This window comes from Lissotriton helveticus, chromosome 4_1 (genome assembly GCF_964261635.1).
Source record: "Lissotriton helveticus chromosome 4_1, aLisHel1.1, whole genome shotgun sequence".
NCBI classification, from domain to species: Eukaryota; Metazoa; Chordata; class Amphibia; order Caudata; family Salamandridae; genus Lissotriton; species Lissotriton helveticus.
The window spans coordinates 352060404-352132492 of NC_136063.1; positions in this window are offsets into that span (position 1 = coordinate 352060404).

Genomic DNA, 72089 nt, shown 5'->3' on the forward strand with positions numbered 1-72089 from the left:
AAATCAGGGATCAAGTTTTGGGAAAAATCCATGTCTTAATTCTCTTTCAAAAAAGCATTAGAATCTGTCTGCCTCTGATTTCTAGAGGAAGGCGGTTCCAGAGGCGGGTTTAGCTGCCACGTCAAAGGCTCTTCCCCCAGGGTTACTTTCTTTATCCTGGGAATCCTGGCAAGGCTGGCAGTGAATCAGCAAAGGTTAGGTGTAGGTTCATACCATTGGAACATATCTTGAAGCAGTTTTGGTCCCTGTCCATGAAGTGCTTTGAACAATATACATAAAGATTTAAACACAATCATTTGAAGTAACTGAGAGCCAGTGCAATTCCACCAATGCTTGCATCGTCGAGGAGTGGTGTGCTCGAGACAGAGCCAGCTTTGCTGCTGCCGCCTGGATACTCTGGAGTCTGGCAATCAGATATCCTGGAGACTCTAAGAGCAAGGCATTACAATAATCCAGGCGGCTAAGTATAGTACTTCTGACTACCATGGTTCTAACCTGGACTGGCAGCAATGGTAGCACTTTCCGAAGTCCTCGGATGAGAGAGTAACAACCTCCCACCAGTTTGTTAACATGGGACTCCAGATTCAACTTTTCATAAAAACTGACCCCCAGATTGCGTACTGTGCTCACTGGTGTCAAAGGGCCATCCGTGGTTAATGGCAAAAATCAGTTGACAGTCCTCGTGGGATCCTTCTCACCTTACAGTGTAAAATTTCTGTTTTTTCGCTATTGAATTGAAGCGAGTTGTTCTTCAGCCATTTCACCATTTCAAGCCTACAAGCGTGAAGCCTTTCCAGGGGATCAGCCCGATCGCCGTCCAGGGACACGACGAGCTGGGTGTCATCAGCGTAGTTAACCACGCTGACATTGTACATTTTTATAATCTCCAGCAGTGGTCGCATATATGCATTAGACAAGATAGAACTTATTGATGACCCCTGGGCTACGTCATGTTAGTTTTTCACAAACTCCAGAGGGAGCGATACGGCTTGGCATCTATCTGAAAGGTAAGAGCGCATCCACTTCAATACCCACCCTGTCACCCCTAGGCTTTCCAGCCTCGAGAGAAGTATACCATGGTTGACCGTGTCAAATGCGGCGGACAGGTCTAGCAGTATTAAAGTTGACCCCTGTCCGCCCGCATTCGAAGATTGTCTAAGACGGTCACCAGGGCTGTCTCCGTTCCGTGACCAGGTCTGCTCCTCTTCCAATTTGTTGTTTGTCTCCAGAAAGAGGGATAACGGCCTACTAACTAGACATTCCAGAATCTTAACTGGGTAAGGTAAGAGGGAAATAGGCCTGTAGTTCTAATGTCAGCTTGGGCCTAGTGTGGGTTTTTTCAATAACGGCGTGATAATGGCCTGCTTCCAGCTGAGTGGCACCTCTCCGCTGTTAAGGCAGGGGCAGCACAGCTGATATAAGATAGGAAAGAACTCTATTTTGTGTTCCTTCATCATCTTGTGAGGGATAGGATCCAAAGGTGACCCGGAGGAAATTCCCAGGGATTCTCGGGCAAACTCCTCTTTGGATGGTAGCATGAAACCATCCATGACAACCTTTGGTACAGCCAAGTTAGAATCACTATCCCAATTAAGGTTGTTCTCACAAGTCTCCCCCTTTCCTGCTGTGGAGGACCAGATGGGGTCACATCTTTCAGGCCATCCACGATCTTCTTAATTTTTTCTTGGAAGAAGAGAGCCAACCCATCACATAGCTCCTGAGTGGGTATAATTTCACTGTTAACACAGTCAGGGTGGTTCATGTCTCTAAATATCCTGAATACATCCCTAGATTAATTAGATGAATTGAATATGGTGGAGGCAAAGTATTCTGCTTTAGCAGTGGCTATCTCTTTTCTATAATTTATTAAAGTGATCCTCCAGCTTGCTTTGTCCTTTTCCGCGAAGTTCTTTCTCCTCTGTCTTTCTGCCGTTTTACAAGTCAACTTAAGACTCCTTAAATTCTCTGTATACCATGGGGCTGAAAGACTACCTCTTTCCTGATATCTTTTACCGGAGCAAGCTGGTCAATCTTCCTGATTAGGAACTCACAGAGAGCAGTATAATTCTCTGTTACCTGTTTCTCCGGGTTAAACAGGGTCCCAGTTTGGAATAGAGGGCCCGTATCTGCCTTTCTTAGTAATCCTTTCCAATCCCTGCCACTGAAGGTTGTTTCTTGCTTATTCAAAGGCCTCGTTTTGTTTAAGATTGACATGCTAAAATTGTCTAGATGGTGGTCTGACCATCCCACCAGCAGAGTTTCCCCTTCCTCCGCAAATATCATATCTAAGATATGCCCTTCGGTATGCGTTGGGTCAGTTACCCACTGACTGTGTCAGGCTCAGGTTTGCACAGGACTGAATAAGGTCATTACATGCTGTATCCATTCTACCATTGGCCCACATACTGTCTCTATCATTAACTGTATCTCTGTGGAGTGCTTAGGAAGCGATCTTACATTAAGCAGACCACAGTTCAAGCTGTCCTTTCTCGGTGAGCTAGGCACCATCGCTGTTACGTTAACTAACAGCAGTTTGCTTTGCGTGCAATAATTTTACCTGTCACTTCTTCCAGTTGAATTAGGCAACAATTTGCTGCGAAGAGACGTGATCTTTGGGAGAGATGATTGGCAATTTATGCAGGGGGCTACTTGACCTTGAAGGTGGGTATTAGGTGAGAGTCTGGGGTAATTCGCCTTCCCCCTCAGAAGGTCAAGACTTATTAGGGTATCTCTTGTACAATATATCTACCCTGGGTCAAAAGATTCAGGGGGACTGGTAGGAGCACGGACGGGCGCAGACGGGCTTGCCTTTAGTTCGCGTTCGGTGCGCCGCCGGCAAGTCCGCTGCGCGCGTCCGCGACTGCGCCATATCTGCCCTAAATAGAGTGAGGCGGGAATCCTGTAAGAGGAAAGACCAACCACTAGAGCGCCTGTCTCACTACAGCCGGAAGTGAGTATTCCAGGAGAAAAATCCTCCGCTCTTTTCCTCCACTCAAACGCTACAGGGAAGCTGCGTTGGACTGGGTGAGAGAGCCTGAGTATAGATGCAGGTCAAAGCAGTCCCAGCATGTAATTTTAAAAATCAACTAGAACAGTATTAAAGCAATGAAATGGGGGCTGAGAGATAGCAGCAGTGAAGGAATCACATTCCGAATAGCAGCATTAAAGATTAAAAACTCTGCGATTAGATTTAAGTGGCAGCAAAGCCTGCATCTTTTTGTCCGGGTTTGGCTCTGAGGTGGATCTCCTCCTTCCTACATAACCGATTCCATGCAGTCCATCTCACCAACTTCTCAGTCAAGAAAGCCAGGTTGACCTGCGGGGTCCCCCAGGGTTCCTGCCTATCGCCCCTTCTGTTTAATTTGTATATGCATTCTCTGATCTTGTCCTTACGCAACAGTCGAATTGCAACTTTCAACTATGCTGACGACTTCCAGCTAGTGTTCGAAATTGATTCTTCCAACACCTCAGTTTCCAATTTTAAATCCACCAATTAAAACTTGACCCCGACAAAACTGAGCTGATCCTGACTGGAGGCACCGCCAACCATTGGCATTCTAATTTCTGGCCGCCTCTCCTAGGCAGTACCCCTTGCCCGGTAGAATCTGTAAAAGGCCTAGGAGTCATAATCAGCAACGACCTGTCTATGAAACCGCAGATCAGCACAGTGGTATCTGCCTGCTTCGTCCACCTACGCAGAATCCGGAAATCTGTAGATTTCAGCCCACCGAGGCCTTGACCCTAGTCATCCTGGCCTTGGTCATCTCTTGTATCGATTATGCCAACTTACTCTATGTTGGCATTCCAGCATACCAACTCCACCGTCTACAACTTGTACAAAACCAAGCAGCAAGGCTCATTTTCCATCAACCCAGACACAAACATGTCCGCCCCCTCAGAAGCCTTCACTGGCTTCCAGTTGCCAAACGCTGTGCATTTAAACAGGGCTACACCACTTTTAAAGCCCTTGCCGGCCATGGCCCAGCGATTATCTTGTCTAGGATCCATTGCTATGCCCTCGCTCGAGAACTTCGCTCCTCCCATCTGAACCTGCTCATGACCCCCACCTTCAAACGTAAAAAACACGGTGGCCTCAAATTCTTCTTCCTGGCCCCTCAATTCTGGAACTCTCTTCCCACTCGACTGAGATCAGCAACCTCTCACACCCAATTCAGAACACTTCTTAAGACCCTTCTATTCTTTCAGGCATATGAGTAAAGCTTCTGTCATCATACCACTGCCGCCCTCCCGCTTTCAGCGCCTCGAAACCGCTTGGTGTAAGTGTACTCTACAAATATTTTTACATAACATAACATAATCAGGAATTATTCATTGTTTAATTAACTTCCCACCCTATGCCTTTACAAACAAACTGCTATGACAGTATAACTTACAATTAGCAATGACATTAAATAATCTAAATCACTTAAAATGACAAACTATATCTACATTTTTTATAACATTTATAAAAAAAATAACAAATAAAAAAAAATCCAGAAACAATATTTTTCACAGCTATACTATTGAAAACAAAATTAAACACAATGATGTTCTTAACAATGATATTACTCTCCTAAAAAATGATATTCTTGACAATGATATTTCAGCATCACAATATTTTTATATTACAATCATTTTCCTGATATTTCTGTCTACTGATTTAAAAACTCAATATTGTTTCTAAATACCAAATGAACACCACACTTGAAACAGCTAACTTGCACTAAAGAATATCAAATAATGAAAATGTATGTGATGACTGGAAGGGTCTTTAGTTACTAGATAAACTATGCTTAACACATATTCCTTGGGTGATCATGTTGGTCATCAACCCCTCCATGTTTCACTGGTATTGTTACTTTTCTTGATCATCCTTTCTTTCAATTAAGTTAATGATCTCTAATTTCTTCTGGGACCAATCAGTTTGCAAATGCCAGACAAAGGGCCTGATTACAAGTAGCGAGACCGCCTGGCAGATTTCAATAAAATTAAAGTTGTGCAAATGGGGCTGTGGCAGTGCCATCATGGTGCCTCTCTAAGGCTCAAAGATGAGCCTTAGAAAGGCAACACCAGGGTACCGCCACATCACATTCCTGCACATGAAAAAATGCACCATGTTGTAAATTTCTCCCCGTGCAGGAACCTGGGGGTGCAAGATGAGGTGGGGGGGACCTGGATGTGCAGGGAAGGTCATGATTGGCCCAGGAATCTGTCCTGGCTCCAGGGCCAAAGGGCAGTACCCAGGATGGGGGGGGTACCCACCCCGAAGCCCACGGGGCCCTGGTCAGAGCACCTGAACCCAGCCAAGTAGGGTAAGCCTCCCCATGCTGGGCCCATGGTGGTGCGGCAGGCCGGAAGATCGAGCCCAGGGTGGGAGGGCACGCCCCGGGTTCCGGTCATAGCTACTGGACCCAGCCAATCAGATGAAGGCTGCCTGGGCCAGGAAAAATGATAAAAAATCTTTTTCTACCCTTTTTGTTCCCTAGATTTTGGATCCTTGCTCAGCCTGCACACAGGAAAACCTAGCCATCCAAGAGCTATCCAGCCTGGGCTGATTTGCATGACGGTCACCACATTTTATTACCCAGAATCTTTTGCAAACCTCAAAATTTGACTTTAATAAAACATATTTTCCTCACATTTCTGTGATGGAAAGTTTTGGAATCTGCAGGAAGACACACACTTCCTTCCACCCGGCATTCCACCAAGTCTCCCAATACAAATGGCGAGGGAAGCTCCTGCGAAAGATAAAAATGAAATCCCAATTCTGTACACAGCAGAGGGATTTCCTGGATGTGTGCATAGAATGTAACAGTCCGTCCTACACGACAATTGTAGAGGAGGACGTAATCGTTACATCTTTGGCACAGAGAGTGTTAATTTTCTTTTTTTGTTTTGTTGTGTTTTTTCTGGAGTGAGGATGCTATCAAACTATTGCAATGTTGCGTTATGTAAAGTAAATTGGTTTATAAATGAAATGATTAGTGCTAAATTGTGGAATTGCATTGTGTGTGTATTCTGCTGTGTTTTTGTTTTACTACAACTGCATCTAATTTTCCAAAACCTACACACATTCTTTAGACCTACTACTATCTGCACATTTCGACTAATATGATGTAGTGGTAAATGGGAGTTGCTCCAAATGTTGCCCTTGCCACTACCAATATTATGTAAGTCAAGAAATAATTTATGATCTGAACCTTGGGCTTAAATGCCTAATTTTCTGAACTAGAAGAGCACTGCTAATTCTCTGGGTCTATCTGTTGCAAAAACCTAGCAAGTCACTCTGAAGGAAGCTTGCTTCATATTTTCAAAGAGCCATGTTTCCTGTAAAAGGTGTGGGTGGAGAAACAGTATTCTTATCTTGTAGTGATATTTCCTTTTATTTATGGAAGGCGTACCATGAGGAAACAAGACAATAATACATGTCGGCGAGAAATAATAAGACAATGACAAAACATTGTACGTGCATAAAGACACCTAATCCCATGTTTTAATGCTATTGTGGCCATTAGTAAGCCTTACTCTTGGACATACTAGCGTATGGCATGCTTATTCACAATAGGTGGTCTTTGTGACAGCCAGCATCAGAATCTAATGTACATCAGTTCAGTGGATTAGTCAGTCAACAATCTGCTAATCTATAAGAGAAAATTCTATAATATTGTAGAAGTTCAGAAAACAAAGGGCAGGATGTACAATGGAGTTGCCAACAGAGCCTCAAATATCAGGAAATTAGGAATATAGAACAATATAGAACTGTAAGGAATAACACCATTTTGTGGTTAAAGTTGACCCACTTTCTTGCTGTATTTTGCTGCCATTTGACCTATGTGCATTATTACATTGACATTCAGTGTCTTGATTTGTCGCATTTCGCTAACAACATGCCCTATGATTTTTTTTACTACTGTTGGATGTGTCAGCCTTAGGGTGGTCTTCCCTTAACTTTTTGCCTTCCTCCTCCATTTTTGTTGACTTCTTTTATGTTGCTTTAGGACTCTTTGCACTTTACTACTGCTAACCAGTGCTCTTGCGTCTAAACATGGATGGTAGCATTAGTTTATACCCAATTGGCATATTTAATTTGGTATAAATTCCTGGTAAAGTGGCACTACATGTTCATAAGGCATGTAAATTAAATGCTACTAGTGGGTCTGCAGTAATGATTGTGCCACCCAATTAGGTAGCCCTTTACAGATGTCTTAGGTCTTCCAGTGAAGTCTGTGTGTGCAGTTTTAAACTGCCATTATGAACTGCCAAAATAAATTGTTTGCGAGGCCCAAACCATCCTTTTTAAAACATTTGTCACCCCCAGGGTAGGCCCTGGGCAGCCCAGAGGTCAGGATGTCATGTATTACAAAGTATTACATATTTGTTGAAGTAGTATATGTCCTGGTATGAAAAACTTGTACATTTGTTTTTCACTACTCCACTGCCCACCTCTCCTGTAGGATAATATTGGAGTTGCTTTATAACATTTATAAGTGTAATTTACAAATTAGTAAAGGTGACCAGTACATGTTTGGTGTCCCCGGAATCACAATTTAAAATCCTAACTTATGGTGAAGTCAGATTTTAAATTGTAGTTCTGAAAATGCCACTCTTTGAAAGTTGACATTTTCCTGTCTTAGACAATAAATACGGCCTGCAGCCTGTCTCTGGCCACATGACTGGGTGTAGCGGACAGTTGAGCTTTGAGTATTCTTCCTAGACAGCCAAACACAATAGGGATCTTAGATGTGCCTGGATGGGCAGGATGGGAGGGAGGAGCTGGGCACAGCCCCACTAACACTTGAATAGTCTGTATACTGTAGTTAGACTGGAGCCAGGACAGCGATGGCAAAATGCCTGGGGATTTCAAAGGGAAACCTCTTGACGCTTCCCCAGCACGTCAAAGGCACAACTGCATATAAATTCTGGTCCTCGGACACCAATTCTTCAGTACTCCAGGACCTCTGGATACTCAGGAAGAAGGGCTGCTGTGATGTTACAAGGACTGTCACACTGCTGGTCTGCTGTTTTCATTGTTATGCAGCCCTGGTATTGGTGACCTGCTGCCTTCTATCCTCTTTCTTGGGGGATGAAATTTGGACCTGCAACTTCATCTTGATCCCAGGACCCCTGGGTGACTGCAACAGGTAGTCTACTGGCCTCCATAAGGCCTTGAACCTAAGTTCCTGACCCCTTAGTGGTGCCTCAGGTCCTCGAACCCTGGCGTGGCTCACGGGCACTGAAGTCAAGCTTTTGGACTCATTTCCTACCAAGCCGCGCAACTCACTCTGAAAGAAAGTGCAAAGTGCTTCCAGTCCTTTTCTTCACTGCAGCATCGACCACTGATGGGGAACCACTAACTTGAAGCTCCAGTCTGCCCATCTCTGATGCTTGGTCTGCCATTCGTGTGATGCAGACAGCCTCCCCCGATGCTCTCCTTGGTCCTCGCCATGCTTTTTCACACAAACAGGACTTTTGGCATTTAGCATGAGGAGGTAAAACTTCAGCAGGACTGGACTGTTGTCAAGCCATGTTCCTTCACAGTTTCCTAAACTTTTAACTTCAACCTTGTTCAACGTGACCTGATAGCTGTGGTTGGTGTTTTGTACTGATGGGATTTTCGTCATTTAGGTCTTGTTTTATTTGTTAAATGCAGCTCTATTTTTCTAACTTGGTCTGGAATACTTTTTGTGTGGTCTTTTTACAGTTTTACTGTTTGAAGGTTTTCACAAATACGTTGCACATTGTCTGTCAGGTAAGCCTGACTGCTGTGTGCCAAGCTATCAAGTGGTTGAGCACAGGGTATTTTGGGGTTTGCTTGTGCCTTACCCTGACAGAAAATGTGGTTGCAGGTTGCCCAGGGCTCACACCCCAGTCAACCAGTAACCCAATTTCCTACAGCCACTAACTAGTTTGTTTACCTATCTATGAAGGGTAGGTAAGTTGGTGCAGAAAATGCACCAGTGCCATGGAGGTTGAATGTAATATATGTTTATTTACATCATCCGCACAAATGACAAAAGTGTATGGCACCATACAACATTACTGCTGGCATCGCTGTTGATCGTGATTTTAACTTGCATGTATTCACTGAGACGTGGCTCTATGACATGTCACACATTATTGTGGATCTCCTCCCATGATGAGTCTCCACAACTGTGAAAGCAGACCCGATGGGAGGATTAAAGTAATGAACAAGATTTCTGTTCATTGTTGGGAGATTACTAATGACTCATACTCCTATTTGCAATGTTTGATCACTGAAACTAAATCAATGCTCTCCTTTCCCATTAAACATCCTATAACTTTTCAATCTCTCTTTGAGGGCCCAACTGTAGGAAATTATCGTCTTTTGCATGATGCCCCCTTCAGATTTTTGTCCAATTGGCTTTCCTGGCTTTACACATCAGTGCATTTTTCCCTGTGCTTCTCTTTAAACATGCTTCAATTGGCTCATTCTTAAATGCTGCACTTACCTCACCTATTTGTCCCCAGGACATGGTGTGAAATGTGCCCTCGGGGCCTGGAACCTAAATGCCACATATTGTGCTATCCACTATAATGGCAGGGCATACATGACTTCAGGCCTACCCTGTGTAGCCTGACTACTGCAGTGAAACCCTGCAGCGCAACCTGTTAAACAGAACTCTTATTGACTGAAGAAAATGTGTTTGTTAAAAAATAACTAGCCCCCCCTTTACAGGCCCTGTTGCCCACAAGGCAGGGTACATGGTTTTGTAAAAGTAGGACATGCAGAAATGTCAAGTTAACAAGTCTTTACTGTGACCATCCCCCAAAAGCTATTTTCACTGAAATAATGCTCTGGCTGGTCCATAGAGAACAAAGGGAAGTAGAATTAAATATTAAATCTGTAGATTGTCAGCTAGCTGATTGGCATCAGCTTGAAAACAAATCAAACCACTCTTTTTAATATTCTATAAAAAGTCCAACTAAGTGGTGAAATCGGATGTTTAATAAAAAATTAAGGAAAAGTAAATTTTACAAATTTAACTTTACCTGCCTAAAGATCCTGAAGGCTATTTTGCATATGCTTTCCAACAGTAGCCCAATGAGTGATGAACCCTGATGAGGTGTGAAAACTGCTCTCAGAGCAGAGACTATGTCTCGGATGTGTGGAATTGTTTCCCCTTCCCCTGGCATGAAGAGCATCGGGGGCCTTCTCTGTCACAAGCAAAAGTTAGGTGATACCTAGAAAGACTACAGCTTTTGTCCTCCCAGTCCAACCAGCACCAGACCCAGTGAAAGAAAGCCATACCAGAACAGGTTTGAAGTGACCACAGAAGAGGGAACTGCTCTTTACCCTGGCCACACCTATGGGACTGCTGCAGTACAAAACCTGCTCAGCGGGAGAAGGCTTTTCTCATCTTGGATTTTAGGAGTGTTGGGCACTGTGGGATTGTTTGAAGTAGGTCAAACGTGAACTGCTGCAAAAGTGGGTAGAGTTAACCTTGGGACTCTTACTCAAATGGATAGGGCCGAGCCAGGAATCACCCCATCCACTATTTGGAGCTAGGCTCTCAGTTCACCAGTCTTCTTGGACCCGGAGAAGAACAGAGGAAGAACTGCACCTGCTGTATGTGACCTGGGAGGGGTCAGTTGACTGGCCTCCTGAGTGTCCACAGGAAAACAATAAGCTTCAAGATGATTCTTCCCTGAAGTGCCTTGCTGCCCAGTACCAACTGGACTTAATAAGGGTTCTGCTTTTAGCCTCTGATGAAATGAGTCTTCACCCCTAGGTTTGGTTCCTGAAGTCCTGGGACCCTTGGCTGTGTCTAACTGGACTTCTCTTACCACCTCTGAATACATGGGGCTTTCAATTATTCTGGACTTGCATAGCTTTGGAGGACTGACAAATCAGCCAGATTATCCAACCAAGGTGTGACCTCGCTGGGCTGAAATAACATACCTCTCCCTTTCAGAGCTTCACAGCAGCAGCAAGTCTTTTTCAGCAGACTATTATCTGCCTCGTTAAACCCATTGTGGGACAATGCTTGCCGCCTTGACATGCTGAAAACTTATGAGCTCCCAAAAAGAGACTAAAGGCATGATTACCCAGTTTTGTCCTCCTTTTCATGGCAGTCATTAAAAGGGTAGTGGTGAGGAAATTAAAGGAGCACAAGCAAGGCCCCCTTTTGCCTCTGTGCATGGGGTGCCTCCCTGTATTTCTGTACTCCCTTTTCCTGCACGGGCATACATGCATGACATTGTGCATTTCGAAATTTGCAGGAACATGCTGCCTTTGGATGTAGGCCTGATTACGAGTTTGGCGGTCTTCCAGTGGGCCGCCACACCAGTGCCCTGCAGAAAGACTGCCAAACTCATAATCAGACCACCAGCCTGATTATGAGTTGAATCATGGCCGGTGGTGTATGCTGCAGCGGTCCCTTTCTACGGTCAAAGGAGAACCTTAGAAACTGCTCATCAATTCCATGCAGTTCAGTCAGAGGTTGCTTATTAATTGCAATGTGCTCTCACAGCAAAGGTACAAGCAGTGCCGCTGGGACGTTATATTTTGGACGTTCGTGCTAATTACGATGAACACTCGTTGGCTATGATTCCTTTCTGCTCTGACGGTGCTTGCTATGGAGCATCGGAGCAGAAAGGAATTGCCGTGAGAGCAGATTGCAATTAATAAGCAACCTCCGACTGAATTGCATGGAATTGATGAGCAATTTCTACGATATTAGAATCAACCACCAAGGGAGTCTGAACCCCTTGCTAACCTCAGATTGAGTAGCTCAGCCTGGGTGCACCTACCAGGGCCCCTAGGAGGCTGTTTTCCCCGCCCCCCCCCTGCCTACCCGGTCCTGATGAGCCTGCTATGACCCGCCAAGATGGCTTTCTCAGGGTTGAAACGTCGACATTAAAATCCTTTCAGACCAGTTAAAAAAGGATTCTGTAAAAATACCAATTGCTGTGGTTCACAGAACTTATGGAAAAACATTGGGTCACTGGCGATTTTGTCCTTTCCCCTTTTCCTCCACCCAACTCAAAGTCACCTTTGTATATTTTTCACTTGCTCCAATATCACAGAGCATCAAAATGTCACCTTCCTTGTACTGATTACAGCTGTGTAATGTTTGAATTTAGGGTAATTATAAATGAAACTAATTTATAAAAGTATTTTTATGTACCCTATTTGGTTTGGATTTGCGATTCTTTTTTGGTTGGATCAATTTGTTTTTTATAAAATGAGTAAATTGCTGAATACTCAGAATAATTTGAAGGAATAAGGCAAACTCGACAGAACCAATTTTAAACTTCATAATATTGCCCAGGTTCTGAGGGATACTGGGTTACCCTATTGTGATTTGTCATATGACCAACTAGCTCTTCATATTCTAATGTCCTTCTGGTTGACTTCAACCTGCCTTGGAGTGATATTAGTTACACTAAGATCAACCAATTTAAGTTGTTCTCTTTCAATTCGACCTCAGGCAATACTGTATTAAACATACTCTCCATGAAGAAGGTACGCTGTACACTCACTGGGGCTGATTCACAGAACTAACTTAAGGCAAAATGCTAAACTTACTAGGTTAGGTATTCACAGAAGGCATTTAGTAGTAGTAGGATTATGTCTTAAGTGTGACTTAAGACAAACTTAAGACAGACTTAATAGAGACTTAAGACAAACTTAAGACAAACTTAAGACAGAGTTAAGACAGACTTAAGACAAACTTAAGACAAAATCCTAACTTAAGTCTATCTTAAGTCTGTCTTAAGTCTGTCTTAAGTTTGTCTTAAGTTTGTCTTAACCCCTTCCATGCTCATGACGATCTCAGCTCGTCATGCAGCACAGTGCTCCTGTGCTCATGACGAGCTGATCTCGTCATGACCACACCCGTTTTTATTGCTGTCCAGCACAGCAGAGGAACATCTCTAGCAGTGATGTGGTTAAGTCTGTCTTAAGTCTTTATTAAGTCTGTTTTAAGTCTGTCTTAAGTTTGTCTTAAGTCAAACTTAAGACAAAATCCTAACTTTGCTACTACTAAATGCCTTCTGTGAATACCAAAAGTAGTAATATTAGGATTTTGTCTTAAGTTAGTTCTGTGAATCGGGTCCACTGTTAGGAAGCTACTCTCGACCTTGTTATGTATAAATAAAGACTAAATTAATGTACACTGGTCTGGCCATCAACTGATCCCATACTCCAAAAAAGCCAACTGGTTCTTACCCACCCTCCATGAGTCCAGATGCACCTGTAAGCGGCTCGAGAAGAGATGGAGGAGCAACAAGACCCAAGAAGACCACTCAGCATTCAAAAATGATGTCACCGCACACCACCACGTCATCAGAACCTCAAAGCCCTACGAGAAAGAATCAACGCCAATGCACTCAATGCCAAATAGCTTTTCGCTGTGGTCAAATAATTTTCCAAACCCAGCAAAGGGAAAGCAGACATCCCACCCTGCCAAGACCTCTGCAACAACCTCAGCACCTTATTCTACCACAAGATTAAGTAGATCTATATCAGCTTCAACAGCCTCTAAACCCAAAATCCTTTACCCCACCTAAAACCACTGCACCTAACAATACTGGACCCCAGCAGACCCTTCTCAACTGGACTCCCCTCACCGTTGATGACACCCTGAACATCATGAAGTGCCCTCCGACCCCAGCCCTCAGCACATCTTCAACAGAGTTGGGACCACCATCACCCTTGTACTCTGCCACGCCATCAACTGCTGTATCAACTCCACCCCCTTCCCAGAATAGCGGAATTACGCAGAGATCAACCCCTTGCTGAAGAAGCCCTCTGCTGACCCAACATACCTCAAGAACTTCAGACCGACCTCCCTGCTCCCCTTCCCAGCCAAGGTCATTGAGAAGGCCATCAACGTCCAACTGTCCGAGTTCATTGAAGTTAACCACATCCTCTCCCAATCTGCCTTCTGAAGCAACCACAGCACCAAAACAGCCATTGTTGCCACCACAGATGATGTCCTCACCCTCCTTGACCGAGACAAAACTGCATCCCTCATCCTCCTGGACCTCTCTGCTGCCTTCAAACAGTCTCCTACGGCACCCTATGTACAAAACTCCATGATGCTGGCATCCGAGATTAAGCCCTGATGTGGGTTTGCTTCTTCCTCACTGGTCAAACACAGAGATTCATACTACCTCCATTCCACTCTCAACCCACAGAGATCAGCTGTGGAGTGCCTCAGGGCTCATCCCTGAGTCCCACTGTCTTCAACATCTACATGGACCCGCTCACACCCATCGTCAGGAACTACTGCCTCAACATCGTCTACTACGCCGATGATGCCCAGCTTATCCTCTCCCTCACCAACGCACCCAGAGTCACCAAGAACAACTTCCACAATGGGATGAAGGCTGTTGCTACCTGGATGAAGGACAGCTGCCTCAAGCTTATCTCTGAGAAGGCTGAAGTCCTCATCCTGGGCTCCACCCCCTCCATCTGGGACAACTCCTGGTGGCCCACAGAACTTTGATCCCCCCACACCCACACACACAGACCAAGTACCAAACTTTTGAATCATCCTGGACTCTGCACTCACCATGAACTGCTAGATCAATGAGATCTCTTCATCCTGCTTCCACACGCTATGCCTGCCCTGACAGATCTTCAAGTGGAACCCCACCAAATCCAGAAAGACAGTCACCCACACACTCATCAGTAGCAGACTTGACCACGGCAATGCACTCTACGCTGGCCTCACCCAGAAACTCCTCAAGAAACTGCAGAACATTCAGTGCACCTCTGCCAGACGCCTGAGAGACCTTCACTGGCTTCCAGTCATCGAAGCATCACTTTCAAGCTCCTCACACATGGCTACAAAGCCCTACACAATGCAGCACCTGGCATACTTTAACCACCGCTTCTCATTCCGCGCGCCCACTAGAGACATCGGCTCTGCCCATCTGGTCTAGGCCACTGTCCCTCGTATCTGCAAGACCTCGGCTGGCTAGAGGAAGGTCCTTCTCCTATCTCGCTGCAAAGACCTGGAACACCCTGCCACTCCATCTCAGGCAATCACCCTCACTGTCTCAATTCAGGAACGATTTCAAGACCTGGCTGTTTGACTGCACCACAGTGCCTTCAATTGATCAGCAAAGTGAGTGAGTAATCGCACTTTACAAGTCATCCGATTGATTGATTGATTGATTCTCAATGCTCTTCAAATATTCTAAAACTGCATGTATATTTTCTCTTGCATTTATATTAAGTGAAAGGATATCAAATAAGTGTAATGAAAGCCTCTTGCATATAAATTCTTGATTCCGAAGGATGTAAATATGTATTTTTTTATCTCAGCTTAAGGAATTCTGGAGCAGGGAACACATTTTTTTTATAATGTTATCTAACTAATAAACTTTTGTTGCAAAACTAACATTGTGTGATAACTTAAAATAACATGGGAAAAAAGCCCTTATTCTGGTGCAGTGCATACACCTTCCCCAACATTGACAGGCAAGATGGACCTGGGAGACTTTCTTTGCCTTAGAATAATTGTTGTCCGATCACTTTCCTATCTAATTTTCCTTCGACCAAGGGGAGGCTAGCAAACCTCCGCTTCCATCCAATACCTGGGCCTGAAATTGGGGACGAGTGGATATACCTCTTCTCTGCTCTTCCCTCCTATCTTCACCCCTAACCTACTTGACCTTTCCCCCATGCTCAGGCTGTCGCAGTCAACAGGTGGCTTTCCTTAGCCTGCGATCAGTCGGCTTAGGACTCGGTGCTCTCATGACTCCAATAGTTGGTTCACCTCTAAGCTAAAATCTTAAAAGCTGGCTCTCAGGCTGGCTGAGTGTCACTGGAGGTTGAGGTATTGCCCGACCCTAAAATCATTGTACCTTACTTTGTTACATGATTATAAGAAATCCATCCTGCAAGCAAAGTCGGACTACTTCACCTCTAAAATTCTTCTCTCGGCCAATAAGCCTACATACATTTTTTCTATTGTCCATGATCTGTCCACCTCTGAAAGAGTCACCCTTAAGCCGTCTCCTTCGCAAGCCCTCTGTAACTCCTTAAACGATTATTTCATCGACAAAATCACCACAATCAAAGTCAACATCCCCCCTCCCTTACCCAACTTCTCCTGCCCTGAACCTCCCTCGAACCCCCTCCTTCTGGAGCAGTTCCCCCAGATATCTGGGGAAACCTTTTCCTCCTTACTCACCAAAGTCAAATCTGGGTCCCCCTCTGATAGTTGCCCTGTCCATTTACTTAAAGAGATTTTTTCTTTTTGCCCGGACCCCCCGTTATTACTTCTTAATGGTCACGGCCATGCAGGGCGTTACACCGGGCGGTGATGTCAGGCAGAGGAGGGGCAGAGTGGGGGGTTGTAAAATGTGGGAAATGGACGATGCCAGGTAAGTACCTGACATCGTCTATATCCCGCATTTTACAACCCCCCACCCTGTCCATCCTCTGCCTGACATCACCGCCCGGTGTAACGCCCTGCACGAGCCATGGCTGCTTCTTAACAACTCCCTCTTAAATGGGACGGTCCCTGACCTCTTCAAATCTGCTAAAATTATTCCCATCTTGAAGAAGGCAGGGGCTGACCCGTCTTCTCTTTCTAACTTTCATCCTATTCACTTCTCCCTTTCTTGGGGAAAATTCTGGAGAGTCATGTCACAACATGTCTCAGCTCCTTCATTGAGAAAACGCACTTTTTAGACCCCCATCAGGCAGGCTTTCGTCCGGCGCACTCCACAGAGTCTGTCATCCTTTCAGTGCTGGACGAGCCTAGAGGTGGTGCCGATGCCAGCTCTTCTCAGGCCCTGATTCTCCTGGATCTGTCCACTGCCTTTGACAAGGTCGATCACACTATCTTTATCGGTCCTGTCAAGGGCACGGGCATTTGGGGATCCGCCCTGGCGTGGATCACCTCGTTCTTGGAGAATCATCAGCAGGCTGTCCAGCTGGCAGGCTTCTCCGCTGCTCCGCGCCTTATCACCTGCGGCGTCCCCCAAGCGTCGTTTCTCTCTCCTCTACTTTTCAATCTCTATATCTTTCCTCTCATCTCTGCTCTCCAGAAACTGGATGTCACGGTGTTTAATTATGCCGATGAACTCCAACTCATCTTCAATATCTCTTCTCTCTCCTCCTCTGCTCTTAACTTTCAATCAGTTATGACCTTTATCAGTTACTGGATGAACTCTAGCCACCTTAAGCTCAACCCTGATAAGACTGAGTTAGTGCTTACTGGTGGTGTCTCCAGTCCCTGGTCTTCCTCCTTTTGGCCCCCTTCCCTTGGTTTCCCTCCCTCTCCTTCCGCCTCTGTCAAAACCCTTGGTATCAGAGTTAGTAGTGATCTCTCCATGCACTCTCAAATAAATGTGGTGGTTTTATCCTGCTTTCTTAAGTTACGTATTATAGGCAAAATCTCCCGTTTTTTCTCTGCTGCGGCACTGAAACTTATTCTGCTAGCCATGGTTATATCCCACCTGGATTACGGAAATGCTCTGTAAGTTGGCATTCCTGCATACGAGCTTCGCCATCTCCAACTAATCCAGAACCAGGCCGCCAGGTTAGTTTATAAACTCCCCAAACACTACCATGTCAACCCACTGTTAAAAACTACTTTACATTGGCTACCGCTTCCTGAACGTTCCCTTTTCAAATTGGGATGTCTGATTTTTAAGGCTCTCGCCGGCACAGCGACTGCCTTTACAACTTCCAAACTCAAGGCTTACATTCCTGCGGTCCTCTTCAAAGCACCTTCTGTGTAGCCCCTGTTTCAGAAGGAAGAAACATGGTGGCAAGAGTTTTTCTTTCCTGGCCCCTTCCTTTTGGAACACTCTTCTCCTTAGCATCAGGACTACTGCCTATATGGATTTCAGCACGGCCATGAAGACTCAGCTCTTCTCACAAGCTTTCGCCGAATAGGTGGCACACCCGCCCCCCTGTACTTTCGTCCTCAGCGCCAAGAAACCGCTTGGTCTACGAGCGCTTTATAAAACCTTTAACTTTAACTTTAACAGCTTGTGCACATATGGAGCAGCAGCCCAATGTTGTCATTGGCCCCAGTTACGATTTAAGCAATATTGTAGCCTTGTGTTACAGGATGCATTAATTGAAGTACATTGTCTTTTAATATTGTGATTGCTTTCTTCATCTAATAAAGGCTCTTTATTTCCTCCATCTTTGGAAGTATTACCTCTGGAGGAAAGTTGCATGTTTTATATGACTTCATTGCTATCAGTCATGTCCAGACTTTGACCTAAGTGCTTTGATCCTGAAAGTAATGTGTCTACAATGTTTCTGTCCGTTCTATTGCATCTCCATCCTCTTGAACTTCTTCCCCTTGCTTGTCTTTTTTGAGGTACATGTTTGTCGAGCAGAATTGACATTAACAACCACTATGGCAGCAATAGACACATGCAGCAAGGAAAATCATAAAATTAGTGAGCTGTCAAATGAGCAGGGTGTTTAACCCATCACAGTGGAAATGGTAACAGCAGGAAAGTGGAGTATTATGCAGTAAGGCTGGTTAGGCTTCACTATCCAATAATCTCATGAAACCCCAAATAGGTATTTTGGATTCACACTAATACATCCCTATCTCATTCCTGGAAGGGAACTGTGACATACAGCAGTCAGGCTTTACTAGACAAACATGTGTTTAGCATTTCAGGGTACCAACATGGACAATAAATAATTGACATGACTCAAAAGAAATGTAACACACATTTATAAAAAAAGTAAGCTGATTGTTATATAAATTCAAAGGCGAAAATTAAAACAATTGGATGAGTATAACCAGAGTTATGGATTTTTAAAAGAAAAATAAATGTCCGCAATTAACTCTTCCAAAATGTTGATGTTGCTGTGAATGTGTAAAAACCCAAGTGACAATTGATCACTTGCACGTCACGTTCAGTGAAAACCACTGAGTGTAGAGATGAGGCGGGTCTCAGGACCAGTCTTGGGGCCATATGTATCAAGCATATTCGCATTCGCAAAGGCTGAAATTCGCAGAATTTCGGCCTTTGTGAATGCGAATTTGCTAAATGGTATGTATGAAACATTTCGGCTGCAAAATAAGGAATCGCAAAATTTGCCATTCCTTATTTTGCGATTGCACTTAAGGAATCTCAAATTTTGCGATTCCTTAAATGCAATGTATGAAAGAAAAATTAATGCAAAAATGCCCATAAGGATTCACAAATTACCACCAACTTCTAGTTGGTGGTAAGTTGCGAATTCTTTTAAAAAAGCAATTTTTGTTTAATCCAAAGGTGCCATATGACGCTCATACATGCCCTTAGGGCATGTATGTGCGCCATATGCCAACACATGTCATTTTCAGGGGTGCAGCAGGGTGTTCTTGTGACACCCCTGCACCCTTGAAAATATTCACAATTTGCGATTAGCAAATTGCTAATCGCAATTTTCCCCTTCATTCCTATGGGCCTCCTGGCCCATAGAAATGAATGGGAAATTTGCGATTAGCAATTTGCTAATCGCAATTTAGGAATGTTAAGGAATCGCTAAAAAGAAGCGATTTCCTACATACATACCATTTTGCGATTTCTAAATAGAGATTCCTTAAAAATCGCTATTTAGGAATCGCAAAACGGTATGTTGATACATATGGCCCTTGGAGAGTCAGTTGTTTTTTACCTGGCTGAAAGACCCCAGGTGCAGAGTTGTCCTGACTGTCAATGGTGCTAAAATGGAAGATGCAGGTTTGCTAGTTCTACTGCTTAGACAGTGCTTGTGAGGAAAGGGGTGCACAATCTCGACAATGGAGCTGCAGAGGCATTGAGTTGAAGATGATGTGGGGTTCCCTTGAGCCACAATGTCAAACAAAAGCAGAGGTAGCCGGCCTTTCCACCAACAAGCCAGGATTGTGGCAAGCTCAGCCTTCATTTTATCCTATTTCCTGGAGTCCGGGTAACAATGATAGCCACCTGAAACTTGCTAAAGGGCAGGACTACATTTCCCTAATGCACAAGACCTTTAAATTTTGTGCGATTCCCTCAGTGGGCCTGATGGCCAGTGAATCTTTGGTACCAGGACCAATCTTTGCCTGCAGGCGGTGGAGGAAAAGTACCTCTAGATCTAGGGAGTACTTGAGTTGCTTTTGGCTTGTAGTGGTGTTACTCTTTCCTTTTGAACCAATCTCTGGTCCTGGACAAGTCGTAGTCATGCAGTTGCAGGATTATGCTTTGACACCTTTCTTTGGTGCAGGTCCTTCAGTCACAGACTTGGGTCTCTTCTTTGTCTTTTGCAACAAAAAAAAATTGACGGACGAAATGCAGAACAATGTCATACATTCACCCCAGTTCAGAGATCTTGGCCTAAATCCATTGTTGTTTTGCTTCCCATGTCATTTGAGTTTGAATCCAGCCATATGCAAATCAGTCTTGAGCCTGTTCACTATGGGAACAGTCCAGCCCAAACTGCCAGGCCAGGTCCTCCATGGACTGAAAACAAGCACTCTAGGACCGGTTTTGGGGTTTCCCCCCTCATCAGCCAGGCTAGCTTGACTCCAGTGGCAATGAGAGCAATATAGATTGTAGGCAGGCGTTCAATGCTGACGTCTGCTATCCATTTAGTACAGGCAGAGCAAATATAAATATAACAAATGCTGGTGGAGAAGTGTGGCTCAATGGTTAGAGCAGGCAGACCTCGATGCAGAGCTCTGGCCAGGGACCAGGGTTTGATTCCCGCCTCGGTGGGTCTTGTGCTCATTAATTCCCCTGACCGGATATTCTCGCCTCAGTGCCTATTCTGATCATGGGTCCCGTGCTGCAACTCTGGGCAACAGCTTGCTTAGTCTCCACAACGGCCCCCACAACGCGAGGGATGCGTGGTCTGCACCATGGGGGTGCCCAGGAGTGGACACTTCACAGGGAAAGCCAGGAAGGGTTTCCTTGCGGTATTCGTACAAGCGCCGGGAAACCCACTGCGGGTAGCTGTGCGCTATACAAGTACAAAAACATTTACATTTTACATTTGGTTGTTCCAACATGTCTTAAGCCAGCCACTCTTTCATATGTGAAATATATGTGGATGACTCCCCTGGCCTCCAGCATCCAGCTCAACCACGCAAGCCTTGAAAGGTCAAATAGCATACAGCAGTGTCCTAGATGACCTGATCTGCCCAAGAGCTTGACCCCTGCTCTAGTCTGCCATGAAGAACGTTAAAGAAGGCCTTTCTTCTTGAAAAACAAGGTAAATCACCGAAAATCTCAGTAATTCCGATTCAGTGTGAATAGAATAGATCCACGGCCATTATGAGTGGGGATGCTTCCATGGGTGAAAGTTCGTTATGAACGTCGGACAGGACAAGAGGGACAGGGGTTTCCCCATTCTGTAAACCTTCTCTTACTCCTTGTGAGCGAGACTGCTGTCAAGACAGCGGCTTCCTCAACAGTTTTGACCAGTTATTCCTGGTTGCATTGGACATATTCCCTTTGAACCATATCTTGAATCGAGCCCTGCTCAGTGATACATACATGCTGTCGATTGTGTTGCAACATATACTATGGACAGAGTACTTTCTGAATTTTGAATGGCACGAGGATATTTAAAAATGGGCACTTTATTGGGATGTTGTTTCTTAAATTAGATTGTTTTATTCTTTTGCTGTGGTACGGGAGATATGCAAAGCAGAACATCTGCAATAAAGTGCTACAATTCTAGACTGCTTTGATATGCAGTAGTTCGAATTAGGGAATACCAATACATAATTATGTCTCCATCCAAGCACACCATTATATTTGTCTTGTATTTGAATTATTGTTTATTTTGCTATCAGTTTGTTTGCAGTTGAGGCTCCTACGGTTGCAAATGCCATTGAAATTAATGTTATTTCGATGTAATGAATTGCGCTTTAATAGTCAATATGTGCAGTCCCTATTAATTCTGTTTTGCAGCCTAATTACCATGTATTACTGTATAGCATTTGCACTTAATCACGGAATGCAGACTGTGATAAAGCTGTCCTTTGATGATGAATTTCATTTTTGATTGCACCAGATGGCCGCTTGCTGACTTTGAGCCATGAGCATTCTAAAATGAGGGTTATTCTATTTTCAAAAGAACATAAATATTGTACATTCTTGTTTGTTATAGATTACTGTTTAGTGACCAGATTTTTTAAATCGTTTTATGCTTTATGTTTTGTGCCTCAGTCAGTTTGCCTATTCGTTTATCAAATTGCATATTGTGACAAAATGGCTCTTTTTGCTTGGTCATCCCATGTTTTTATGGACTGATGTTGGTTTTTGACTCTATGCACTGGTACACTGCAATCCAAGCACCAGCGAATGTGCTCTGACCTGTAAAACATGGTAACAGTGGCTAACTCCTAATTATCATATTTAATCATCCTATAAGATAATGCACTTTATTTTAATACCTTGGAATTACATTTTTATTCCATTCCTCCTGCAGCGTGAAACATCGTCCATGCTGCTGTATTGCTGTTTGTGGCCCAAGCCGTCATCGTAACTGAGGCAAGAACCTATATGTGATAGCTGGCCTAATGACCGGCAGAGTGATATATTAGGAATATGCATATGTTGGATTTCTATCGTTTGGGCTCATTGTATTCCTTTTGATAAAGATACCACTGTTTTTATAAAAACCAGTGTGGTGTCCATTTGTTGTGTTATCACTGTGTTTCTGGGAGTGTGGTTGCAAAACCTCAACACATTGCCTTGGAGATAAGCCTGGCTGCTTGTGCCAAGCTATCGGGGGGGGGGGGGTGAGCAGGGGTTATCTAAGAGGGTGTCCCTACTTTCCCTGACAAGAAGCAAGGGTCCCTATTTGGACTAAGGTACCTACCTCAGCCAACTAGAGACCCCCTGTTCTAACAGTAACCCAGTGTCATTCAATAGGGAGATAGGACTTGCAGTTGTGAAGAACGAATGTAGTCATTTTTTTTACTACTTGGACATGCAAAACTTAAAAACACATGCTCTGCCTTTTAAAAACAATGCACCCTGCCCTATAGGTTCTTGCGGTTTTGATGAGCAGTTCACAATGATCTAATGCAGTACTAATGCAATGCTATGCAGTTCGTAATGCAGTTCATAATGTAGTAATAACACAGTCCTTAATGCACGTACTAATGCAGTTCGTAATGCGGGAATAATGCAGTTCGTATCGTAAGAATAATGTGATTTGTAATGCAAGAATCAGGCAGTTCGTAATGCAAGAATAATGCGAGGAAAAAAACTGGACGCCCATCTGCGCGGTCAATTCGGGCCCTCACTAGGCCCCAGAACCAGAGATAACGGTCATAGGCTTTAAGGGGCGGCCCCGGTACTGCTGGCCAGGTACAGGCCGCTCGGGGACTCAGCGCGTCTAACGCGGTGCAGCGGGAGAGCGCTCGAAACACTCCTGTATTCCCCCTACACCTCTCCCCAGGCCACACACGCTTGCGGCTCCCGACCGGAGTCCAAGCCTTACCAGGGGCGTTGCACTGGCTCTCTCTCTCTCTCCCCGCTCGTCAGATGTCCTACTGGGCGATCCCACTCATGTTGCTGCTCCAGTGTTAGGAGATGCGGTAACCGGACGGGTTACAGTGCTGCCTTCTCCGTCGTTGACGATCTTGGGTAGGTTCCTCTTGGTGAACAATGATCACGATCCCTTTCACCTTGCAGATTTCTTACCTTCAAGAAATCCTTTAGCAAGTTGAAGCTTGGGCCGGCGGCTGTGATCCTTACTCACAGCCTCAGTTACGATAACGGCTCGGGCCATTAACTGCAATACAGCAGCGTGGATGAGGTTTGATGCTGCTGGAGCAATGCGATCACGGGGCACCTCGTAAACAGTAACAAGGACCAAACAGCTGTCTTCCAGAAATCCTGTAGCACGTTGCGGCTTGGGCCGGTGGTGGTGATCCTTACTCACAGCCTCAGTTACGATGACGGCTTGGGCCACAAACAGCAGTACAGCAGCATGGACGATGTTTCACGCTGCAGGAGGAATGCGATCACGGGGCACCTTGTAAACAGTACCATGGACCACACAGCAGTCTCAGGCGTGCAAAAGCACCACGCACCAAGCATCACTGAGACACGTTGGGGAAACCTTTATGTTCTTGAGTTTCCACAACAGGGGACCAGCTCGACTCGGGTCCTTGGAGACACGCGACTTCAGGACTCAGCACACAGCAAAGTCCTCACCAGCAGGGGGAAAAAGCTCACAGCAAAGTCCCTTGTCCTCTCCTTACCAAATCAGCAAACTGCAGGCCAGCCCTAGAACACACAGCAACGGTAGTCCTTCACTTCAGTCTCTTCAGCTGTTCTTCTTTGGCAGAGGTTCCTCTTGATCACAAAGTAGGTTCAATCCTTTTTAAATCATCTGGATTTCAGTCTTGAGTTCAGGGGTTTCAGCTCTCACATGTATACCCCTAAATGCCTTTGAAGTCCTTGTGTTCAGGGGGCTCTGACCTCAGTTCAAACCAGACCTGGGTTACTTCCTGCCGGTGCACACCCTCTTCCTTTGATAGTGCAGGTCTGGGTACCAAACGCTCAGCAGGAGGTGGAGCCATCCTTTTGTGGCTGCAACACAACCCTCTACACATCCAGCGGGTCTACTCCTCCCCCCTCACTTCCAATGCAGTCTCTGGTGTGAGGACACTCCCCAAACCCTGTCACATCACATCTAAACTCAGATGGTCAGTACACAAACAGGTGGGGGCACACGGGATGATTTAAAACAAGAGACTAGACACTTCTAAAAACATGGTTGCTAAGCACACAATTTAAAAAACGTCTTCACAAAAAGATGTGTTTTTAAATTCTGAGTTCATGCACCCTAAAAACCATCTCTCCATCTTATGCCTACAGGAAGATATGCTTGAAACATGGGACAAAGCATTCTCCATTCTGTCTTATGGGCAAGACGAATTTGTCAGTATTTCACTGTCAGGACATGGTATACACCTCAGTACATGTCCTACCTTTCACATACACTGCACCCTGCCCAGGGGGGGTACCTTGGGCCTACTATAGGAGTGCCTGATGTGCATAAAAAGGGTAAGGTAAGGCCTGGCAATTGGGTGCACTTGTCAGGACAACAAGGCAGTTAACAAACTGCGCACAGGCACTGCAGTGGCAGACCTGAGAACTCTTTTTAGGGCTTCTTGTGTGGGTGCAAGTGTATAATATTTCCAGATTAATCCCCTGAAGTAAAGCACCATAGGGAGCCTTTCATCTAAGTGAAAAGAAGATTGAGCAACATGGTGATCAAGTACACATTGCTTTTCTCAGTAAAATTGAAAGTCATGGCACATGAGGCGAACCACTTTTTTACTGAAGCTCACAATGTTTTGGAGTTGGCTGACTGGTATAGGTAGAGATTGGGATCTACCCTTCCAATGGTAGCCCAAGCCTTGGTTACATAAATAGGAGAGAGGGGGCAGGATCCATGCTGACAAACCTACCCGTCAAGAGGCATTATTTGGAGAGAGACTAGGCATTGGCAGCTCCAGAACGTGCAAATTTTAATCTGTTTCGTGTTTGGAGAGCAGCATGAAACCACCAAAGATAACTCAAAGAACAGCAGATGAACTATGAATGCACCAATGTGCCCAAGCCAGACCAAGTGTGCCTTTTTGACATTCAACAGAGATTAGTGACCAAGAAGGGAACTATCTGATTTTGGGCAGTCAGCTTTATTGCAGGGGTTTAGCCCCTGTTGCTCTATGTGCCCCTAATTACAATCAGGCCTCTTTTAGATGAAGCATCAAACTAAATGATCAGTGTGCTGAAATCCTGATACCCTTTGGATGAGACCTTAACTGTGTCTATGACATGCAATTGGATAGATTGCATCCACCCCAGTCTCATTCTAGCACAGTTAAAATGGTGAGGGTACTAAAGGCTTAGATAATTCACTGGGGTGGTATAGACACCTGGAGGGTCCATGACGCAAATACTGGTGGTTACTCATTCTACTCATAGATGGTAGACGGGACAGAATCCTCTGTCGTCCTCAATTACATGCAGATGTAGTGCGCACACCCTGTAAACGTTCAGACCATAACCGTTGCATAATGACTTTGATGTTGGGCATGAGTAGAGCCACTATCCCAAGCTGTATGCTAAAAGTTTATGTATGAGAGGACCCCATTTTTAAGCACTCCATAAGAGAGGTTATGCAGTATTATTTTGAAGAGAAAAAGAACACAATCTCTTCAGACTTTATAGAGTTGGAGGCGTTTAAGACGGTAATATGGAGATTAAGGGAATATAATAAAAGGAACAATCTGAAAGAACACATGATGAGTAGAATACACATGGCCAACTTTATGCTTGGCTGACCAATCCCAGAAAACATGTGTGGAAAACTGCTGCTTTGTTTGTGATTGCCCCCATGTTTTTTTAATTTTAATATCTGGTTTTAAGACTGCTAGACTCTGCTTTCCAGGGCCCAGTGTATTTGCTCTGACACCTAAAACATGTTCAAATGGGCTAATACCTGATTGGAATATGTAGCTCTCCTACTAGGCCTTAGTGTAAAGTGTAGAAACTACATCCATGTCTTTGAAAGTTAAATATAATCATGTATTTACTGCAGCACCTATTATGCCATCACAAAATGTTCAGTCTAACCAGCGTAGCCTGACTGTTGAAGCTCTTAACCCTGCAGTCTGACTTGTCAATGTTACCTTTTTTAACAGGTGCAACAACATTTTAAATATTAGCAAGTCAGTAGTATATAGGCCTTGTAGCCCACAAGAGATGGACTATGGTATTTAGAAGTGGGACATATAGAAATGTTATGTTGTCATGGCTATACAGTGACAAAACCCCAAAAGCTATTTTCACTGTGGAAGGTTCTAGCTGTCCTATATTAGATTAAAATATTCGTTCTACCTCTGGGACCAGCTAGAAAAATAGTCCAACCACTATTTTAGTATTTTATAAAAGACGAATTCAATGGTGAATGTTGATTTGAATATTAGAAAAATAGCTTTAAGAGCATTACCTTTTCCATGCCTAGAGTGTGTGGAGGCTAATTTGAAATGGAGGTAGTGGACCCAGGAACTTTATTAAGTTGTAATTTTTGTGTGCAATTTCAGAAAATCTTGGAGAAGGCAATATTTTCTTCCTCCAGGCAGGCTGGTACCAATTTCAGCGGGAGTGGAACTACCCACAGTTCTCATAGTGTGTGACCACGAGGACGGTTGCTCATTTCCCTGCTAAACCTCTGGGGGGGCACATAAGCTGTCCAAAACAAAGGAAAGGATCCCCCATTTTGGATTTTTAGAGTAAGGTGCTCTGTGGGTGTTTTTTAAGTAGGGCAAACAGAAACTGCTGCATGGTTTATAAGAGAGTTACCAGTAGTCACTCCCAGCAGGCATAAATGTGGCATCCCTTGGCACCATCCTCAGAACACTTACTGGACCTACAGAAGGTCAGAAGAGAACTGCACCTGTTGTCTGTGACCTGAAAGGAGACCTGTATGTGCTTCCTCTTGTACCCAGGACAAACATGTGGATGGACTCTAAGGGGCAGTTGGCTGCCCTCCTGTTTGGCTGCAGGGACACACCAGGCTGAAAGAGCCCGTTTGCCGCAAGTACCCAGCTGACCATTGGCAAATGGACCTTGTCTGGACCCTGCTGTTGGCTTCCGTCCAACACATTCTGAGTCTCTAATTACCTTACCCTGAGGTATCTGGAGGCATTAGAAGTGTACTGCTGTTATTGTTTGTTCACCAGAAGAAAGTTTGGAAACTTTTTATAGCTCTCAGAGCTCCATGGAAACCCCTGAGAAAAAGTATTTGACCGGCAGTTCCACAGCATCAGATTGAATTTCAGCTTTGATTTGCTCAAGGCTTCCAGTACCTCTGCAAAAAAGATTTAGTCCCATCCTGTGCTGGGACCTAACATAATCTCAGCAAGGACCCAATAAGGCTTCAGAGCTTCAGCTGGACTCACCTGTGTCAGGTATCCAGGATTCAATACCACAGCAGTGCCTGCAATTTCTGCAGTGTCGGATTCAGGTAGGATTTTTCTGTGGCAAAGTTCCCTCCTCATCAACATTATGGTCTGCCAACCCATTTTTGATTCAGATAGAGCATAGTTTGACAACTGTGGAAATCACTTATCTCCACCATGGACAAGTTCCTCATATGGCCTAATGGCGTAAGGGCTGTCAGAATTTTGGATTTACGTCCTCCCACCTCATTTAGATGGCCCGACGTACAGCCATTTTCAATCCCATCACTGCCAGGATAAATCTGGCAGTATTGGGCACTGAAAAGTGCTCAGTGCCCCCCTCGTCATGGTATAAAGCTCCCATGACGAGGGGGGCATTAATGATTTTATTTTGAAAAAGAAAATCACACTTTGTGATTTTCTTTTTGAAAGAAAAAAAAGTTTTAAGTTTGACAGATGGCTCCATCATTTTGATGAAGCCGTCCATCAATTTCACAATGCATTCACAGGAACGGCTATGACGGGGGTTCCTGGCAATGCTAGAAATGTCAGCTGGCTTAGATGACATTTCTAAATTTGGCAGGCATGGACTTCCATAAGGGCAACAGAATAATATACTCAGTTGCCCCAATAAAGTTAACCCCATCCGCCAAAATATAAATAAAGCCCTAAATGTGATATTGTCACAATATTGTAAGAGAACTAGTCAAATGTACCCGGTGACTTCTTTATTTAGGAAACATGTCGCCATTGAACAACATTGCATCACAGCATAGCTGTTTATGAGGAATTTAGAGGATGCTGCCATTAATAATTAGGAGCAAAAGACACAGTGACTGTATTAATTAACCATCATTAACTGCAAATTGTATATTCAAGGACAGTCATAATTAACCACAAGGCACTTAAAATGGACTTTATTTTTTGCAAATTGAGACTTTGCAAAAAGTAATTTTGCATAAAAAGTAAGACACATTGTATGAAGGTGCCTTAAAATGTAAGGAATCATTTCCCTTGGTTCGCAGTGTAAAAGAACAATCAGTCATTGCACCATAGCAAGCTCTAGGCATAATCAGCTTTGATACATTACATTAAAATACCAAACTCGAAACACAATATCCACAGATTTTATTACCAGCAGATCAGGGTATGATATAATCTAGGTGATTCTAGATAGTATTATTAAGTTGCCACATTTTTGGCCCGATGTACCATCTTTTTTGCTTTTGCAAATGGCTCGATTCCTGTTACCTAATTGCAATTTGGAATTGCAAATTGGGATTAGGAATGGGCATGATTAGGACTTCCCTTCCTGATACCGATTTGCGTTGGTATATACAAATGTTTTGCAACCGTACTGCGGTCGCAAAACATTTGAATTTTACCACCAAGTCGAAGGCCATTCGCTGAAGGAAAGAGGTCCCTGTGGAACCTTTTCCTGTTGGACAATGAAAAAATATATATATTCTGATAACATGTAGTGACTCCATGGACCAGTGCATAATCTTAGAAAAGGAAAAAGTAAACTTTTAATTTCTCTTTTTGACACATACTTTTTTCATTTGAGGGAAACGGTCTGCATTTAAAAAAAAATATTTAAAAGCAATCATTCATGGTGGTCTGCTGACCCCAGCCGGCCACCATCCCTGTGGTTGTTGCGATTTACAGTGGGACGTAAACTGAGACCTACCTCATCAAAATTCATGAGGTAGGTCTATTTGCAACCCACTGGAAATCTCAGAAAGTCTAACAGCCTGATTCATGAAGCGAAATAGCGCCCGCAATGGCTGCGAAAACGCCATTGCGGGTGCAAAACACGGAATCGGCATTCAAGTACGAAATAGCGAATTCGCAAAAAAATAATAGCGATTGAAATAGCGATTACGCCATAATAGTCGCAGACTCCGGGAAGTCGAGCATTAGCGATACGGAAATAGCGACCAACCACGGAATCTGCGAAATGAATAGCGAAACGCAATATTGTCTCAATCGGCATTCATGAAATAAATACATTAGCGAAAAAGCGCTAATTCGCACGTTTGCGCGGCGCAATTTAAGGACAACTCAAAGCAGGTGGTAACCATAAAAGCCATGATTAAGTAAAATTTGAAAAACTGTTGGCCAATCACCAACAGGTCCAGGCCTGACCAATCACACATAAGGACATTCAGCAGCAGCATTAGGCGTTCCACAATGCCTGGGATGTACATGGTGGTGAGGCGGCGAAGGCTACAGCGAGCAGCACAGAGGAGACGCATGAGGCAGGCAAGGATTTACCGGCAGCGGGTCACCTTGCTGGGCCAAACCAGAGAACAGATTTATGCAAAATACAGGCTGAATGGGGAAATGATCACCTGGCTGATACAAGAACTCGACCCCATCATGCAGCACCCAACAAGGCGAAACAATTCTGTGCCCACACATGTGCAGGTATTGTGCAGCCTGCACCTCCTGGCCTCCGGCAGTTTCCAGGGCATAGTAGCCGCTGCTGGGGGGATATCCCAGCCCACCATGTCACGCTGCCTCCACACTTTTGTTGACGCCATGCTCAGCCAGCTCCACCGCCACATCACATTTCCCACGAGCCAACAGGAATTGGACCAGACAAAACTACAAATTTATAATGTCGCCCATTTTCCCCATGTCCTCGGCTGCATAGACTGTACCCACGTCGCCATCTGCCCACCAGCTGGCACGGAGTATATGTACCGCAACAGGAAGTCCTACCACTCCCTCAACATACAGATGGTCTGCAATGCCAAGACCATCATCACTGACATTGTGGCCCAGTACCCAGGGAGTACCCATGACTCCTTTATCTTCAGGCACAGCGGACTCCACACACGACTGATCAGGGGAGAGTTTGGGGAAGGACACCTACTTGGTAAGTACACTTTGTCGACAATGTCACATTGCAATGAAGTAACTGCGCTGCACAGGCAATCAACATCTGCTCCTCTCATTCAGGTGACAGTGGCTACGCCCTACGGGAATACCTCCTGACCCCTTACCTCAACCCTGCCACACCTCAGCAACGGCGCTACAATGTTGCGCACATCCGGACAAGGAACTGTATTGAAAGGACATTTGGCCTGCTCAAGAGCAGGTTCCGTATACTGCACAAGACAGGTGGGGCCATGTATTACAGTCCTGCAGCGTGCTGCCGCATTGTGGCTGTCTGTGCAATGCTTCATAACATTGCAACCAAGCGCCGGATACCAGTTGACATCTCAGGCAGTGAATCTGAGGGGGACGACCGGCCACCAGCACATGCGCACCATGCACGCGGGGAGAACCCAGCTGAAGGCCACAGACGTCGCAACCACATCACAGCTAACAATTTCTAGCCCACCCCCTTCCCCCACCCCACATATCACAATTGCATGCAAAATGTAATGATTACACAAGGCGAATGTGTGCAGCAAAATAAATGTATTTGTTTGATTCACAAGAAAAAAGGGTCATGGTATCAACTATTTACAAGTTACAGTATTCCTGCATACTGCATGTGAAGGTTCATGGCAGGCTTAGCGTCAGCCTGCGCCAGTGTCCCTCACACAATGTCATTGGCGCCTCCGGCGCGTAATGCCCAGGCGCCTGTGAGGCTCTTCCTCATCCTGGGCAGCTGTACCAGGCGTTGCCCTGGTGCTGCGCCTAGGTGGCGGGACCTGCGTGGCAGAGTGGCTGCTCACGCTGGAGGCACCCTCACTCGCATCGTCTCCCCCTACGATGGCCGGTAGCACAGGTGTATGCAGTGCGGTCTCGGCGGTGGTCAAGTGCTCCAGCACCCGGGTAATGTCCTCGCAGCACTGGACCAGTTGGTGCTGCTGGGTCAGAGAGCGCCGGGACAGCTGGGTGGTGGCATTTGCTGCCACATAATTAGAGCGACTATAGGTCGACAGCCGGCTCAACAGGTCCATCCGCTCGCCGACTCCCGCCACATTGCGGCCAATTTTATGCAGCTGGAGCTGGATGGCTCCTTGCTGCTGCGACTGGCGCTGGTGTATTCGGAGCATGCGCCGCTCCACGCTCATGCAGGCATGGAGATGCCCATTGCCCCTCCTGCTGTTTGGCCGCTGTGTTGCGGATGTGGCTGGGCCAGATGTGGTTGCACGAGCTGCAGGTGGTGTAGCAGCTGGTGTTGCTGGTGCGGCAGGCACTGGAGGCACATTGGTGGGGTGCCTGGCTCTGGCAGCCGGTTGGCCGGCAGATGTAGGAGCACGTACGGTGGGGGGCCTGGCCTTGGCAGCCGGTGGGCCGGCAGATGTAGCAGCAGGTACGGTGGGGGGCCTGGCCTTGGCAGCCGGTGGGCCGGCAGATGTAGCAGCAGGTACGGTGGGGGGCCTGGCTGCTGGTGTTGGTGCAGCGGCAGATGCAGGAGCAGGTACGGTGGGGGGCCTGGCTGCTGGTGTTGGTGCAGCGGCAGGGGCTGGTGGCTGGGTATCGGGTAGGGATTCCTCCTCCTGGGCCTCCTCATCAATCAGCAGCCTCTCGCTGTCACTGCTCTCATCGCCACCTGTGAGGGTAAGTGGATACTCATTAGGTGCATGTGACTGTCAGACGTGCAGATGTTACATGCATGCTGGGTGTCATTCCCTGGATGGCTGTGGATTTGCGCACTTTGGAACCTTTCTGGCCGCATTGTGGTACTACTACATTGTGGACATACTACGTCTCCCACAATGCTTCAGGGCATTTCCTGATGCACAACATAGGCATGACTAAGGGCCAATGAGTGAGCCTATTTGGTCAGGGACGGTCATAGGGGACAGGGTCGCAGTCGCATGCCACTTACCTTGGGTGTCTTGGGTGGGGCGGGAGGAGTCCAGAGGGGTCACGCCGACACACGCCTCCCTCTCCAAGGTGTCCTCAACCTGGTCCTCCAGGGGTGTGTTGGGTGGGACAGTCGGTCCACCACCTCCAGTGCCCGATGCCTCACCAAGGCGCTCCGCCACCCTCTCCTTGGCACGCCCTCGGAGGTCGTACCAGCGCTTCTTCAGCTCCTCCAACGACCTGTCCGCTACGCCCACAGAGTTGACGCTGGAGGCTATCCCCACCCAGATCCTCCGCTTCTCCTGCTCTGGGACCCTCCTGGAGTTGGCACCAAAGAGCCGGTCGTGGTTGGCCACCACCCCTTCAATCAGGTTCTCCAGCTCCTGCTCGGAGAACTTGAGCTTGCGCTTGCGGCCAGCGCTGTTGCTGGGGCCAGGGACAGGTTCCTCGGACATGGCGGTCGCTATTTCGGCCGGTTCGGGAGTCGCTAACGGAGGTTTAGCGTCTGCTTTCCCTCGTGCACACTCGAACGATAGCGTCACTGTGGTGTTTGGGGGTGGGAACGGGCTGCTTCCTGGTTGTGATGTCATCACGGTGCTCGGAATGCGTCTTCCTGTTTTCCAGATCCCGCGAGAATGCGACTCGCATTCCCGATCGCACGGGATTGCGAGTCGCAATCCCGTGCGATCGGGATTGCGAGTCGCAATCCCGTGCGATCGGGATTGCGAGTCGCAATCACGATCGCAGGTAGCCGGAAATAGCGATTTTTCTGCGTTTTTTGTAGGTCGCTAACGGCTTTAGCGCCCGCGTGCGAGTCGCTATTTTTTCCCCGAAAAGTACATGAATGCCGTTTTCCGTTTCCTCAATAGCGAGTCGCTATTAATCGCTATTAGGGACACGCAAAACGGCCCGTACATGAATCAGGCTGTTACAGCCTTATTCATCAACGGGCCGTTTTGCGAGCCCCTAATAGCGATTCATAGCGAATCGCTATTAAGGACTCGCAAAACGGTATTCATGTAGGAATTGCTAAATAAATAGCGATTCCTACACATTCCTTATTTGCGAGTAGCAAATTGCTAATCGCAAATAAGGAATAACAGCCTTATTCATCAACGGGCCGTTTTGCGAGCCCCTAATAGCGATTCATAGCGAATCGCTATTAAGGACTCGCAAAACGGTATTCATGTAGGAATTGCTAAATAAATAGCGATTCCTACACATTCCTTATTTGCGAGTAGCAAATTGCTAATCGCAAATAAGGAATAACTCCCCATTCATTCCAATGGGCCAAAAGGCCCATATGAAGGAATGGGGAGTATTCCTTATTTGCGATTAGCAATTTGCTACTCGCAAATAAGATATCGATTTAAAGGGTGCCAGGGGTGTCCAAAGGACACCCTGTAGCACCCCTTAAATGCAAATTGAAACAGGTGTTGCGAACACACATGTCCAAAGGACATGTGTTTGTGCAACATGCAACTTAGAAAAATGCTTTTAAAAGCATTTTTCTAAGTTTTTGCTATTTACCGAGAGGTCTGACCTCTCGGTAAATAGCGGCCCAAAATTGCATTTTCGCAATTTTAAAATGCTTCATGAATTGCATTTAAGGAATCTCAAATAGAGATTCCTTAAATTCAATTCTTCGCAAATATGCGAATTCTTACATAGCGATTTTTGCATTTGGTATCATGAATACCAAATGCAAAAATCGCACTCGCAAAGGGCCAGATTCTCAGAATCTGGCCCTTTGCGAGTGCTATTTACCTACATGAATCAGGCTGTAAATCGCTTGTTCATACATTAGTGTTTGCGATTACCAAATAACGAATTGCAAAAGATTCACTGTTTGGTAATCCCAAACACTAAGCTTTGTACATCTGGCCCATGGTCCCTTGCAAAAGGACACTTATGGCTCAGAAATCTGGCCTGTTACTGGCACATGTAGTACATCTTCTTTGTCTCACACCTCCTAAACTGTGTTTACAAGTTTCCATCCTCATGAGGATGGCCAAACTGAATGTTTGAACCAAATTGTTAAACAGTGTTTACATTGGTTTTTAGTCAATGCCTCTGGCTTTTCGGTTGATGTGCCATACCTCGCAGAGCTAGTCCTAATTCCTTCTAGGGTACCATCTGTACAAAACAGAACTCAAAATAATATCAGAAATGTGATACAGAAACATTGCTTACCTTTAATGAAGGCCAAAAAGATGTGCAAAAATTCTGTAAGTTATGAAGAAAATTAATGGACTTACTTTATATGTGCATGACAAGATTTTGCTATTGGCTAGACTCTTTACATTTAAACATTTAATTCACTTTAATTCCTGGCATTTAGGCACATTTCTTGTAAAACACCAAATTAATCCTGTGACCTACCAGTTGTTGCTACCTACCTCCATGACATTGCACTCACTAGTCAAAGTTTTGCCCCACCAGTGTTCATAGATGTACATTCGGACATATAAAACCAGGTGTAGAAAAGGTTTATTTCCAAGAACGTTCTGATAGAAACACAAAACAATGTTTAAAATGAAATATTTTACAAATGCTCAAGTTTAAAACCATTCAAGGTATAGATCCCAGTAATGTGCAACAAAGAATTTTCATCTCATTACCACATTTTAAAAGGAGGTCAAACAAATCTTGGATTCTCAACGTTGTAGAGGGAACCTTTCGTGCTTGTGTTCTTGGAAAGGCCATGTTTCCAAAAGTGTTTCTTGATAATCAGCACCTAATGTACAAGATCTGCAGTTGGAAGCCACTTTTCACTATCCTCACCCTAATAGCTCCAAACCTGGAGAGTGGGCTGAAAGAGGGAGTGCTGTCAGATTCCTTTACCCTGATCTAACTTTGATGCTTGGCTATGCTGTTGCGAAGTCTGCAGTGCCATCCTGCTGTATGTGGTATTCGCACATCAGAGGTCCCAATAAATATTAGTCACAGTGGTTAGTAGAAGTGGACCATGGTAGTCGAAGTGTATGGTCACATACAGCATGAGACTTAAGTAGTTTATCATTCACATGGTTGGTACTTCATTTCCCAAAAGGTGCCTGCTCATCCTTTTAAAGAGTCGACAGGCAACTCATCTGGCACCGTTTTCTAGAGGGTTACCAGGTTGGCATTTGAGCTCTAGTTAAGTGTGTTACTCTGCTTTGAACTATTCTTTGAACTGCACATTATCCTCCCTATGGAAGCATCCTTTTGTGGACCATCATCAAGCTACTGCACTGGTTGTGGTAGGAGTTTAATGACTTCTCGTCAATTCTCTGTTGTGGTGATTGGTGACACACATTCAAATTAGAGTTTGGGAACTTGTGCATGCAAAGCATATTAAAAATGACCATCGATCGGAGACAATGAAAGGTAGTAGGGGTGGCTCCCCTATAATGGCGGGGGAGCATAGCTTCAATTGACAGAATCAGTCACACAAAAATAAAGTGATATTAAAACGATATCATTTTATTTTTCTGTGACATACGTGTGTAGGGCAGGGTGGGCTATGTTATGACAGATAGGAGTGATGGGAACTTAGAAGTGCGCATGCCAGTTTGGCAGGCAGTCTTATATATTATATATTATATTACTGGACCATCACAGATGAGGACTTGATTCATCAAGAAATGTTTGCACTCCAGTGAGAGGAACCTATGCATTGAAAGAGTGCATGATTGTGAATAACAGTATGGTTTAACAATATGTATAGTCATTGGTGAAAAAAGATTGAGCAACATATATGGGATTCTTCCTTATGCTGCATTTAAAGTCAAAGTTTTGCATTAAGTTAACAAAGATTTTCATAAACCCATGTTAATAATTTGTAACATTTCTTTTCCTTAACTATCATATGCCTTATGTGCTCAATTTTGAGGTAAGATAGCTGAAATTAATCTGAAAGAAGACACTTGTCTCATTTCTCTCCCCTTCCTATTTCAAAACTCCTACCTTGCAGTCCCTTTCCCAAAGCCTTCCCCTGATCTGGCCATCTGATACTCGGCGCAATAACCACAATCAGACCTGGAACTTTGTGAAGTTGGGCCACTTATGAACATCAACGTGTTCCTTTAAGGCTTGTGGGTCCTAAGCTGCGGCTGCTGAGCAGATATGGCTTACTGTGGACAGTAACCTGTTGAAGTTCATGAGGCACTGCAACAGAAATGGGGTTGATGTACCATTTCCATTCTCAAACCTGATATGTGCAATATACGCACCCACTTATTTGAAAATGGAAACGTAATTTGTGATAAGAGCTTTGTACAAATAAATTACATCTTATATTGAACATGCGCTAGGGGGTAGGGTCACACAATTAACTGCCTAACAAATATGAATTAGACAGGTCACAAATTGCGACTCCTGTGATTGGTTGTGAGTGCACGAATGGAGGCCTACAAGCAGTGCTTAATTTGAGCTGCTGCTTTCCGGTGCTCGAGACCTGCACTTGATTGCCAGCACTGGCACTTAGAACAGCTGCTCATTTAAAGAAGATCAGAAAAACAGATATTTATTGATTCTATACATGTTTAAAACAACTAATACCAGTCACCCAAACCATGTTTAAAGCTGGGGGCCTTGAACAGTCTGAATTCTCAAACTTGTAGCAGTGTGAGGGTTAGTAGTTGTGTACGTTCTGTTATTGGCAGTGCTGGGGAAATGTGTGGTGCAAACTGTGGTGGCATCATCACGAAGACCCCGGCACTTATTTGTATACAAATTAAGCACTGCCTACAAGGGCAGCATAACACCATCCCGCATTTGCGTTCCCCAATGAGACACATGTTCTTTTAAAAAACACCTGTTGACCACTAAAGGGAAAGGTACTACTTTAAAAAAAATTTCACATTTTTTAACAGATCAGCAGAGAGGAGTCATCGGTCCCCTGGACCAATGACCACTGTCATCAAAGACCCTAATACTACTCACCAAGGAAAAGCTAGCCCTTGGTGGAGCCTGAGGAAAAGGTGACCTGCCTTTGGGTCAAGAGTGGGAGACTTATGGAAAGTGGACGGGAAGATGTGAAAGCGGACCGACTCTGGGAAGAATTATCACACTCACGGCCTGACTGGGAACGGCAACAATCCATGGCAATCTGCTCGCCCAGCCCAGGTACCGGGTGAAGGGGTGCTAGTGAGAAGCACTGCTCCTGCTGTACCGCTCCCGCTTTTGTTACTGGCGGCCCCCAATAACAAAACCTGCCCCCACAGGTCCAAAACTGCCTCCCACCCTTCCAGCCCTCAAGCAAGAAACGCTTGGTGCCCGCTTCGGTCTGTACGGCCATGATTACAACTCTGAGGGGCAACTCAGGTGGAACATGAGGAGGAAAATAATTCAGAAGGGGAGACTTGGGAGAGAGAATTTGAAGACTCAATGAAAATGGGTAGGTTAGTGGAAATGGATGGAATTGAGTTCAGGTAGACAGGGGAAAGATGGCAGGATAAAAGGAAAGAAGACAGAATAGTGCATAATGGGCAGACTGAGAGAAATACCTGCAGACTTGATTGTAAAAAGAACAAATTCATAGGGGTAGGACAAAAAGACTGGAGTTAAAGTAAGAAGATTCAGAGGGACCGGTGGAAAGTGGCTAAGGGTTAAGGAGAAATAGGCAGACCCAGGAGAGACCATGCAAAGGAAGTGAAATCCGACAGATTGTAGAAAGGTGAGACAGCTGGTAAGAAAATGTGCAAATTATGTGGGATAACCAGTAGACTGGGATAAACGTGGGTAGGCTCAGGGGAGCACAGGCAGCCTGAGATGAAGGAGGGCAGACCCAGGGGAAGAAAGGAAGAGTGTGTGAAAGCAGGCAGGAAAAGGGAAAATAGGCTGACTCAGGAGGAGAACGACCAAATTGAAGCAAGCGGACATGCTATGGGAGAAAACTGGGCAGACTAGCAGAATGTGGGCAGCCTGAGGGAAAATTAGTTGACTTGAAAGGAGAATGAGTAAACATGAAAGAAAGGGGGTAAATTAGGGGTATATGCCAGACTTCGGACAGAATGGGCAGACTGGGAAAATCAGGAAGGCAGAGCAGAAAGTGTACAGTCTTGAGAGGTAAATGTGCAAACTGGGAAAGGTGGACAGGAGGAAGGAAAATGGATTTCTCGTATGTCTTACATTATTCATGCTTTTGAGCCCCTTCACAGTCTTGATTTGCTTGCTTGCTCAGTGTAATTTACATTTATGTTATGACAGTGAATATAGGGAATATACATACCCCATGTTTAGTTAGTGTTTCTATCAATCTATACAAGCAGAATAATAATTTTTCTGAATCAGATCCTCTTCTGTAATATACAAAGAATGTCCATTTCTATTGTACAGGAATAAATGAACATAGTCCAGAAGGTGTTTCATCCTGTCAAGTGGCTTGCAAGCCACGGGTTTTCTCAAAGCTGGAAGGATATCAATTGCGACATAAGAGATTATATCAAAGAGTCAGTGCATTGGAAACATTTCAGAAAATATTTGAGGAACAAATTCAACAATAAAACGGATGGTGACAGAGTGAAACAGGAAAGGGATGGCACAACAAAAAAAAAGATACAAAAACAAACAAATTAGTGTAAGGTCAATAGTAATCAATTTTTGGTAATTAAAAAGTGATCACACTATGAGCACAATGACATTTATGACAGATTCAACTCTTAGTGTTGCTTGTGTGGTAAAGCCTCATAAGGTACTGGGAATTGTGTGGGACCATTGCAAACTATGTGCAAATACAGTGAGTTTGTTTAGCTAATTCGTTTGTTATTGATAAGTCATAGTCAATGAAGGGAGAAAAAGAGGAATGACACCGGCACTGATGACATTTTAAGTATGGAAGGGACGATTACCTAAGCGACGGGGCAATTCAGTTGGGGTGGTGCCAACAGCACAACATATGCCCATCGCAGAAGCTCCCACAACATCCAATATTGACTCAGAGGGTACATACACTGAAGCAACCACATCAAGTATCAGGGGGACGTTTTTAGAAGAAATCTAAAGGCATTGCTTGAGCATTACATTTCCACCCAGTACCAGTAACCGACCAGCACAACAAAGAATCAAAATCAACCAACAATCAAGGACAGGAGTGATGATGAGATCCGAGAAGTAGCTAGTAGTAAATCTATCCAATATTGACCTCATTCTCACAAATTTAGAGGTCTGCAACAAAGGACTATTATTTAGTCCAACAGTCTATTGGAATCTTTTGAAAAACAAAACTGATGTCTCCAATTTGATTTGGACACTCAAATTGAAGGCTTTCTATAATGACAAATCACCAGATATGACCATCATGGAATATGCATTCCCTACGAGCGAACTAATTGTGCAAGACAAAGAAGATCTCAATCTGGGTGTCAACCTTTGTGAATCTGACTCCATTCTTTCTGCATCGGATGAATGCATTAGAATAATAGATGAAGAATTAGGAATCAACAATTTCCATTCCGAATAAGCCATTTTAGGCCCTATATCAACAATTATGCCACAATTACCATCAGAGAATTGCATTAACGTCTTCCAAAAAGCAGGAACTAGAAGCAGAATTCTGAGAAAATGTGCATAAGAAATAATATCTTCCACACAAGATGAGTGTCACAGAATGTATTTTTCCAAATTTATTGGCTTAGAACGCATCGGAGATCAACATTTTGAAATAAATACCTGTATTGAATGATTCTTTATAAAATTCTACAAACAACATATTGTTAAAAAATAAAGGGTGCATGCATCAAAATCAAAAATAGCGATTCCTAAATTGCGAAAAATAAGGATTTGCAATTTAGAAATCACTATCCGCAATGCATGAAGTCATTCGCGCAAATTTACCAATTCGTGAAAACTCGCAAATCAGAATTGCGAGTTCCCAAAAGAGACACGCAAAATACGAAAATTACCATTTGCGATTTCGCATTTTACGTTATCGCAAATAGCGAAATCACAATTTGCGAAATCGCAAAAAGTGTGTCACTTTGGAAGCATGCTGATGACATCACAACCAGGAAGTCAGCCAGCCCATGCTTTATTCAGTGCCAAGAGGAGGTGAGAGGAGGAAGCATAGTACTGGAGCTGAGCTGAGACTACACCCAAGTCTGTTTCCTGGTACTATCTGTGCACCAGGATGAAAAAGTCAACATCAGGGCATAGTGCCACGCTAAGAAAGAGGAAGCTGAAATTCAGCAAGAGAGAACTTGAGAATCTTATTGAGGAGGTGTCAAAGAGCCATGACAAGCTCTTTGGAAAAATGTCACTAAAGTTCCAGAGGCGGAACATCGAAGGATATTTTTATTTTATTTTATTTTATTTTAGTGTTTTATAGAGCGCGAACATGACCCGTGAGGGTATCAGAGCGCTTTACACGGTATACATTGTTGAGCAAACAGAAGATTAAGGTGCAGGGACAAACAGATCAAACGTTACACGGTATACATTGTTGAGCAAAAAGATTAAGGTGCAGGGACAAACAGATCCACACGAATGGTTGCGCTCATTGTCATAGACAGAAACAAAAGCAAGGTTCCAAATGTATTCGTCGTGGGTAGCTTTGGATATGTGAGGCAGTAGTCTTAGATTAGTCCCATTCAATGGGGAGGTTGTGGGCAGGCCTTAGGCGAAGAATTTACCCATGAGGAAGGTTTTCGTCTCAGTTTTGAAGCGTGCTAGAAGAGGGATTTTTCTGATGGAGGGTGGAAGAGAGTTCATATGGCTGCACATAAAGAGCAAGGTAAATGCTGTGGGTATCACATACCGCAGCATAGATGATCTAAAAAAAGGTAGTACAACCTGCGTAGCCATGCAAAGGAGAGTATCGCCGGAAGGCTGAAGGAGGCAAGGGGCACAGGAGGGGGTCCTTCTACAGTATCCAACAACACAGCCCTGGAGGACCTGGTGGAGGCAACAATTCAGCCTGAGGCAGTGGTGGGAGTGACCCAGCTGGACACATCCGGCGTGGCAAGTACCTCACAAGGTAAGATGCATGCAACCATACACTTCTACGTAATGTTCAATTGTGCACATACATCCAGGCCAACCCCAGTGCACCGGTCAGACTCCAGTCCACGTTTTCTCTCATACACCCAATGCATTATGAGAGTTGTAGGCATATCAGTCAAGTGGGCATTCCAATCCAACAATGGCAAGCAAAACACGCCAACACTGCATGGCAGTCAATGATTGCAGTCAGTGATTTAATGTGAGCCAAGTATGCATAATGTAACACAATCATAAGATTAACACAAATTAACATTGCACTGTTTCACATCACAGCTGAGGTAGACTCGGAAGACAGTGATTGACGACACATCTCCAAGACACCTGCTGAGACTGATGTGGAGGCTCCAGTTGCCCCAGCATGCACACCCATCGCACCCACCAAATGCAGGGCCCAAATCCCTACAACTGCAGCCCATGGAAGCAGAGTTGGCACCTGCACCCACTCCAAAGACCAGCCAGCCTCGTGTGACCACACCACGTACTCCACAAGCACAGGTCCAATGTGGACAGAGGCACAGTTCAAGGGCCCGCATTGCTGCTCAGGTAGACCAGGCTCCAAATGTGTTTGGTGGTGTTGAGTCCCAGATGTTGCTCATGCAGCGCCTGCAAGCATGAAACATGGGCTCAATACAGCTACAAATATCTAAACTTGCCAGGAACATCAGCCTAATGACAGGCAGTGTGCGTAAACTGACCACAACAGTTGTGGAGGGGAAAAGGCAGACCAACACAAGCATGCAGGAGCTCACCAGGGCTATCCTTGCGGGACAAAGCACAAAGAGGAGAAGGCATCACCAGAACATGATGCGCATGTCAGTGTATACTAAGTCCAATAACAAGCTCTGCAACACCACTGCGCTAATGGCACATCGCTGTGTGGCCATGCAAATCGATCTGGGACATTACTTGGGGTTGATGCCAGGGCCCTGGGACAAGTGACCACTGCCGTGGAACAGATCCAGGCCGGTACTGTTGGTGGCAGCAACTTGACAGGGGAGGAGGGGAATGAGGCGGCATCCAGTCTTAGCAGCCTGTCGATGCCAGTGACCGCTGCCAGGAGGTGCAGTTCGCACAGCACCATACCTTTGGTTGCACATCAGGGTGATGTGGCCAATGCAGGCGAAAGGCGTCTGGGGGTGCATGGCAGGAAACGCTAGCCAGGCATGTTCTCATTTGTTTGGCCATGGTGATGTAACCATGGTAAATAACATCCTAGTGATTGATATCCAGGCATGGAAGTTTTCATTTAACGTCATTCTTCTATGCAATCACAGTTATAATTTGCAAAAATCTCTGTGTGTAAACATTGATACATGGGCTCATGTTAATCAATACGTTTATGTTCACCATTTAGGTGTCATGTCTCATTATTGCCTACCTCAGAAATAATTTTGGGTGATGTATGCACGTCTCCTTTACCCTTCTGCTGAGTTTGCCACATGCGCTTGTCGGAGTTGTGCGGGTGGTTGGTTGTCCCCATTTCTTTATTTCTTTCTTTATTTATTTGGGCTCGGGCGGGCAGCGTGTGGAAAATTGTCTAATGAAAATCAGAAACAAAAGACAAAGGTCTTAAGCTGTTTCCTGAAGTGGAGGTATTCCATACACTGTCTTAATTGCAAAGGGAGCTTGTTCCAGTAGCGGGGGCCTAGACAGGATAAGGACTTCCCACCCTGTCTGGTCCTTTTAATTCCAGGTACCACAAGAAGGGGTTTGGATCCTGAACAGAGGGACCTCCAAGGTGTATAAGGGATGAATTTGTCAACAAGGTACTTGGGTCCAGAGTTGGACAGGGCCTTATATATGGTACAAAACAACAGTGGTCCTTGATATATCTTCAAACATCAATGGATGTATCAGTCATTATTCATGTGTTAGGGAGATTAATCCACAACAGAAGACAGAAAATATAGCTCTTTTTTAAAGCCAGTACCAAATTGTTTTTACAAATGTTGAAAATAAATTTGAGATACATTTACTGACCAGGAAGATTGGTTGTTTTTTGGATTAATATATGTTGGGTACGATATACTGATATGTAATACTGGCTTTAAAAAAGAGCTATATTTTCTGTCTTCTGTTGTGGATTAATCTCCCTAATCTCCCTAACACATGAATAATGACTGATACATCCATTGATGTTTGAAGATATATCGAGGACCACTGTTATTTTATACTAATTGATACCCACGTCCTTTGATTTATTTGGGTAACCCCATTGAATTAATGGTCTTATATATGGTACAGCAAACCTTAAACTGCACTCACTCCCATATAGGGAGCCAGTGGAGCTGATAAAACAGAGGTCGAGAGGCAGTTCTGGGGGGGGGCGTTCAGGATCACACGTGCCGCCATGTTCTGGACAACCTGTAGTCTGTCGAGGGCAGCCTCGTTGGCGGACAACAACAAACCATTACAGTAATCCAGGTGACTTAGAATAAGTGCCTGGGTCAATGTCTTCCTGGTCAAGTCAAGGACCAGAGTGAGGATGCGGCGCAACTGACCCAGCACATGAAAACAGGAGCCAGCTGTCTAGGCGGCATGCTCCTTCATGGTGAGAGGCTGTTCAAGGCGAACGCCTACATTTTTAACACAAGTTGTTGGAACGGGGGGGGTACCCGAATCAGTAGGCCACCAGTCAAGTTCCACAGCAGTAGGGCCTCGCCAAAAATAATAATCTCCTTCTTTCCCACATTGCACTGAAGAAAAGGACTCATCATCCATTGGGAGATCCTTCTCATTCCCAAAGAGAAAGTGGCCTGCACTGATGGAGTAAGCTTTGCGAATGGAAAGAGAAGCTGGGTATCGTCAGCGTATGAGATGGGGGTAAACCCACAACTCCTTAACAGATTGGCCAAGGGAGCCACATAGATGTTAAACAAAGTCGGGCTTAAACAAGAGCCCTGTGGTACTCCCTTGGTCAACTCTGTTGGAGTCGAACGATAAGGACCAAGTTTAACCGCCTGTGAAAGAGAAGATAAAAAACTGAAGGGCTGAATCACTAAGTCCAGTCTCCTCCAATCTCCTGAGCAGTATCTTGTGGGAAACTGTGTTGAACGCGGCGGATCGATTCCACAGCACCAGAATCGTATAGTGGCCTCTATCTAGGGTCATCCTGATGTTATCGGTGACCGCTAGTAGGGCTGATTCTGTGCTGTGATCAGGTCGAAAACCTGATAGAGAAGGATCTAGACTACCCGTCCATTCGACATGGTTGGAGAGGTGTGTGTTTATATGCTTCTCCAATAGCTTGCTCACGAAAGGGAGGAGAGAGATAGGGTGGAGATTAGAAAACTCAGTCAACGGGGCTTTGGTGTTCTTATGGATAGGCATAACCTGTGCTGCTTTCCATTCCAAAGGGACCAAGCCCTCTTTCAAGGAGAGGTTGAGAAGATGTACAATGGAGGGGGACAGATGACAAGCAAGGGAAGAGGTGATTTTTCCGGGATGTTATCCAGAGGTGATCCTGATTTTACAATACAAATCAGCGACTCTACCTCTAGCTGCGTGACCGGGGGAAACTTCCCAACAGTTGAGTGGCTGTCTGCACCCGCATTTCGGGAGGCATAGTGGTGGTAAAATGCTTCCCTGATCGAACTATTATGTCATAAATGATCTCAATTTTAGGTGTGAAGAAAGTGCAGATGTCATCACACAATTTTTGTGTGGGGCCACTGGATTCTCACACGCTTTAGGGTTAGTGAAAGACTGTAGTACACGGTATAGCACCTTAGGGTCATTATGAGACTGATCTAATTGTACAGCTCTATGGGCTTTACGTGCTGCCCTAATTTTCCCATGTTAATCAGCAAAAGCTGTATAAAACCGGTCTCTGTCTTCCTCATCATGGGTAAGATGCCACAGTTTTTCACACTTCCTACAAATGTGTTTCTGGCATGAAGTGGGGACGTTCTGGGTCCGCTTAGGGGTGTTAAGAAAATATTGAAGTGTTGCTAACTGATCAATAGCCCTGGAGACTGCCAGATTGTACTTGGTGAGCGCCTCTTCGATATTATCTGATTCTAAAAACAGTGACTCTACCAAGGAGGCTTTGAAGCCTTCTGAGGTAACTCTCTTCCACTGTCTACAAAGATGATGAGTGAGTTGGATAGTGTTGGTTCTCTTCCTAGGGGCATGAATGCAAAATTCGATTGACGCATGGTCAGACCATGTCAGAGACTGGGGAGATTTACAAGAGACATTAGGAGAGTTTGAGAAAATAATATCTAGGGTTTGACCGGCTCTGTGTGTGGGGCCCTCATTGAGCTTAGTTAACCCTATAGTAGCTAAATCCGACAGGAGAAACCCTGTATCCACATTGGAATCACGCACACTGTGTATATTAAAATCGCCCAGCAGCAGAAAGTTGTAGCTCGCGATCACATGTTGAGTGATTAGTTCAGTGAGTTGAAGAGGGAAACCAGTTAGAGGGCCGGGCGGTCGATAGACCAGAGCCCCCTTCCAACTCATTTGGGACGAGAAGTCTTTGCAGAAAACCATCACTTCCATGGTCGGGTCACGGTGTTGCTCTAACGTGGTAATCTTAATGCTGTCTCTATATGCAATAGCAATTCCACCTCCCACTTTGTTATGTCTGTCCATGTGAACAAGCCTGTATCCTTCAGGCTATGCAAGGGCTATGGAGGGGACCGAGTGAGGCTTCAGCCAGGTTTCAGTCAGGATCCCAAGATCAGGCTGCACTGAGGAGAGGAGATCCCAAACCTTGGCAGAGTGCCTGGGGAGAGTTCTTACGTTACATAATAGACTTCTCCACCACTGCTGGAGATTGATGGAAGGTTTGCCTGTTATAACTGCAGGGAATCCTGTGTTTGTGCATTCAGAAATAGCAGGTTGAGGGGCATGAGATTGAGTGTGAGCAGTGGCATAATTAAATGATATCTTCTTGCCAAGAGTGCCCTGAAATCGGCAGGTTAAACATGAAAAAGGACCCTCAAACAAAGGCCAGGAGTCCAACCGGCCTGCTAGACAGGGGTTAGATCTCACATTTACCATTTTTTTGATGGAGTACACTATTCTCGAAGAAGGACCATGGTCTGGTAAAAAAAGACCAGGGTCCCTGGCTCCTGCCGACTCCCAGGTGTGGACGGGCACAGACGGGTTTGCCTTTGGCACCCCATCAGACTCACTGTCGGACATCTCGATGTGTATGCCTTTTCTTGTAGCAATATTGTGCAACATGGTACATGCAGCCACGATCCGACAGCAGGTCTCTGGACAGTACTGCAAATGCTCCAAATGTTTTGTGTAGAATGCGAAAGAGACTTTTCAGTTGTCCAAACGAGCGTTCAATCACATTCAGTGTGCTGATGTGTGCAGCATTGCACCTCTGCTCATGTGGTGTGGCTGGTTTGAGGTATGTGTCAAAATATAGTTCCACACGGCGTATGCGCTGTCACCTACAGGGTGGAAAGCAAAGGGTTAGCCACAGTTATGCATTGACATTTGTTTGTTTAATGTTGCGAATAGGTATATGTGTGTACCAAGTACATGTCCTTCGCCAAATTCTCCCCTGAGCAGACTTGTGTGCATGCCACTGTGTCGGAATATATAGGAGTCATGGGTGCTTCCAGGGAATTGTGCCACGATGACTGTTATGATATGCTTTGCATTGCACACTACTTGCACATTGATTGAGTGATAGGATTTCCTGTTCCTGAAGATGTATTCATTCACTGCTGGGGGACAAATAGGGACAAGCGTACAGTCTATGCAGCCAATCACATGAGGGAATTGTGCCACCCGGTAGTTGTCCAGTTTTGTCTTATTCAAATCCTGTGGGGTTGTGGGGAAGGTGATGTGGTTGTGGATCATTGTCATCATGGTTTCAAGGAAGGTTTTTAAGAAGCATTAAAGTGAGCTTTGTGATACCCCCAGCTACAGCTACTACCCCCTGGAAACTGCCTGAGGCAAGTAGGTGCAGGCAACATAGGACCTGTACATGTGCGGGGATAGCATGCGTCCTTCGGGTCTGGTGCTGCATTAGGGGTTCCAATTCTAGTATTAAGTGCATGATCAGGTGTATGAGCCTGTACTTATCGTAGCTTTCATCCTCTGTTTGTCCCAGCAATGTGATGCGCACTTTGAAAATCCGCTCCTGTATTTTCCTTCTGCGCTGGGCTGCTGCATGGATCCTCATTCTCCTCGCCATCACGTATAGTGCAGCCATTGTGAAAGGCTTCAGGGGCATTCGGAGTCAGTTTTTTTTAACTTTATCACCTGATTGTGATTCCCCTTATTCTGCACCTGCTATTTTACTATTTTCCAAGAAATCGCTAATTGCGAGTTTACATGCATTGAATTGCTAATCGCTTTTTGTGGTGGTTGTTGTGAGACTCGCTATTAAGGATTCGCATTATTGGTTCTCGTAAATTTTTCGAGTCCTTATTTCTGCAAAACAGTTCGTTTTTCGGTAATTGGGCTCCTGCATTGGAAAGTTTTGGTTTGCATTCGCGAACAGCCTTTTTTTGAGAATCACAATTATTGCAAGGCATTCTTTGTGAGATGCATTGGCCTGTATCTTTTTAAAATTCAGATACAAAAGATTTCATAAATGTATACATATTATAATATACACATTCGTTTTGTGGAGATTTCAAAAAGGCAATCATTTCATTAGGGGTCGAGAGATTTTATCTTAAATAAATAGGTTTTAAAAAATGAGTTCTGGCCTCTATCACCTCTTTATTGGAACATAAATGAAAAACATGACTTAAGTCCTGACTCCTCTATTGCCTTTATTAAAGAATCCTGTGCTATCAGCAGAACTGCTCCAGCTCTTAATGTATGCCTTTAGAGGTAATGTCCTTAGTCGGAACATGATGATTCACCTTCGAATGTTGTGCTCTAAGGAGTAACCCACGTATTTTTGATGGATCCTAAATTCAATAGTAGATACAAAAGATTTATAATGCAATAATTGGGAGCAATACACCCTGTTGAACTCAAAGCTTAATCTAGGCATCATGTTTTTAAAAAAGATCTTCAACTGTACTAGAGACCAGGATTGAAGAATTATTTTGGTGCATTGAAAATATTCTAAGGCTATCTTAAGATTCCTCTTTTGTGTTTTAGTAAGGCCCATAAGGAGCTTTTTTTCGTATGCAAGAGCTTAAATGCCCATCTAATTATGTTGGCCAAAGCTATTGAAAATGCACTCATAATAGACAGTGCTAACAGAAGGATCTGAACCAGAGTGCTTTTGGCTCAGTATTGTTATTTTACATATTAATTTACCTTCGCATATATTCATAGTGTTCCAGCTATCAATGGGAATATATTCTATGGCATACGTTCGGGTAGGGGGAATCTTTACACAATAGATTTGGAGGAGGGAACAGAAATTTCTCTTACCCGAGGAGGAATAAAATCTCATTTGAGCATTCATATGTGCTACTGCTTTTTGATTCATATGCTATATATAGAATGTACTTCCAAAGATTGTGTGAAAACTCGTTGTATGTTTTTGCCGGTTGTATGTTCTTTCAACGAACTCCGTTGTAACGCATGCCTTTACCACGCATGCGTTACTACGGAATACTATTTTCACGCGTATCCTTCTCCACGTTTTTTTCCGTGGTGACGTCATACGTAGAAAAAAAAAACGGCCGTTTCCATCCTCTGCGACGCCGATTGCCTGCGCATCTCGTCTAAAGGTTAGTGTTTATTTTGGGGGGGGGAAGCCCCCCCCAACCCCCCTTTTTTTATTTGTACCCTTTACCACACATGCCTTTACTACGTACCTCGTAGTAAACGTATGCGTGGTAAAGGCTGTCGTTGTAACCAAGCATGCGTTGTAATGCATGCGTGGTTAAGGTTTTCGTTGAAACAGCCTCGTTGTAGAGGCCGTTTCCCGTTTTTGCCACCTCTATTGTTGAGCCGTCTAGGTTCCAATCAAAGTGGATGTAGTGTTTCCTCTCCTAAACAGAACTACCTTTGGTTTGAAAATGTTTATTTTTAGGAAGTTTTCTTCTGAATACTTAGTAAGGGAGTCTATGCTAAACTATAAACCAAGCAGGGTAAGGTTGAAAAATACCACTTCATCAGCATACATTAACACTTGTAGATATACAGAATTTCTTTACAATTGAATGACTTTCTGGTAAATCGCTTATAAAGAGCGACAACAAAAGAGGGGTTAATAGACATCCCTGCTTTAGGCCATTCGAGTTGGATATTGTATGAGTCAAATCGTTTTCTCCTCCCATCTGGCATTAATACCATGTTGAGGTGTGGAGGGCGATAATCAGCCTCAAAAGTACATCTGGTATTTCAGTCCAAAGAATTACTTGTAAGGGACTTTCCAGGACGTTGGACAGTGACCATGTGCCACCATGTGTCATTTGGTGGATGTGACAGTGAAGGGTTGAGCTTCGAAAGGAGCACCATATTTTCATTTTCTTGATTATGAACTAGGACTCAATCTCCTCTCTTGAAAGTGATATCTTTCCCATGAAGTCGCTTGTCAGCAAAGATTTTCATTTTCTGTTGCAACCCGAATCTTCAGTGCAAATGTCCTTCTCAGTATTTGATCTGTGGTTGGTCCATTGAGGTAATGTGGTTGTCATTGCTCTCCCAAACAATAAGGGTGTAGTGCTTTCCCCTGTAGTCAATCAGTAAGCTCGAAGAGTTGGATTCAAAGCAACCTTAAAGTCAAGCTTCTCCAATGAAGCACTCTGCACAGATTTCTTTAGAGTACTAATGAATCTACTTTTCTGATGCTTTGTGTTGAAATGTCTGAGAAAGTCTCTGAACTCTTGACTATTGGAGGGATCGGCCGTTGTCAGATTTCAGGCTCACAGGGACTCCCCATGTTGAAAAGATGGTACCTAATCTTATAGTAAGCTTTTCATGAGTGATGGATGAAAAATATTCTATCACTGGAAATCAGGATTATTAATCAACAATGACCATTAGTAAATTTCATTTTTAAGAGGACCAAAGAAATCAACAGCAATTCTCTTCCAAGCATGGTTAGGCAATTCTGACATGTTTAATGGGTGCTGAGTAATGTGTGATGAGAGACAGTTGCATAAGTGACAGGCATTTAACTTTCTTTCAAGCCTTTACTTGAGATGAGTAAACCAGACTCTGTCTCAAAGAGCTTTCTTTTTGTGGCAACAATTCCTCTATGTCCCTCTTGGGCTATAACAATAACTTTTTGTTTTAGGCTCTCCAGAATTACAATTTGTGTACTTCGCCAGATAAGGCCTTCCAGAGTTACAGACGGTTCATCTCGGACATTTCTTTATTTTCAGTGCTCACTGTCATTGGTGAGCGGTTGAGAGTGCTGCTTCCAAGATTGGTGACCAATAATATCTTTCGATTTCAGCATGCCACTATCTTGAGTGCAGCAGTGATAATTTGTTCTAATGACATGGCAGCGGGTGTGCTCAGTTTAAAAATGAAAGTTCAGCTGTCTAAGATGGAGTCCCTGGGCATTGTAATGGCACTCTTGAAAATTAATCAACAGGATTTTTATCTTCCACTGGACAGTGAACATATGTGTCCTTGTATTCTTGTAATCTCAGACCCCAACATTCAACACAAGGCGGCATCTTGGCTTTAGGATTGCAAAATATTATCAATAGTGCTTGATGATCAGTCACTTCTCCGAAAGGCTTTCCCTATATGTACACAAGGAATAATTTACAAGCCCACACCAATGCCAAGCTTTCTTTCTTAGGTTGTAAATAAACACATTCATTTTATGACAAGCTTTTACAGCATTTGGCTGTCTATTGTGCTGAGCAAGGATTGCACCTAAGCCGAAAGGAATCGCATCAACTAAAACCTCTGTTGAAGCTTGGGATCAAAGTAGGCCATTTCAGTGGCATTTTCAAAGGCTTGCATGATACTCTTGAAACTTTCCTTGCAGTCAATTCTCGTAATGGTGCACTGACTGTGCCAAAGTCTTGTATGTATCTAGAACAGTAACTGGCCATCCCAAGGAAATAATGCATAGATATGTCCTGTAGATAGTGCTTGCACTTTGGCTGGATCAGGTGTCATACCCCCACAAGAAACATATCAGCATCAGTGTTGAAACTGAGCAGACAGGCACTTGAACCTGTACCTTCAGGTACATGAATAGGCACTTGCACCACAGTGTTTTTGAGTTTCATCATAGCTACAAATGAACCTTGACTGTTTAAAGGTAGTAATGCAGCCCACCTTTATACTTTATTTTTCGATTATATACGCTGTGGTAATGAAGACAATTCACAATATTTCTCCCTAGGCATAATGTTGATCAACGCTCTGCTATCAATAAAAAAGGTATTGAACACCCATTTATCTCCATGGTAATTTTAAGACAATGTTTGTACTAGGTATTTTACTGCTTTTTCACATTGATCTTTCTTTTGTCTGTGCTTTTTCTTACATTCGAGTCTACTCACATGTACATGCCTCTCTGAAACAAAATTGCAGCTATTGTTGTCACTTTAACTTGAAACCAACACGCAGGAACTCATTGACGATGATTTTGATGACGATTGAGTTCATTTGATATTGATTTGTCCCAGTTGGTGTGAACGCTTGGCTTTGTGAGAGCATATGAAACACTGTGATGCACCGCTAGGTTGGCCATTTTGTCTTCAGGCTATGACGCAGTTACTTTTGCCTTTACTAGTCTAACCATCATAAAAGATTTCGCTTTGCCACAGCCGTTGCAAACCTGTCCAATGCTGGGACTTCTACTATTGTGTGGAAATGACAATCTACATCTGAAGCCCATTTTCCTTTTCTATGGTGCCATTACTTTGCATCCCTCAGCTTTATGCTTTGACCTAGTTTTCATGTTCATGGATGACACACTCTTGGCACCTCTGGCCTTCATCTTAGCTGCTTTTTGATTAGCACGCACATCAGCATGGGTAGCCACAAGGACATTCTCTAAGCTCAGAGTTTCTATGAGCATTAGCCGTCTGAAAGAAGCTGACAGACATCCATCTATCACTCTGAGGCGTATAGCTTCCTCGTCATTAATTTAAGTGAACTTATAGTGCTTTATGAGGAGATTCAGTCTATCAACTAATTCATTGACGGTTTCACCTACTCTCTTGACTGAAGATGTATCTTTCATAATCTACATTTGGCACTGGATTGAACTTGACATTCAAGGCTGATTTGATGCGATTGTATATCACTTCACTAAACTGTGGTATCTTTTTTTTGGGCTCTTTTACACCTTCACCCGCCATGTTCTTCAGATACTTGAAAATCTTTTTGTCAGCTGTTTCCTCAATTATGTCTATGAAATCTTCAAAAGTTTCTATTCACACAGTCTCCCTATTACCAATATTGTGTTTTTGGAAGTATCAAATGATGACGGCACTATGCTCACTTTGCCACTGGATTCAAGCAAGGCTGGCTGAAGACGGCTGAAATGCCAGAAACCGGTCCTCGGAAGCTTGTTTCCGGTCCAGGGAAGGCATGGCTTGGGAGTTTGGGCTGGACTGTTCCCATGAGGCACAGGGTCAGACTGATTTGCATATGGCCATGTCTGAACTGGGGTGGCAGAGTGGGCTAAAGGACGGTGATGGATTAAACCCAGATCTTTTGACTGGGTGTGAGTGTTTGATTGGTTCAGATGCTCCGTCCATCACCACCCCCTTTTGTGGCACTATTAAGAAAGCAACATCAGTATAACCATTTCTGGACAAAAGAGGTCTCTCTTGGTGAACTTGCTCATGCAAACCACCCCTGAAGCCAGTGACAAGCTGCCTTTGGGGTCAACATTGCCTGTTGGAGGAGATCTGGCCTCTCCCTTGCTCTACTGTGTTGCTGAATATATTGATGGAAATCTTTATAGTTGTTTTGAGACAGGCAGCTTTGTTTATGGGCAGCTCTGTATGCACAACTCAAGCACTCTCTCTGGAGCCACTCCCTGTAGGCGGTGGTATGATGACTCTCTTTAGTTCTTTCGGAAGGTAGACAAGTCTTTTCGAATTTAAATGATTTGATAAGCCGATAATGTTATCAATTGGCTTTGTGCAGAAATATCTTTTTGTAACCTCCTCGCTGATCTCTGCTTCATAGCACATCAGATGGCTATTTAACTTGCACTGGATTGGCACAATATGCAGTTTTTCCACAGCTGGTTGAATCAGCCTTTAGTATTATCACTCCATATGACGTATATCAACAATTTGTGTTGTAGCAAAGTACATTTCTTTGCAGACTTTTCATTAGATTCTGGACCACCAATGTGTAGATTTTGAGTGATACTTTCATTGCCAGCAAAAGCATTACACAGGCTGAAATTACGCTGAGACTTATATTCACATAAAAACAGAATGTCACCGCACAGCCTTCTGTCCTATTGATGAGTACATTCAAGTATACAATTGATCACCCTTAGTCACTGCGGGCCGTTTAAATTCACAACAGTCACCTTTTATATCTTAGTACGTATAACATTACCTAGGATTGACACTAGTACTCTATCTTTCCAGGTGATCGCCGCCGCGGCACAGAAATACAAGGATCTACCCGCCAGCTGGTGTTGAAGAACAATTACAAACCAAGGAAGGTATGGATAGCCCTAACCTCAATTACCCATATGGTAAGATTTACCATTCCAGCGCAAAGCCCTTATAGTTTCCCGTACTTATTTCCTCCCCTTAGGAATTTTACACCCTAAATGAGCTGGAGTTTGTCAGATGACATCCTGCGCCCAACAGGTGAAGATTTTTTGTAGATATAATCACCTTTAACAAGGTAAGCCGGTCCCGGCAATCTGATTGAAAGTACTTTGAACCCTGACACACTTCAGGCCCTGACCTTATGTATTTTACATTCGTAGGCTGTCCAACCTTCTGCAGTCCTGAGGAAGACCCGCTTTTAGATGCAGACAAATCAGCGCATCATATCTAGGGTTGAAACGTTGACGCTCTGTCTATGTATCGGACCAAACAGAGTTTCAACGGCCTAAAAAATGTATTTATCCATTTGAAACAAGTGTAATTAACAATGGACACACATGATTTAAATATTGTATATGTATGTATGATTATGATTATGTTTACTGTCTAATTATTCATTGAGCACCCAGTCACGAGTCACGAGTCACGACTCACTTTCCCATTGTACATTTTGTTGATGTATTGTTTGTTTTGGACAGCTTCTCTAATACATTGAGAATCAAACCATGATGAAGGCTTAAATACAAACGAATTGCCTATATCTTCTATTGTGGTCAGGTGTTTGTCTTTATATTTTTTCCTTAAAATTAGTTTTTTCCACATTTATATATTCAATGTATCTTAAATGTAAATGTGATTCCCGACAGAACCATTGTTCTTCTTTAGTTAACCCACCCAGGTTCTGAGGGTTACTGGGTTACGCCATTACGTTTAATGAGACTCCACAGGTGCCAGCACTGATCTAGCATTTTTGACTGCAGCACACGTGGCATGCACAAGCTGTTTGCTTTACCACAGCAAAATGTCTGGGGGAGCACTGTGGATCTACGGATTACTTGTCTTCTCATGGGCACCAGTTGTAGCATCTTGTCCAGCCCGGGTACTCGCCAATGACTCGACCTCACATGGAGAGTAGTTATACATGTCTTTATTTCTCAGTTTGTAAGCAATATTGTAAACCTGCATTTATTTCCTTACCCTCCAACATTTATGTCACAGGTCTACGGAGTCCATCAGAGACCACAAAAGTTCAGTCACAACACTATAGTTACTATCTCATATCAAAGACACAACTGACATTTTACAGAAATTGTAGAAGCTGGACTGGAAAGAACAATATTTTTGGGAAACAATCAACTAAGTAAGCACGTTCACTTCAATCAGACATAATAACTTCACACAAGATGTAAAAAAATGATTATCTATAAGACCAGCCCATTATATAGAAAGCAATATTATGATTGGGACCCTGCTGTAATTATGGTTAAAGAAGAATGTTTTCTGTTTCAACAATAAGCACTACATTTAATTACAAGGCACAGAGATGTGAGAAAAATGTGCTCCCTCATGCTCTGGTATTTTTTATGGGACAGTTTTAAAGACACTAATTATAGCACAATAAATGTCAACACCTTCACACAAGTCATCTTCTTGGGTCACTGCATGGACAACATTCCGCTGATGTGGCAATGATCCCGAAGCCTATGGGAACTACTGGAGGACTATATCCAAGAAATGAACTTCATTGATTGGAATATTCAAGTCATATCAACCATTCCCAAACACAACAGTTGGTTTCCTGGACCTATATTTTAATGTCAGACTTCCAAAATAGACATATGTTTATTTTGAAAACTCTTAGAAAGTATTGACATCTACTGAAAAAAAGTCAACAGTCACTTAAAAATAGCATAAATACATTCTGTGAATGGGCTTTAGAAAAGCAATACTTCCTAAATATTATCTATTCTAATCTTCTTTTAAAATAAGACCAGGCAACCATCTAAGCCAAAAGAAACTATACATGGATTCTACATGTCACAACTGTTTAGTATGTAAGCTTGGAATTAATACGTTGAAACACATTGTGCCTGATTACAAGTTTGGCGGACAGGGGTATTCTGACACAAAAATTACAGACATTGCTTTTTCTAAATTACACTTTTATTTGATCCAATGGAACTTTTAATATAGCAGATGGGATATCTGTCACCTTTGTGATGGGGTGTCTCATCTGACAAACTTGTGATCAGGCCCTAAGTCTTAAGTAATGGCTATCGACATACCTAGCAACAACTATTCCATTATAACTGTTACTATAACGTCTGCACTATATAATGCCCATGCCCAAAATTCTATATTTGCAGCACCATAAGGGGACTGAAAAGACAAATACTACTGCATTTCCCAAAAAATCACAAATCTGATTATAAACAGCACTTAAGTGATCACTTTCTTGTTCATCACAAACACACTAAGACATTCCAATTTGCTGGCATTTTTCAAGAACCACCTGGACCCAGTGGTGTATCAAGGCACTCTTTTTAAGTCACAAAATAACTTAATGGATTTTCAGGATAGATACTCTCATTTTAGGTCTGATTCACTGTGCAGAAATACATTATACTTCTCAGCCTAAATTCAGTTTGCGTTCCCTAATTTGCAGCCACTCTCTTGTTTCCATTATGTGACTATTGCACAAGTTTTCTTCCCCTAATCCTCATCAGGCTTACCTCTATGGCACATGCATGCACCATCACCTCTAGCCTAATTACTTCTTGATTCTTCTTTAGGAATCTGTGACATTGACATTCCCTTCTTTGCTAGATACAACTAGGAACAAATACAACGTGGAATGTAGTAAGCGCTTCCTTTCTTAACTCTGCTACATTCGCCCTCTCCATGGTGCTCCTCACAGTTTTTAAAGAGAGAATGGGAAGAAGAGAGTATGGGTGCCTTGCTTATAGGAGAATGGGCAGGCTTTGGGGAATCAGGCAGGCACAGTGAAAGCATCCGAGCTGAGGGTTAAGGTGGGTCAACTTCAGGGGAGAACAGCCAATGTCTGTGGAAAACTGGCAGATGTTTGGGGAAAGCAAGCAGGCTGGGATTAAACAGGGAAGACTTCGGGGATAATGGGCAAACTGGGAGAAGTGTGCTTGTTAGAAGAAAAACGTGCAGTTCTGGGATGAATAAGAAGGCTGAGAAGAGTCGGTAGGCTGGTAAGAAAATGGACAGATTTGAAGAGAGAATCTGCAGTCCAGGAAAAAGTGGACCTTAAGAGGGAACATGAGCAAAATTGAGGTGAATGAGCAGAAGAGTGCAGATTGGTGGCGATTGACTGGGATAAAAACAGGCATACTTAAGGAGAAAGGGCAGACTAGGGAAAGTAGGCAGGAAAGGGAGTAAAACAGATTAGAGAACATACACATTGGGGAAATCAGTCAGCCTGGGTGACAGCAGGGAGGCTGAGGGGAATGTTGGCAAATTATCAGAGTAAGTATGTTGACTAAGGCAGAAGCAGCTCGAACAGTCTAGGAAAAAGCAGGCAGCTTAAGAGAAATGTGGGCAAGCTCAGGCAAAAACAAGGGCCTAATGCATAGACTGTGGTGAAAGCATGCTGTCCTGGTAGCAAAGGGAGTTATTAGAGGAGCTATAATGGTAGTATGTGACTCTCAGACTGCTGGCAATGTGGCTTTGGAAGGTGGAAAGGTGCACTTTAGGGGCTCTAAAGGATTAGCAGAGAGAATTCTGAGGGTCTGTATAATGGCATTGTTGGTTTCTTAGGGGTTTAGTGGAATGAGAGAGCTTGGAAATGTCTCTTCCCTGGCTGGGCTGCTGTATGAATAAATATATTTTAATGTTATTTTATCTGATGGTATTTATAGCATGAAACATTACATGAAGTAACATCTTCACATTACAGTATGTGCAAAGCATCATCCTTGGAATGGAAAGGCAGAGGAGAGACTCTCCTTGCAGTTCAGTCTGCTTTGCAGCATGGAATAGTGCTTAGTTCTTCTGCTCTAATTGACAAAGTACACCAAGAGGTGCAGTGTACTGTAATTGCTCTACTCTATCCAGTAAGTTCTGTGCCTGGGGAATCAATGAGATTCTGTTGTGGAGATAGACCAACTGGCCATCAAGGCCAGCAGATGTCGCCAGGGATGAGTAGGGTACATGCTGAGCCTGGGAATTCAGTAAGATTTGAGTACGACGAGAGCCTGCTAAGAGATGAGAAGGTTAGCAAAGGGCTTAAGACATGACTGACGAACTATGAGAGCCAGAAGTGTGGGACTGAGAGTATTAAAGCAGGCCCATCTTCTGAGGGCTGCCGATACATTTGAGAACTGTCAGGGAAGGATTGACTGTATTCTTCAGGGCCTAAGCTGACAGAGGTCATATTTTGTGCTGACTATAAGACAATAGAAATGAGGAGAGGGAAGTCAAACCAGAGGAGAAATATCAAGGAAACCTGAAGGAAGAAGTATGGTGAGGACCTGGAAACACACAAAAACCTTAAAGAATATCAAGACTGAAAGAGCAGGACCACTAGGTGGAATAGGAACACAATGACCACCAGAAGAACCTGGTCAACAAGCAGCAAGAAGCCAAATTTGTAAGAGGAAAAGTAGGAGAATCAGGAAAATCATTAGCAATGGCAGGAGGCCGAGTAGGACCACCAGGAGGAGGACGATATCCACCAGAAGCAGATCCGCCAGGTAGATCAATGCAGTGAGGACCAAGGTAGCAAATTATGAGGACCAGGCCTAGAATGACCAAGTCCAGGAATATCATAAGAACAAAGACCCAGAGTATGGGGAGAACTAGCTGGGTGGGAAGGAAGGCTACATTGAGCAAGATGAGAATTAGCAAGAAGAAGATTACTGGGAAAAAGGAACACCAGGACCATAGGAAGAACATAACTATTAGGAAAACCCACAAGAACAGGAGGAGGATGTCCAACAAGAGGAATAGCAGGACCAGGAGGAACAATGGGATTATGACCAGTTCAAGGAGGATGACCAGTTCAAGAAGGAGGATATGCACTAATAGGATCAGGAACAGCAAGGCAACCATAAAGACCGGAATAGGACTACAGATGGATCAGGATGACAGACTCCTCGTAATCCACGTGTGGCCATACTGGACCAGAAGGATTACTAGAATCTGGATGGCAAATAGAATCTGGATGATCAAGAAGACCTAAACACGAAGTATCAGAAACAGGAACACAAGTATCATGGGTAGAGGACACAGCGAGGGTCAGGGATAATAGGAGCCCAGAACAAGGAGGTCATGATGGAGGGGAATCGGAAGGAGGAGGGACAACAGAAGTTGAAGGGGCACCAGAAGGAAAAGTACAAGGAGTACTATGACCAGATAGGCTTAGAAGGCCAATAAGATTGAATGGAAAAATCAGAAGAGCAAATGGAGTAACAGATTAAAGATCAGGAGGATCTGAGACCAGAACCAAGAGGAGTCCATGACAAGAATGAGTGGGGAGGATCCGAAGGATGCTCAGGAAGAGGAAGAGATTCTAGAGGGTTAAGACATGGAGAGCCATGAGTTAAAATGAGGAGAAAAAACAGGAAATCTAGAAGGAGGACCAAGGGATCAGGATTCAACTGACATGGGCCAGGAAGACTAAAACCCAATGTACCTGTAGGACCAGAAGCAGTAGGAGGAGATAGATTAGCACAAAGAAGACACATGGAAAAACCATAAAGAAAAGGATCAGGGCAAGATGGAGGGCTAGGAAGAGAAGGATCAGGAGGAGAGCACCAGAACCACCAGAACTTAAAACATTAGAATTAGGAAGGCCCTCAGCTCTAGGTCTAGAAGGACCAAGGTTAAAAGAACCAGCAGGACCCGGATGAGGAGGAGGATCAAGACTATCCATAGGACCAGGAGGAGCAGGAGAAACATGAGAAAGACAGGAAGAATTGGAGGAGTGGAAGTAGGATATGGAGGAACCGGAAAACTGACACAACTTGGAGTATCAGTAGGAAGATGGCTAGCACCACGAAGAACAGTACCAGGTGAAGGGTCAGGACCACCAGCCATACCAGAACCAAAAGAAGGAGTAAAGAGAAAGAGTAATGACTGGGAAAAATGACATAAGTATGACCAAGTATCAGGACCAAGACTAATGACCAGGCTCATTATGAAGATGATCAAAAGGATGCTCAGGCTAAGGAAAAAAGGGTCACTACAGGGCTCCCAAGAGAACCGGTACTAGTCGTGCCATAGCAGGGAGGGACTTTATGAGAACCACATTTAGGAGGGACAGAATTGATTTTAGGCCATATGTCGTAGATATAGCTTTAATTACAGAGAACAGTCCATAATTATCCATCATAGGCCAGGTCCCTTCAAACACCCCAAACTGTTTCAGTCCACTTAGCACACAAACAGCCCTGGGTGCTGAGAAACAGGATTATTGGATAGAAGAAACAGCTAACAGCTGACTACCTGAAAGTTTCAGAATGTCAGCAGTTTCTGAGAGTTTTAGGGGTGTTGATAGATGACAGGGTGGGGCCCATTTATGGCAACAAAATGGCCCCATGTTGTGTGAAAAGGCTACACCCAGTCATTAAATCCAAACCTCACAATTTATCTAGAGAAAAATAATGTTGTTTTTACACTGAAATGATAAGCTCAGAATCACAGCTTGTATAGTGATGTTGAATAAAATGGCAGGACTAGCTGATGGTTTTTTGCATAACATTGAGTTCACTTGGTAGCTATGCTAATGACATAGGTTTTCAGTAAGCTCACCAGGGGTGGGCTGCTAGCATATTAGAGGCATTCTGAAAAAGAGAAGAGGTGCCTTATCCTGGTCAGATGGCTGTTAAAAGGGCCAAGTCTCTTGAATTATAGTAGATTTGGGTGAGTGGGAGAAACGTGCATGTGAAAGCTGGCAAATGAGAGTCAGCCATGTGTTTGGAGGTCTAGTGGGGTGAAGGCTGGCAGAGTCACCAGATAAAACTAGTAGCACTGATATTAGTAAAGATGGTCAAATGTTAGAAGGGACAGGACAAAGAGTTCAAGACTACCGGTAAAGGAAGTTCTGAAGGGTATTGCCAGTGTATCTCAAAGGACCAGCTGGGGGGGGTTCTCGTACAAGCAAAGGTGGTACTGATAGTAGTGGATAGAAGTGGAAGTCTGAGATTCTATAAGTAAAGGAAAAACAGGGCAGAGGCTGGGGGTAGTGTCTGAGGGCTATTTGATGTATCAGAGTGCTAGGATTGAAACTGGATACACTCTGAAGTCAGCACAGTTGAACAGGTAGTATTCCGTAGGGAAGTTATCATACTCATTCTCAGAGACTTAGAAGGCTTGGTAGAAGGGATAAAAAGGAGTTCGGAGATGGCATTTTAGTTTTGTTGGTGGAGATCTGGCTGATTATATGACAAGTTTGAAAGTTGGTGGTACTGGGTTTGTTAGGAATAATAGGGATACTCTAGATTGAAACACAGCTTCTTGGAAAAAGATTGCAGAAGAATATTGCTGTAGTTATTTCTATGGCAGTGAGGGGTCGAACTAGAGCACAGTGGAGGGGGGTCCACAATTTGTACCATATGTGCCCCATGACATAATATACATCTTTTCAAAACTAATGTGCAGGATTCGACAGAAATAATGTAATTAAAAATACAGATCAGTATGGGTTTAGACTGACGAGTCACCAGGTCAAATGAAAGACCATTATTTAACTACATATAACTAGTTAAATTCTCCTTTAAAAAAGATTTCAAAAAGCCCTTCTGCTTTATATTTTAGAGTTTGTATTCAACTCCACTTTCCTTCCATAGACTGGTATGGATCAGATTGCGGGGTTTACTTTATCGTTTCATTACTCACCCACCTTCATACTTATGCTTTGGGCAAAAGAAGAATTTTTTCATTGCATGCCTACACTTTCCCCAAATGTTTTCTTAGTTGTAATTTCATCTCAGAAGTAGGGCCAAACAATATGTATAATTATGTCATATCAATATGTCATCAATTATGTAATTTAGGATGTCATCAGTGATGTAATCAATGTCCAATATCGTTATGCTTTTTTGTGGCCATTGTATTGTAATGAATAGTTTTTCAGATTCCTGATAAAATATAGAAATATCGTTCTTGTCATACTAGTTGTGTGTTATGATGTAATCAATGATATCCTTCACGATGGCTTGAGTGATATAATATGTGAAGTACATGGCGAGGAAAAATTATAGTTAGTTCTGTAAACTATAACTGGTGAATGTTAGTGTTTTGTTGGTTTTTAAACATTAGTTTTTACCATATTTCAACACCTAACCATAAAGTCACTTTAACCTTTTTCAGTTTTTTAAGAGGTTTTTTAATCATAAGCTGGTATACCTAACAATAAAGGGGCTCAGCACGATGTCGGGTAGACGTCTTATTGGTCTGGAACCACCCGAAATTAGGTCGGCAGTTCGGACCTCAGTGTTTGAATGTGACCGCCCATAGGACTGTTGGAAACATACATTTCACAAGGGAAGCTGGTGTGGTGGGCAGAAAAGGCCCTCAGTTTAGGCTTCCATTGTAAATGCTTGTTTTGAAACATCCCTGCACCATGTGGAAGGAATCATGGTGCAGGGATGTTTAGGGGGGAATAAGTGCTCCCCAGCCCCCATAGCGGTGGGACAGGGGGGAAGGGTGCCTTGCTAGGGGACCTTAGAGTACTTTTCTGTCTGCCTTTTCATGGTAGTCAGATCGCCATTAAAGGGCAGGTGGAAAGTGGCATCATAATCTCGCCGGCAGAGCCAAGCGTGGCTCCTCTGTCATTAGGGGATTATGGTGCCTGCTGATGAACTAACAGGCTCCTTGAGCCCGTTAAAAGCGCCATGGACGGTCTCTCCGTCTGATGCCTCCATCTGCTGCATTGTAACCCAGTGGGCGGACCACAGGGGCAGATGTCAGTGGGACCGACACCGATGTGCCATCTGTGTTGCTCCCTCTAACATAGTAATTGGACCCAAAGTAACTTTAACATTTGTCTTTCTCAGAGAATTTCTGACATCTTCTAATGCAAGATAAGATATTATTATCGTACCTAACTCTAACATCACTTTAAACTTTGTTCATTTTTTTTTCACATTCACTCAGCTTCTCCACAGAGCACAGCTTTAAGCTGTATGTGGTGAGGGTTAGATGGCCAACCTCTGCAATTCACAGCCTTCTCCCATGAGTGGTTGGGGGATGGGCGCAGGGCCTGACATGTGGGCAAGTTCTACACTCAACCCTGCAGAGGTTACTAGGTCCCTGCCATGCACAAAATTCAGCTGTGTGTGGTATAAGTTTGTGTCAAAGCCTGCCAAACTCTCTGTGGGCAGCCAACTTCTCACATGCACTTAAACCCCAACAAAAATGGCCTTCAGCTGCAAGCGGTGGGGATCCAAGTAAAAGGCCTGGTAGGAGCTGAGGCAATTCACATGAGGGCAGCTGGATCTCCTGAGAGTACTGCAGTCCCTCATGGGAAGGCTGCACTGGGTCCCATTGGGTGTATAGCAGTATGGCACAGGAGGTGTCATGCTGAGGCCCATGGTAGGAACAAACATTTAATTTTTACAAGTGCCAACTTGCAAGACTATATCTACCGTGCCCCCTTCGACTTTATTTTTGAACTATACTCAGGATACAGGGTCGGATCACAACAGACAGGGCTGCCATAGGCTCAACCCATCCATATATATGTATTTTTTTACCCTTTCATGACCACCCCAAGCACCTATTTAAATGCAAATTTCTGAAACACAGCTGGGCTGATTTAATCAAAAATATGAAAAGCAATCTCCCTGGGTAAAGTTTTAACATTTTAGGTATTGTGGACCTCACCCTTTTTGCAGGTTCTCTTCCAGATGTTTTGCCTTTATCTTTCCTGTTTTGCTGATTTAAGATTTCTAAACTTTAGGACTATGTGCACTTTACCACTGCTAACCAGTGCTGAAGTGCTTGTGCTCTCTCCTTTAAACATATCAACATTCGGCTACACCAAAGTGGCACATTTAATTTACTTTTTAGTCTCCAGTAAATAGCTCGAAAATGCCAATAGTGAGCCTGCAGCACTCGTTGTGCCACCCACTGAAGTAGCCTTTTCACCTATGCCTTTGGTCTGTAACTACAGTATGTAGTGTAGTTTTAAACTGCCATTTTTACCTGGCAAAGTAAACATTCTGTCAGGCCCAAAGTAAAACCTTTCTTTTTAATACATATAAATATCCTTTACCTAGGCCCTAAGGTCTCATAGGGTCATCCACCTCAGCTCCTTCCTGGAAAGTTTCATGTTGGTGCATCGAGCAGGGGCCAGGAAAGATGGAGCTGGGGCTCAAAACACATTTCTCCATTAATTTTGTTATAGGAAATTTAGACACAGCTACAACCCAAATGACTGAAGGGACTTACACCAAATTTGCCATAAAGCTAGTTTTTGATCCAGAAAGCATACTTTTGGTGATTTGGTAAAAATCCATTCAGTTATGTTTGTTAAAGTAAGACGCTGCTCGCAGGACACTCCAGCGCCGCACGGCCACCAGCTGTGCCGGTGCCCTCTCCCCTCGCTGCTGCTCAGCCTCGCCCCAGACCTCTGCCCAGCTGACCCGCCTGCCCCTGCGGCGTGCTCCACTGCCAGGCAACGCTCGCACTCTGTGAGCGCTCTCCCCCTCGATCTCGGCGCCGCCGGATCAGCTAGCACCCTGCTGCCCGGTTTTTCTTTCTGTACTATAGCTTAGTTTAATTTTGTTCAGTTTTTGTGTATTTTGACCTGTGACTGCTGTAATTTCTCACGTTCTCGTGCTTGTTCCGCCTGTGCCCTCCCCGCCCCGCTCCCCGCTTCCCGCGGCCGTTCTCGCGGCCACGCCCTCTTCCTTTCTGTGCCCTCCCCGCTCCTGCCTCCCAGCTGCCCCTCCCTCGCTCCGCCCTCTCCACTCTCCACTTATGGCAGAGTGGATAACGCGCAGCGGAAACGCGCAGCGGGCGCGCCCTAAGTGCACCGAAGGCGTGCCAAAGGTAAGCCCGTCTGCGCCCGTCCGCGCCTGGACCCGCCCAGTGCCAGGACCCCTGGCCCCCACCGACTGAAGCCGACCCAACGAACCTACGACGCTACCGAACTCATCGCACTCAACACCGGCCGAACCCCGGGTTGCTACCGAGCCACACCGAGACGCACCCACGGACCCTTCAGCTGCCACTCCTGCAAGTTCACCTGCAACCGGACCCATGCCACACCAGCACCCACCAAGCCGAACTCCAGCAGCACCCACCTCAAGTGCATCCTGCTCAACACCCGCTCCATCCACAGACACGCCGTCGAGCTCTGGAACCTGATCGACACCACAGCCCCAGACGTCGCCTTCCACACGGAAACCTGGAAGATCGCCTCCTCAGCGCCCGACATCGCCATCCCGGACAGCTACAAGATCATCCGGAGGGACCGCATCAACCAGACAGGAGGAGGCATCGCCATCATCCACAAGAACTCCCTCCGCATCACGACCAACACCGACGACACCCTCGCTCCTGCCGAACACCTGCACTTCCAGATCCACGTCAACCCCAAGACCACCCTCAGAGGCACCCTCGTCTACAGACCCCCGGGACCCCACACACAATTCAGCGAAGACATCGCCGACTTCATCAGCCCACACGCCCTCCCCTCCGCCGACTACATCCTCCTCGGGGACCTCAACTTCCACCTGGAGAACAACAACGACCGCAACACCACCACCCTGCTGGACAACCTCGCCAACCTCGGACTCAAGCAACTGGTAGACACCCCCACCCATTACGCCGGACACACGCTCGACCCGGTCTTCTCCTCCAGCAAGGACATCGCCTTCAGCCACGCCACGGGACTGCACTGGACGGACCACAGCTGCGTCCACTTCAGCTTCAGAAGAACCACGCTCCACCACCACCAGCAACAGGTTCCCCGCAGAAGCTGGAACAAGATCACTACAGACCAGCTCGCCACATCCCTGAGCAAGAACCCTCCCACCAGCACAACGAACCCCAGCCAAGCGGCCACCAACCTCACGAAATGGATCAGCGACTGCGCCGACGACCTCGCCCCTCTGAAGACCCCACCGAGCAGACCCGGCAGCAAAAAAACCCCATGGTTTAACGACGAACTCAAGAGCTCCAAGAAGAACTGCAGAGCACTCGAGAAAACCTGGCGCAGAGACCCAACACCGGACAACATGACTGCCCTCAAGCTCGCCACCCGAAAACACCACCAACTGATCCACGCCACCAAGAAAACCGCATTCAAGGAACGACTGGACAACAACGCACACAACAGCAAGGAACTCTTCAACATCGTGAAAGAGCTCTCCAACCCCAACGCCGGAAACAACGACATCACCCCTTCACAAGACCTCTGCAACTCCCTCGCCTCCTACTTCCACAACAAGATCGCGGACATACACAACAGCTTCAGCACTCAACCGATGCACGCCACGACCGAACCACCGCCCCCCACCACCACCCTCAGCGCCTGGACCCCGATCAGCACAGAAGACACCTGCTGCACGATGAACTCCATCCACTCCGGATCTCCGACAGACCCCTGCCCTCACCACGTCTTCAACAAGGCCGACGCTGTAATCAAACCCCACCTGCGGGACATCATCAACACCTCCTTCGACACCGCCACCTTCCCGGAGAGCTGGAAGCACGCCAAACTCAGCGCTCTACTTAAGAAACCATCAGCCGACCCCACCGACCTCAAGAACTACCGCCCCATCTCGCTGCTCCCGTTTCCGGCAAAAGTCATCGAGAAGACCGTCAACAAGCAACTGGCCGCCTTCCTCGAGACGAACGGTTCCCTCGACCTCTCGCAGTCTGGCTTCCGGGCCAACCACAGCACCAAGACCGCCCTGATCGCAGCTACCGATGACATCCGAGCCCTGCTCGACAACGGAGAAACAGCGGCCCTCATCCTCCTAGACCTCTCCGCGGCCTTCGACACTGTCTGCCACCGTACCCTAGTACAACGCCTCAGCAACGTCGGAATCCAGGGGAAGGCACTGGAGTGGATCATCTCCTTCCTTGCCGGAAGGACAAAGAGAGTCCGCCTCCCCCCGTTCAGATCAGAGGCCACCGAAGTCATCTGCGGCGTACCACAAGGATCATCGCTCAGCCCCACGCTGTTCAACACCTACATGAGCCCCCTCGCAGCCATCGCACGCCAGCACAACCTCAACATCATCTCCTACGCCGACGACACCCAGCTGATCCTCTCCCTCACCAACGACCCCGCCACCGCCAGAGCCAACCTGCACGAAGGAATGACAGACGTTGCCAAATGGATGTCGAACAGCCGCCTGAAACTGAACTCGGACAAGACTGAAGTCCTCATCCTGGGATCCTCACCCTCCGCCTGGGACGACTCCTGGTGGCCCCCCGCACTGGGCAGCGCACCCAAACCAACAGACCACGCACGCAACCTGGGCTTCATCCTGGACTCCTCCCTCTCCATGACCAGACAAGTCAACGCCGTCTCCTCGTCATGCTTCAACATCCTGCGCATGCTACGTAAGATCTTCCGATGGATACCCACCGAGACCAGGAAGACGGTCACCCAGGCCCTCGTCACCAGCCGTCTGGACTACGGCAACTCCCTCTACGCCGGAACCACCGCCAAACTCCAGAAGAGACTCTAGCGGATCCAGAACACCTCAGCACGACTCATCCTGGACATCCCCCGCCGCAGCCACATCTCCGGACACCTGAGAGACCTGCACTGGCTCCCCGTCAACCAGAGAATCACCTTCCGGCTCCTTACCCACGCACACAAAGCCCGACACAACCAAGGCCCAGGATACCTCAACAGCCGCCTCAACTTCTACGCTCCCAAACGCCACCTTCGATCGACCAGCCACGCCCTCGCCGCCGTCCCCCGCATCCGAAGAGCCACCACAGGAGGAAGGTCCTTCTCCTACCTGGCCGCCAAGACTTGGAACTCCCTTCCGACGCACCTCCGCCTGACCCAAGACCACCTCGCCTTCAGGAAGCAGCTCAAGACCTGGCTGTTCGAGCAGTAGCGGACCTCCCCCCCCCCCCAGCGCCTTGAGACCCTCCGGGTGAGTAGTGCGCTATATAAATGCTCTGATTGATTGATTGACAAAAAAATCTCAGTGTGGTATATTTCACATCACAGAAGATCTGCAGAGCCAACAGATCTCAAGATGATGTCAGATTGAATGCTGCCACATCAACAACAATGTAGCAGCAGCCATCTGAAAACATCTTAGAACTCAGGACTCAGTTTGAGTCTTGGAAAAATAGAATTAAAAGGGCAGGGTAGGGATACTTGAGATAACTACAACGGATTAATTTCAATGGATTTGTAAGTTTAAAAGGGAATGTTTGAACTGACATTTTCACATAACTATAACACCCCTTTAACCATTGTTTTTTTTGGTGAAAATAAATATATGAATATGTGTATATGCATGCATATCTAAACATATATTCTACTGAATGAGTCAAAATAAATGTTCATTTGTGGCCTCATTTTCAGGGTTCGCCTCCTGCTTTACATCTCAAACAATTCTCTTGTGTAAATGAAGGTATTTGGACTACATCAAGAACCAGTTTTGTTATATTTTTATTTAGGACAGAAAAAGGGCCAGAAAATAATACATGGTGTGGCCCGGACTCCTTCTTTTACATGTGAGATTTTTTTTATGTATATTAAAAGCAGGTGTGGGCGATACTAGTTTAATTTTGGATGACATAATTATGTAAAAGTACAGAAAAATTACTTGAAATCATGCATATTTACATGAGGTGCTCACATTCATACTTGCAGATTGCTTGAAAATATCCTGGATGGCCAACTCTGGTAAAATATGTATTTGAAATGTTTTTGAATGCCCATGTTATTGATCCTGCTGCTTGTGTTAAAAACGCTGAGGTTCACATTCAGATTTGCAGTTTTTCACTCATACATTTCACAAACTGTCTTCTTGGGTAAAAAATCTACCTGGAATGCTGCTTGCTTTAAAATGTATATCTTGTGTTAACAGTTCTCCCCAAAATTACACTATATAGAGCAATGGATCAATCTTGGTAATTTTGTGTAATTTTATGCCAACTACACCGGCATGATTAAAAGTTTACCAAGGTTAATTTACAGCGTCAGTTGACAGGTGCACTGTCAAGACAGGCTAAAGATCAAATAAATTAATGATTGCCCTCCTTCCATCTTTAATACCCCTATGGAAAAACACCTTTAAATATCTAGCTATCTAATAAACTTTGGGATCAATTGCGATACAGGTTGAAATGGCTCCGACCATTGGTCAGAGCCCTTCAGCTTGCATTTTAATTAACTGGTCAGATTCCTTTCTGATAGATCCATTTTGATGGGGTCTGTCGGAAAGGGATCCAAATGGGATTTCCAAAAGGCTACCGACCGGCCTAGGGAGCAGGTTCGCTATTCAGAAAGCCTCCAGTAATCCCTAGGCCGGCTCTTTCCGGATGATGGATTACAATGGCAGATTCCCATAGCCATTTTGTGCCGGCCTTTCTGATACAGAAAGGCTTTGGGAATCTGTCTTTCGGGGTCCCCAGCAAGGTTCCCACCGGTGCAAGGCTGCCGAATGGTGGCCTAGGGGGCAGTTGATCACTGCACCCGGTAGCAGGCACCTTGAGGTGCCTGCCACCGGGTGCAGGGATGAACTGCACCTCTGATATTTACAATAAGAGCATGCATTCCTTCCGAAATGCATGCTCCCATTGTAAAGTATAAGACTGGGACCGATCCTTCTTGCTGGGTTGGAACCGACGACATAAGGTTGTTTGGTTCCAGTTCCCCAAACAATGTCAAATTGATTCCAATCCGTCCAACATCGTAATAGGCCCCTTTAACAGCATTATAATGCCATGTGTAATTCACTGAAAGTGAAACCTTGGACAGCTGAATAAATAAACAAAATATTCATAGCTGTGTGGAGGTCAAGCACTTATATTTGGAGGCACACAACTTCTTACTAGTCAAAACATGTACTACGGGCTCCTAGCATGTGGTTGGAGACAAAGTCCTTTTTGTGATTCTAACATAATTATATGGTGACAGCTAAGTGTGAGACAGACCATAAGTATCTAATGTTTAAAAGATGGAAAATCACTGAAAGTCCAGTAAGATAACTGTAACTTTCACCCTCACCATCTACTGGTTACCACCTCACAAATAACATCACTCAAGACTAGGTCTCAATTAAATTTAAATTACACTGGCATCATTTGCACAATATTTTCTTATGCTTGTTATTCAAAACTCTCAAAATTATGCATTATGCACCTAAGCATAATTATGCACCATTCAGAGTAAAAAGTTACAGAGAAATGCACAAATCAAGGAAAGTCATAGTAAAAGAGGAACAATATAACGTGATAGACTATGTTTAATTAAATTCATCCTTGCATGAAAAATTAGCCCCAGGATCCACTTTGCCTTAAAATATAGGGCAAAAGGATAGATTTGCATTTTGCATAGTTACGTGTAATTTCCCTTAATTTTGACATCATTTTGAATGATTATATAAAAGCACATTTTGCACACCACTACTCATGATATGGTAAATGAGTGCATCAGTGAATTTCTGTGTTTTTTAATGTAAGTTAAGGAGCTTTTTCCTTACCCAACTGTAACACTGCTTTAAACTTTGTTTAATAGTCAATCATTTTTTTACATTTATTTTTATGTAATTTAGGGTGTTTTTCATACCTAACTATAATCCACTTTACACTTTTTCCAACTGCATTTCTAGTTGGTTTTTATTTACAAAAGTGAAAGTCTTTTTTCCAAACTTAACTATAACATCACTTTAACCTATGTTTTTTAGTAACTTTCTATTTTCACATCAAATTCAGCCAACTCCTTGCTGTGCACAGTTATGTTTTATGTTATGGTATAACCTATTAATCCCACTAGTCCCTGTCCACAAACAACCTGTAGTTATGTATATGTTTATTTTTGTTTTGGTGTGAATTTTGTGGTGTTTTTCACACGTTTATTTATTTGTCATCAATTTGGAACTACTGCTTTTTTTAAAACAATGATATTGTGTATATAGGGCCTTATTTTTGAGGTTTTGCCATAGGAAAGCGCAGCAGGAAGTAAAAGAAAAGGGCAGAAACGCACTGTTCTATAAGATACAGCATGTTCCGGTCCTTTTCCTCTGCGCCGGCGCACAATGGGCGGCCTGCGCCAACGCAGGCACCTTTGCACCATGGTTCAAGGGTGCCTGCGCTGCGGGGATGATTATTTTTGTAAAGGAAGGGAAACCTTTCTGTGCAAAAATAATCACAAGAAGCTTTTCCTCTTTGTATGTGAGCTGCAGAATGCAGCACACCTGGAAAAAGGAAATACGAGGGGAAATAAAGATATTTCTCCCCGTTGCGCCTCCCTTATGCCTCCCCTGGGGAGGCGTAAGCTTTTGGCACTGCCTCAGATTTACGATTTCTCGTAAATCTGGGGCAGTGTCAAAAGGCCATGGATGTTGCTGGGAACGACCCCAGCAACACCCATTGCACGGCCCTTTAAAGCAGAATACTGCGTTAAAGGGACTGATATTTATCAGGCAGCCAAAAAAAGTGGTTTAGTGCTGCCTGATAAATATCAAGCAGGCTTCTGCGCCATGGAACGTCACAAAAAGTGACCTTCCAATGGCGCAAGGGGCCTCATAAATGAGGCCCATGGTTTTAAAACATATTTTATAATCTCTTTTATTTTTTGAACTAGTCTTTGTGTTTTGTGAGGAGATGGTGTTCAATGGACCATAAATATATGTTTTTCTTAACTTAACCATACTACTTTGTGACAGTGCCTGCAGTATATTCCAAAACGCTGCGTCTTATCAGTATTTTCTATCCATTCTTCATGCAGCACTTCTGGAGAGTTGCAAAGTCATCCTGTGCCCTGGGCACCCCAAAATGTGTTGCTGACTGATACTGGCGGTAACTGTTT